This window comes from Pongo abelii, chromosome 2, assembly GCF_028885655.2.
Source record: "Pongo abelii isolate AG06213 chromosome 2, NHGRI_mPonAbe1-v2.0_pri, whole genome shotgun sequence".
In the NCBI taxonomy this organism is placed as follows: domain Eukaryota; kingdom Metazoa; phylum Chordata; class Mammalia; order Primates; family Hominidae; genus Pongo; species Pongo abelii.
Window position 1 is genome coordinate 114,069,193 of NC_085928.1, and position 72,089 is coordinate 114,141,281.

General features: G+C 40.9%; 1 protein-coding gene across 1 annotated transcript; it reads right to left on the minus strand.

Annotated features, from left to right (window-relative positions):
• Positions 1-10,852: 10,852 nt before the first annotated feature.
• Positions 10,853-51,408, minus strand: ENTPD3 (ectonucleoside triphosphate diphosphohydrolase 3). Its single transcript, XM_054552258.2, has 11 exons — positions 51,311-51,408; positions 50,472-50,523; positions 46,424-46,551; positions 37,598-37,715; positions 26,640-26,790; positions 23,777-23,936; positions 22,548-22,781; positions 16,023-16,295; positions 15,740-15,850; positions 15,178-15,315; positions 10,853-12,191 (listed from the first exon to the last, which is right to left on the minus strand). Exons 2-11 carry the CDS (start codon positions 50,509-50,511, stop codon positions 11,955-11,957), a joined length of 1,590 nt encoding a protein of 529 aa, XP_054408233.1. The 5' UTR covers positions 50,512-50,523; positions 51,311-51,408; the 3' UTR covers positions 10,853-11,954.
• Positions 51,409-72,089: the final 20,681 nt, after the last annotated feature.

Sequence of the window (72,089 nt, forward strand, 5' to 3'; positions counted from 1 at the left end):
TATATATTTTTTTGAGACAGGATTTTGATCTGTTACCCAGGCTGGAGCACAGTGGCAGGATCATAGCTTACTGCAGCCTTGACTTCCCAGGCTCAATCTATCCTCCCTCCCCAGCCTTCTGATTAAGCTGGGACTACAGGCACATGACCCACACCCAGCTAATTAATTTTTTTTTTTTTTTTTTTTTTTTTTTTTGTAGAGGTAGGGTTTCTTTATGTTGCCTAGGCTGGTCTCAAACTCCTGAGCTCAAGCAATTCTCCTGTCTTGGCCTTCCGAAGTACTGGTATTACAGGTGTGAGCTACCGTGCCCAGACTCATTATGGAATTTTCAATCATGTACAAAAGTAAAGAAAATGGTATAATAAACTCCCGCATACCCATTATTTAGTTTCAACAATAGCCATTTTTGGTCAAGTATCCAAAGATGTTCATGTTTAATGGGCAATCTTGTTTTATCTATAGTATATGGATTCTATACCAGTGCTGTCCAATAAAAATATAATGTAAACTACAAAGGAAAACCATGTTTGTAATTTAAAACCTAACTTAATGTAACCTATAATGTTCTAGTAGCTACATTTGAAAAATATTAAAGAAAGAAGTGAAATTTATTTATTTATTTATTTATTTATTTATTTATTTATTTAAGACAGGGTCTTACTCTATTGCCCAGGCTGGAGTGTAGTGGTGCAATCATAGTTTGTTGAAGCATCAAATTCCTGGATTCAACCGATCTTCCAGCCTCAGCCTCATGAGTAGCTAGGACTATAGGCATGTGCCAACAGGCCTGCTAATTTTTAAAGTTTTTGTACAGACAGAGTCTCCCTGTGTTGCCGAAGCTGGTCTGGAACTCCTGGGCTTCAGTGATGCTCCCATCTCACCTCAGCCTCCCAAAGTGCTGAGATTACAAGTGTGAGCCATTGTGCCTGTTCTGTGAAATTAATTTTAATAAAACATGTTATTTTACTCAATATATCCAAAATATTGTTTTAATATATAACCAGTTTCCAAGTTATTAATGACATATTTTAATTTTTTTGGTACTAAGTCTTCAAAATCTAGTGTGTACTTTACATTCATTGCATATCTCAACTGGACTAGCTCAATAGCCATATGTGCCTAGTGGCTCCCCTATGAGAAAATGTGAATATGCTCACCAAACAGGATTAATGTGAAGCAGATCCCAGACATTATATCAGTGTATCCATAAATATTTCAATATGTATCTGTAATGACAATGTCCATATTTTTTAAAAAGGTTTCCTTATAATTAATTTTTAGAAATACGGTTGTTGGGTTGAAGAATGTGCACTTTTAAAATCTTGCAGCATATTATAGCTACTTTTTCGGAACATTAGATTAATTTACACTCCTTTCCAGAGTGTGTGATGGAGCCCATGTCACCCTCATAGAGTGTTTTTGGATCCCTGACCATGGTTCTGAAATCTACAGAAAGGCAGTAAGACTTCCTCTCTGTTGTGAGAGGTCAATTTTTGTTTTGTTTTGTTTTAATGGCTTAAAACAACTTTTATTCTCTTACAGTTCTGAAGGTCAGAAGTCTGAATTCAGTTTTACTGGGCTAAAGTCAACGTTTTGGCTTTTAGAGGTTCCTTTTGGAGACTCTGAGGGGATAATTTGTTTCCTTATTTTCTCAGCTTCTCATGGCCACCTATGTTCCTTAACTTACCCCTTCTTCCATCTTTCAAGTGCATCATCCCAATCTTTACTTGTATTCATCACACTGCCTTTTCATCTGTGAGAAATCAAGTTCTAGTGATGATTCAGAGGTGACTTTTAAGCAGATAAGAGCAAAGGGACACAAGCAGGAACCTGCCAGTGGTGTGCACATGTAGTCCCAGCTACTTGGGAGGCTGAGAAGGAAGGATTGCATGAGCCCAGGGGTTCAAGTCCAGCCTCACCAACATAGACCCCCATCTCTAAAATAAATGAATAAATAAATAAAATAAAATAAAATAAAAACATGGGCTTCTTGGAACTCTACTTTTATTTAGAAGAAGAAAGCAGATGACAGAAGATAGAGGGAGGTAACAATAACAAGAGAGACAGACTTCTGGGTAAAAATGGCTGATAGAACACAAACATCTAAGTGCATATCTTCCTGAGGCCTGACTAGAACAACAGTGGGGGCTGTCCTTAAATACTTGCCTTGTTTTCTTTCTTTTCTTTTCTTTTCTTTCCTTTCTTTCTTTTTTTTTTTTGAGATGGAGTCACCCTCTGTTGCCCAGGCTCGAATGCAGTGGCACAATCTCGGCTCACTGCAACCTCCGCCTCCTGGATTCAAGCAATTCTCCTGCCTCAGCCTTCCGAGAAGCTGGGATTATAGGCATCTGCCATCATGCCCAGCTAATTATTGTATTTTTAGTAGAGATGGAATTTCACCATGTTGGTCAGGCTGGTCTCGAACTGCTGACCTCAGGTGATCTACCCGCCTTGGCCTCCCAAAGTGCTGGGATTACAGGCATGAGTGAGCCACCACTCCTGGCACCTCGTTTGTTTTCTATTTAAGGTGAGGGGATAAAAAGCTGATTGGAAGTTTTGAGTTATTGATTCAAGCTTCACTGTAGGATAATCTGACTAGCAAACTCCAAATGCCAGCACATTTGTGTCCTTTCTCCTGGACTGCTTGGATTCCTCATGAAAGAAGAATCTTCCAAAGTCCTGACTAGAGGGTAGAGTTAACCGAGAACCTGGGAGTTGATGGGGTTAGAGGCTTGGAGTCTAAACACTGAATATGCCTTGGTTTCCTTAATCTTGTTGTTTTGGTATGACACCTCCACCCGTAACTGTGCCTTGTGCCTTCCAGTTCCTATGCTTGAGTTGGGAAGAGGCAGTCACTCATCAGCAAAGAGTAGAAGGTATCTGGGAACCACTATTCTTTTTTTTTTTCTTTTCGAGAAGGAGTCTTGCTCTGTTGCCCAGGCTGGAGTGCAGTGGTGCAATCTCGGTTCACTGCAACCTCTGCCTCCTGGCTTCAAGCGATTCTCCTGCCTCAGCTGCCTCAGCCTCCTTAGTATCTGGGATAACAGGTGCTCCACCACACCTGGCTAATTTTTGTATTTTTAGTAGAGACAGGGTTTCACCATGTTGGCCAGGCTGGTCTTGAACTCCTGACCTCGTGATCCACCCGCCTCAGCCTCCCAAAGTGCTGGGATTACAGGCGTGAGCCACTGCATCCGGCCAGAATCACTATTCTTAAACAGCTTTAATTATCTTTATTTTGTGCTTGCTAACCCAGCTTGCAGCTGTACTTGATGCCACAGATTCCTGAGCTTTTTGAGAACACTACTATTTAAATTGGTTGATTTTTTATTTTCTCATTGTTTTAGGATTGTGCTTTCTTGGGTCTGCTAAGTCAGTTACCCCTGGTCCACCATGCCAAAATGTTTTTGTTGTTTTCTTCTTTTCTCTCCATGCTTATGGATATGTGCTGGTATAAACAATTTTTGTTTTTTTAAGAAAATAGTCTGGATCTTAACCTTCCTCTTACTAAACTCACTCTCCCTGCTGTGTTCACATGCCATTTAATAGCAACTCTATCCTGCCAGTCACTCAGGCAAAAATATTGGAATAACTTTTAACCCCTCTTTTTCTCTCTCACTCCACGTACATTCATCAGCAAACACTGTGGGCTCTACTTTCACATATATCCGGGGTCTGACCATTGCTCACAGCCTCTACTGCTACCACCCTGGTCCAAGCTATCAACATTTCTCATCTGGATTATTAAAATCACCCACCAACTGGTTTTCCTGTTTCTGCTCTTGTCTCCTTTGTTTTTTATCACTGTAACTAGAAACAGAAGCCAGATACCCCTCCTTTGTTCAGAACTCTAAATGGGGCCCCCTTGCACCATCTACTCCCTCTTAACTCCCTTACCCTATCTCCTCCATCTTCCATTCATTTATTCTGCTCCAATCACAATGGCCTTTGTATTTGTGGTCTCTTTTGCTTAGAATGCTCTTCCTCCAGATATTCAAATGGCCGACTCCTTCACATTCTCCAAGTGTTCGTTCAGACGTCACCTTATCTGAAAAGACTTTTCTGACCTAATGGTGTCCCCATCTCATGCTCCTGGCACTTTCCTTTCCCCTCACTCTTCTTTATATTTCTCCAGATCACTTATAATCCCCTGTACAGTGTGTATTTAGTTGGTTAGTGTCTGTCTCCCCCACTAGACTGTTGGCTCCCTGAAGGCAAGAACTTTGTCTACATTGTTAATTGGTGGAGTTACGCCACCTACACAGGATGTTACTCAGAGGATGAATTCAATCAATATTAGTTGAATGAACAAATGAACAAGCAGTTGAATTGAATGGCTGTATTAAAGGAAACAGGCATAGAAAACTTAAGATTTTTAGACAAAGATCACGCAACAATGAACAGCAGAACTAGGATGTGTGAACCAGGTTTTTGTGATGTGAAAGCCTGAGTTCTTAATCATTTTTTTTTATATTTGGGAATAATTTTTAATCAGATCTGAAAATGCTAATGGTATAATGCTGTGAACAAATGAAATATAAAATTGTAATTCCAGCATGATCTTAACTATGTACAAATATGTAGAGAAAAAGATTCAGAAAGAAAAATATCAAATATACAGCAGTTAGATTCTGAGTGTTTTTTTATATATATATATATATATATATATATTTTTTTTTTTTTTTTTTTTTTTTTTTTTTTGAGACAGTTTCATTCTTGTTGCCCAGGCTGGAGTGCAATGGCATGATCTCAGCTCACCGCAACCTCCACCTTCCGGGTTCAAGCAGTTCTCCTGCCTCAGCCTCCCAAGTAGCTGGGATTACAGGCATGCACCACGATGCCCAGCTAATTTTGTAATTTTAGTAGAGACAGGGTTTCTCCAGGTTGGTCAGGCTGGTCTCGAACTCCTGACCTCAGGTGATCTGCCCACCTCAGCCTCCCAAAGTGCTGGGATTATAGGCGTGAGCCTCCACGCCCGGCCTCAAAATATATATTTTAACTTTTATTTAGAAAATTGTAAACATACACAAAGCAGACAGAATACTGTAATAAACTTCTGTGTCTCATCACCCCAACCTCAAGGACCATCAAAGTATGGGCCAGTTCTACCCCTACATTCTCCCTCCCCTGTAATTTTGAATCAATTCACAGATGTGATGGTCAATTTTATGTGTCAACTTGGCTAGACTATGGCACCCAGTTATTTGTTAATCTAGGTGTAGCTGTGAAAGTATTTTGTGGATGTGATTACTGCCCATAATTAGTAGATTTTTAAGAGGACTTATCCTAGATAATCTGGGTGAGCCTGATTAAATCAGTTGAAAATCCATAAGAGCAGAACTGGGACTTCTCTGAGAAGGAAGAAATTCTATCTGTGGACTGTAGCTTTAGTTCATGCCTGAGGGTTCCAGCCTGCTCTTCCTGACGGCCTGCCCTATGGATTTAGGACTTGCCTAGCTAGCCCCATAGTCTCACAAGCCAATTCCTTGCAATAGATCTCTTCATACTGGCTCTATTTCTCTGGTTGAACTTTGACTGATACGCCAGACATATCATTTCATCTGGAAGCAGTTCAGCAAGTATCTAAACCAGGGGTCCCCAACCCTCAGCCAGGCAGTAGACCAGTACTGGTCCGTGGCCTGTTTAGGAACCGGGCCGCACAGCAGGTGTTGAGCAGCAGGCAAACCAGCATTACCACCTGAGCTCTGCCTCCTGTCAGATCAGCAACAACGCGAACCCTATTGTGAACTGTGTGTGTGAGGGATCTAGGTTTGCTCCTTATGAGAATCTAATGCCTGATGATCTGAGGTGGAATAGTTTCATCCTGAAACCATCTGTGCCTCCCCACCCAGCCCCCCACTGTCCGTGGAAACATTGTCTCCCATGAAACTGGTTTCTGGTGCCAAAAAGGTAGAGGACCATTGATCTAAACAGCAAGGGTTCTTGAAAAAAAAATCCAAGATACCATTATTTCATTAGTTATTTACTTATTTTGAGACAGAGTCTTGCTCTTCTGCTCAGGCTGGAGTGCAGTGGCATGATCTTGGCTCACTACAACTTCCACCACCCAGGTTCAAGTGGTTCTCTTGCCTCAGCCTCCCGAGCAGCTGGGATTACAGGTATGCACCACCACACCCGGCTAATTTTTGTATTTTTTGGTAGAGACGGGGTTTCACCAAGTTGGCCAGGCTGGTCTCGAACTCCTGGCCTCAGGTAATCCATCCACCTCAGCTTTTCAAAGCACTGGGATAACAGGCATGAGCCATGGCGCCAGGCCGGTTCCATTATTTTACCTAAACAAAAATTAACAGGAATTCCTTGATAATGTTCAATGTTCAGATTTCCAATTATCTCCTTATTTTATACTATTAAAAATATTTTTGAACGAATGATTTTTTTTTTCTAATACCTTTAGAGAGGTTTAAAAAAAGGGTGGGAGGCTCACCCTGGGAAGAATTTTTTCCATAGCTCCAACAGAGGGCATTCAAGTCTCATGTTTCGAGAGAAAAAACAGTTGTCTCATTTCTATTACACCCTTAGTCATTTAGCTCAGGGCTTGTCGCACAGTAGACTTTTGGTGAAAGTATGATGAGTGAATAAGTAAATGGGTGAAAGAGATATGTTTTAAAACTTGTATTTATTGGCTACATCCATGCCAGGCACTGGCTAAGTGCTGTATTTTCTCTTAACTATCCCATGAGGTAGGTATTATGCCTGTTTTATATATGGAGGAAGTTAAGACTCAAGGAGACTGAAAGACATGATGAAAACCATAGAGGTAATAAGGAGAAAATTCTTGAGTTAACCCAGATCTGTGACTTTATATTGTAGTATAGGACATACCGATGATGTATAAATGGTTGAAAAAGGGAACACCTGTAACCACTACCTAGTTGTAGAATAACACTGTCACCCCAGAAGCCCTGTTGTTATGAACTGAATATTTGTGATCCCCCAAATTTATATGTTGAAGCCCTAACCCCCAGTGTAGGATTTGGAGATGGAGCCTTTGGGAGGGGAGATAACTAGGGTTAGATAAGGTTATGAAGGAGTGGCCCTCATGGTGGGATTAATGCCCTTGTCAGAAAAGATCCCAGAGTGCTCTCTCTTTCTCTCTCGCTCTCTCTCCCTGAGAGCTCAGAGGAAAGGCCGTGTGGACACAGCATAAAGGCCACCATCTGCAAGCCAGGAATTGAGCTCTCACCAGGAATTAGTTAGCTGATGCCTTTATGTTGGAATTCCCAGGCTCCAAAACTGTGAGAAGATTAATTTCTGTTGTTTAAGCCACTCAATTTATAGTATTTTATTATGGCAGTTCAAGCAGCCTAAGACATCCATTTATCCTTTTGCAGATACAGCCTCCATCTCCTCCCAAATTTCAGAGTAATAATTTCCTTGCTTTTCTTTAGCGTTTAACCTTCTGTGTTTAGTTTTGCCTGTTTTTAAATTTTGTATTAGGCCAGACGCGATGGCTCACGCCTGTAATCCCAGCACTTTGGGAGGCCAAGGCGGAGGGATCACGAGGTCAGGAGTTCGAGACCAGCCTGGCCAACATGGTGAAACCCTGTCTCTACTAAAAATACAAAAATTAGCTGGACGTGGTGGCAGATGCCTGTAATCCCAGGAGGCTGAGGCAGGAGAATCGCTTGAACCCAGGAGGTGGAGGTTGCAGTGAGCCAAGATTGAGCCACTGCACTCCAGCCTGGGCGACAGAGCGAGACTCCATCTCAAAACAAAAACAAAACAAAACAAAAAAAACAAACAAAAAAACCTTTTTATTATGTAGTTCTTTTGTTTTCATTGATGTACAGTATTTTCTAGTATGGCTATATCGCTATTTATTTATTCCTTTATTCCGTAGGATAGGCATCTTGCTTGCTGCTTAAAACATTCTTAGGCATGTATCCTGGTATATCTAAGAGTATATATCGCTAAGGTATATACTTTGGACTGGAATTTCTTCAACTTTATTAGACAATACCTCCATTTTCCAGAGTGGTTGCATTAATTTACATTCCTACAGCGGTATAGGAGAGTTCCAGTTCCACATCCTCACTAATTTTGGTATTGTCAGACTTCTAAGTTTTGCCAAACGAATGAGCATATTGTACTATTTCTCTGTAGTTTTAATTTGCATTATCCCAATAATGAGATTGAGCATCTTTTCATATGTTTATTAGATACTTAGTTGTCTCCTTTTGAAAAGTGTCTTTTCAAGACTATTGCCTGTTTAGAAAAATTGAATCATCTTCCTTTTTCTTATTTATTTGTAAGTGTTCTTCATGTAATTTGGAAAGTAGTCCTTTATCAGTTATATATGTTGTAAATACCTTCTTCCACTCTGTGGCTTGTCTTTTCACTCTTTTAATGATGTTTTTTGAGAAACAGAAGTTTTACATTTTAATGTATTAAATACTTTCTTATGGTTAATGCTTTTTGTGTAGTGTTTAAGAAACCCTTCCCTTACCCAGTATCCTAAAAATGTTCTACATTTTCTTCTAAACCTTTATAGGTTTTTCACACTTAGGTCTTTAAGCTACCTGGAAACAATTCTTGCAAGTGGAGTGAGGAAAGGGTCAAATTCATTTTTTCTCCATTAAGATATCCAATTGTCCTGCATTTTCCCACTGCTCTGATGTGACACCTCTGTTATAAATCAGGTGTCTGTATGTGAATGGGTATGTTAGACTACGGAAATATAAAGCCAAATTCCTAACTACTATATGATGCTGCCTTTCTGGGTAAAAGGCAAAGTTATGCAATGGGTTTTGGACTCAACCAGGCCCAAAGCTCAAGCCCCGATCCCTATTCCCCAAATCACTCAGTGACTGAGTAATGCTGGCACGTACTTTTACCTCTGAACCCATGCTTTTTTTACATAGCTGTGATTAGGAATAGACACTATTTGTGCTACTCATCACTTTTATCTTCACATATTTCAGATCAAAAGACTTGCTTTGGTTGGAGCTTTGGGGTTTGGGGTTCCATAGTTGTATTAGTTTACTGTGACTGTGTAACAAATTGCCACAAATTTAGTGGCTTTAAACATCATCTTTTTGTTACTTTATAGTTTTGTAGGTCAGAAGTCAGAGTGGGCTCAACTGGGTTCTCCACTTAGGGTCTCAGTAGGGTGAAATCAAGATATGATCTGACCTGGACTCTTATCTGAAAGCTCTGGGGGAAAATATGCTTCCAAGTTCATTCAGGTTGTTGGCAGAATCCAGCTCCTTGCAGCTGTAGGGCTGAGGTTCCTGGTTTTTTGCTGATGCCAGCCAGGGACTGCTGTTAGTTTCTAGAGGCTGCACTTAGGGCCTTTGCACACGGCGCCCTCCGTTCTCAAGCCGGCAACTGCATGTGGAATTCTTCTCATGCTTTGAATCTCTGACTTCCTCTTCTGGAGAAAATGCTCTGCCTTTAAAGAGCTCATGTGGTGAGGTTAGGCCTACCTGGATAAGCTCTCCATTTGAAGGTCAACTGATTTGTAATTACATCTGCAAAGTCCTTTTGCCATGTGACAATGTAACCACATAATTGGAGTAACACCAGAGGGCGAAGGAGAATTCTGTTCACCACAGTAACAGTGCTAGATATGCCACTTGAACTGCAGATTTCACAATGGTCTATCTATAAAAATTCTTGTGTGTGTGTGTGAGAGAGAGAGAGAGAGAGAGAGAGAGAGAGTTTTGCTCTGTTACCCAGGCTGGAGTGCAGTGGCATGATCTCAGCTCACTGCAACCTCCACCTCCCAGGCTCAAGCAGTCCTCTTACCTCAACCTCCCAAGTAGCTGGGACTCCCAGTGTGCCCACAACTTCTGGCTAATTTTTGTATTTTTTGGAGAGAAGAGGTTTCACCACGTTTCCCAGGCTGCTCTCGAACTTCTGGACTCAAGCAATCCCGCCTGCCTCAGCTACTCCCAAAAGGCTGAGATTACAGGTGTGAGCTACTGCACCCAGTCAAAAATTCTTCGGTGTGTGTCAGAAAACCTGAAGTACCTCAGCTTATTCTAACTTCCCAAATGAGTTAGAAATGTTCACTAGGACTTGCCTTCATGGAGCTTTGGCTCTCTTTCTTGCACATACAGATTTTTTTTCTTGCAAGCTCTTGGTGATTTGTATGCTGTTTTTTTCCCTGCTATCTCTATAATTTATTGCCCATTTCTTAGTCATTCATGGAAACAACCTCAACCAACAAATATGAATAAATACTGTGTTCGTAGCATATGTCCAAATCCAAAATCACACCTAAAAGTTATCAGCCATAATAGGTGTTTTTAGATGTCTGTTGAATAAATGAGGAGTGATGTACAATAGGCTTTGCCCTCAAGTAGCCTACTCTGTCTTTTAGAAATAAGCTGTACACATATGCCAAGATAAATAACAATATGAGGACTTACATGGCTGGTTTTGAAAAAGTGGTCCAGGAGATAGAGCATAGTATGTGTGTGCAAGGAAAGCTTTGTGGAAGACTTATATGAAGGAACTGGACCTTGAGACACATACATGATTTGGATGGGTGGGAGGATGATCTACAATATAGTAGAGAGGATGGTGGGAGCAAAGGTACAGTTTGGGATAGGAGTAGCCGTTCTGGATGAGAACCAAGATTTGAGTGTCAGGTTGTGGCCTCACAGAGGCTTAGAATTTCAAATAAGGTACAGAAATGCTTGACTCAATAATCTCAAGCAGTCAAAGGTTTATCGAAGTAAAAGCACTTTGAACTCTCTGGAATAAAGGTGATATTAATGAATGGGTTTCTTAATTCGCTAGGGAAAAAAAATTTCTCTCATAAATATCACCTAGGGTCCTTAGGAGAAAGAGTACCATATGCAAGTTAACACACACCCATTGCAAGTCAAAATAAAATAACAGTTCTTTATTCCATATTCAGCTAAGAAACAGCAATATGAAATAATGCTGATTTTTAGTTTGTAGCCATTGGATTTGCTGGAGTTCTTTCGCATTCGACTTTGGAGATAAATATTCCTGCAGCTTCCTTTTCTTTCCCCAAAGTCAAGACCTATGACTACTATGCAGAGAGGTCTATGATCTAGGAAAGTAATTCGTTAATAAATCATAGAGTAGGATGTTCTATGACAACATCAAGTATACTTGTGGGAATGGTGACAAAAATATATACACCATGATAACAATGGAAAGTCAGCACTTTGCTAAGCAAAAGCCTAGCAAAGGCAGTAAAATCTGGAATGCAATAATCTTGCTAGGGATCAATGCGTTTTTATGGGAGGGCATAGCGATACAATGGTGAGATGAGGATGATGAGAAACACACAGGTTGCAATCTAGTGACCAGAGCCCTAAGTGGGAATTCCACTTGGAGAATGGTCTATAGTTTTCTGGGAGACCTTTTTTATGTCTCTGTGCTTCGGGATCCACCTGTATGACAGAAGCCTGGCTGTGGCCGCTGCCCTGAAGGAAGTAAGTCTTCTCCCCCAGATACTATATTCCACTGATCTGAGGGTGTTCACTGCCTAAGAGATTGCTACAAGAAAGTCTTAGTTAAAGACCGATGGGAAAAAACTATAAAATGAGATTCTGATTGGCAAAATGCTTAATGGGTATCTTGCCACGAAGAATACTGAGGGAGGGAAATGGAAACTGAGCCCTGAGGTCAGTTCTTCAACATTAAACTGATACCTTCTCAACTTACTCTTCCTCTGGGGGACTTAAGAGCCTGACCTTGGTGGCCTGTCTCTTCTCTGTTCCCCAGTAGATCAGCACGTGGGTAGTGAGGTCTCTGAAGAACAATATGCACAGAATAGCCAAGGGACGCCTCAAGAGGTGCTGTGGCAGAAATCAGTATTTGAGAGGCACATGACCTAGGTGTTTGATTTTAGTTAGTTGTATTTCCTGAAGGCAGCCACTTCACCTGCATTGCCTGGTGCCACCCAGGCTGACTCTAAGCAGCCATTGGACTCCAGGAGCTGCTTTGAAGGCTCAGTCAGAATCCACTGCATGGTCAAAGGCATGCTCGGAGTGCCTCTTTTTTCTGGATGCTGAACACAGGTATGCAAGAAATGCCAGACACAGCAAGGCTGCTGCTGTGAAGAAAGCGAGGGTGCCCACAAAGACAGGTGGTTCTATGGGCAGACGGATCAGAGGGCTTTCAGCTGGGATCTGGTTGGTCAGGCTGAGCATGTAGCCAAGAGACCAGGCTATGCTGCTATTCCCCACCTGTGGAGTAGAGGAGATGGCTCAGTTCTCGGGGCAAGGCTCAAGGCTGCAATTACATACCGGAGGCATACCGCTATCAACCTCACAAAGCTCCCATGGGAAATTGTGGCCCAAAGAGGTGAAAGGACTTGCCCAAGTTAAGACACCACACTGTAGCCACAAAGGCTTGGGGAATCTCACCTCCAGTGCTGCAGAAGAAATAGTCAAAAGAACAAATCCTCACAATCTTGTCACAGCCAAGAGTGAAGAAGGCACAGTTAATAACAGTGAAAGTGTTCCTGTTGTCCAGGAGCACAGGAGTGTTTGTGGCTAGAGAAAAAGGCTAATGAGTGGTTTACTGATCCCAGGACCAGTTTCTAAGAATAGAAAATCAGCCCAAATGGGAAGCCGACTGTCAATTTATTCTGGTAGTTGTATCTATTTCTGCTTTACATGTTTTTAGGGTGTTTTATTAGGTGTATAAATGTTTCACCTTTTGCAGTCTTCATAGTGAATTGAACATTTTGTCATTATGTTGTAACCCTCTCTGTCTAGAATGAGGCTCTTGGTCTTAAAGACGGCTTTGCCAGATACTAAATAGTTATACCAGCTTTCTTTTGGGTAGTGTTTGATAATTTAAAAAAATTATCTTTCAATCTTTCCATGTCTTTATGCTTGAACCATGTTTCCCTTATAAATGGCACCTGCTTGATTTCTAAAAATTCAATTTGACATCTCTTTTTTAACTGGTAGGTTTAGTCCATTTATAATTATTGTGATTATTAATATATTTACACTTCTTTCTAATATCTTTTAAATTTTCAATTAGTGCTATTTTTCTATGTAATTTTTTTCTTCTTTCCTGCCTTAAAAATGATATCTGTGGCCAGGCATGGTGGCTCACGCCTATAATCCCAGCACTTTGGGAGGCCGAGGCGGGATCACCTGAGGTCAGGAGTTCAAGACCAGCCTGGCCAACATGGTGAAACCCTGTCTACAAAAATACAAAAATTAGCCAGGCATGATGGTGGGTGCCTGTAATCCCAGCTACTCAGGAGGCTGAGGCAGGAGAATTGCTTGAGCCCAGGAGGCGGAGGCTGCAGTGAGCCAAGATCACACCATTGCACTCCAGCCTAGGCGACAGAGCGAGACTCTGTCTCAAAAAAAAAAAAAGAAAAAGAAAAAGATATCTCTGTGTTCCCTTTGACAAGAAGAGAATTTTAGGTTACTCTTATGTCCCTGTATCTTATAACTCCTTACCACACCCTTACCATGTGGATATTTTCTATACTTGAGTCATATGAATGGAGTTTTTTTTAAATACTTTTCTTTAGTGTTTGTTTTCTGATTTTTTAATATAATTTTTTTTTTTTTTTTTTTTTGTGACAGAGTCTTGCTCTTTCGCCCAGGCTAAAGTGAAATGGTGAGATCTCAGCTCACTGGAACCTCCACCTCCCAGTTTCAAGCAATTCTCCTGCCTCAGCCTCCTGAGTGGCTGGGAGTACAGGCGCATGCCACCACACCCAGCTAATTTTTTGTATTTTTAGTAGAGACATGGTTTTGCCATGTTGGCCAGGCTGGTCTCAAACTCCTGACCTCAAGTGATTCACCTGCCTCGGCCTCCCAAAGTGCTGGGATTACAGGCGTGAGCCACAGCATCCGGCCTTTTTAATGTAAATTTTAAGCCACAGCATCATTTATTCTTACTTCCAGTGTTTTTGTAACATCTCCTGGATTTATTTCTCTTCTTATTTTATTACTTCCACCAAAAATATTTTCATTGTAAGTCTTTGTGCAGCAAATCTTCTTAAGTCTTTTTACACCTTCACATTTTTATTTATTTATTTTTATTTTTATTTTTTGAGATGGAGTTTTGCTGTTGTTGCCCAGGCTGGAGTGCAATGGCGAGATCTCGGCTCACCACAACCTTCACCTCCCAGGTGCAAGTGATTCTCCTGCCTCAGCCTCTGAGTAGCTGGGATTACAGGCATGCACCAACATGCCCGGCTAATTTCATATTTTTAGTAGAGACAGGGTTTCTCCATGTTGGTCAGGCTGGTCTCAAACTCCTGACCTCAGGTGATCTGCCTGCCTCGGCCTCCCAAAGCGCTGGGATTACAGGTGTGAGCCACCATGCCCAGCCTACATCTTCACATTTAAATACTAATTTGGCTGGACACAAAATTCTTTATAATTAAAAAAAGGGAACTTTTAACTTAGAATATTATGTCAACTCAAACTGGCATTCAAATGGAAAGTCATTCTCCATTCTTATAATATACTTTACTGGTAATTAGATTTATTAGAAGCAAAGCTTAGAGAGTACATGCTACCAACAGTCCTTATGTCTCCAGACATCCTTATTTTTTTGTAGATGACTCAATTTTATTATGTAAAAGTAGTCAGAGGCCTAATGCAGGATAGTCAGAGGCCTAATTAATTGGTTCAATCTAATTATTGCTGAAGCTAGTATTGAACAGGCTGACTCCAGACATCCTTCAGGCTTCATATCAGCTATTCCTGAAATGAGAAAATTCTCTGGAACCTGGGAAACATAGTGCTGGCTGAACATATTCACAAGGCTTAGCCCTGCCTAAAAACAAGGTGTGGAGGTCCTTTCACCTGTCACCAGGTGACAGCTGTGATTCCAGCTTTGGACCATTCTGGTCACTTGACCATCATATATATATGTATGTATTTATAGATATCTATAAATATACATATTTTTAAATATATTAAACCCTGAGCTAAGAATATCTTCCCCATCCCCCAAATCTTTGTCAGTAATATAATGACTTCAGGTTCATTCAAAGAGAAAATATTTATTTAATGCTAATGCAAATCCGTCAGGCCCTAGGGCCTGTATCTTACTCTGACATCTGAATAAAATGGAGAAGAATTAGTTACTATCCTCTTACCCTTTTACCTTCTACATTTGTTCCACACACATACATACAAACCTCTCTGTTGGGAAGAAGAAGAGAAAATGATTTGTGCTTTGACTTACTTCTTTTTCAAAATGTATTTGGGGCCAAGTCTCCTCTGTGAATTTGTAACCGTTCACAAACAAGTGGTAGATATAGTTGGCTGAGAAGCAGTAAGAGCGGGCGTATACCTCATCAAATTTGGGGAGCAGCAATGGGAGCTGAAAGGTTTAAAACATCTGAGAGGCAGGGCAGGCAGGTATGTTTTAAAATGAACACCTTGGGTTAAAAGTCATGTTTTAAAGAATCTTATCACCCATAATTTCATAATAGAAAATACTTTATAATACAATCATATAATCATGCAATATAATTATGAAAATATCCCTATATAATATCACAATATACTAATCTTTAAACTCATTGAGTGCTTATTATATGCCAAATATTGTTCTAACCATTGTGCATGTAGTTATAACATTAATTCACACCACAGGTGTGGGAGTAGATTCCCTTATTCCTTTTATTTTACAGATGTGATGGAAATAGAAGAGCATAAAGGCTAAATTCAGAATACACAAACATAGAATAGATTCTACCATTTTTTTTTGTACTGACATTGATCCCTTCTCTTTAAATACTGACCTGACTCCAATTCTGTGAGCAGAAATTCCAGGTGCTGGAGTTGAAGGTGTCCAGGGAAAAGCTACCTGAAAGATTTAAAGCACTGGCTGTGTAGTAGAATCCTGCGAAAGCCTGGAAATAAGTAATACAGAAGGAAATTAGTTCTCAGAATGGGGTATAATAGAAAGGTTTATGGGTGAGGAATAAGAAGGTGGCTAACAAGTCAGCAGAGGAGAAACAGAAAAGTGAGAAATAAATATTTAATGGGGAAAGAAAGGAATCTTTCAGAAGGTTTTGCTCTTACCACAAATGGCCCTTTAATCTTTGGCTGATAAACCCCATCAAAAGAACAGGTTTCTTGATCATAGCAAGCTTTGAAGTCAAATATGGAAGCCACCTTCTCCTTACACAGAGATGGGTCCCCAGTTCCTTCAAAAGTGATGACGTCATTGGGGTTATAACTTTCTGGCCTCTGGTCCACAGTGCACAGGCTATCAAATACCTGGCCCATGGTGAAGCTGATGCTATAATCCCGAGGGTAACAGGGATTGGTGAGATGGTTTTTGGTAGGAGAATTCTGTAGGTATAAGAGTAAGGTGTTAGAAACCACTTTTTTTGTGGAGAGCCAAGTATTTCCCTTTTGCAAATTCTCTCTATCACTACCCTCCGATGCCAAGAGAGAAACAAAAAATACCAATCTGTGACAGCATGTCTTTGATCACAGGTTGTCTAGATAATTCAAGTAGGGGTGGCAAAAGCGTGTGTGTGTGTGTGTGTGTGTGTGTGACAATTACCTTGTACCAGGCATAGCGCTAGGCTCTCTCTCACATTATCTGATCCAACTCTTATGATAGCCCTATGAACCAGGTTTTATGAACTTCACTTGGTGAGAAAATGGATATATATAATGTATCATTTTAAGTAGAATATCACCTATCCACCTAGCAAAATAATCCAAAAGGTACAAATAAACATATGAAAGTGAAGTCTCCTTCTCATCCACTTGCAGCCATCAGGCCTCTCTCTGGAAACAATCACTATTGCCAGTTTTTGTGTATCCTTCCAAAGATCTGGCATGCACATGCAAATATATATTTTTCTCTCACGCTTTTCTTTTTTTAAAGCCATAAATGGTAGCACTTTATATACCCCATTCTACCCATTGCTTTTCCCACTTAAAAATATATATCTTTGAGATCTTTCCATTCATTGTACTTATACAGTGGCCTATTTTTTTTAGTAGCTGCATAGTATTCCACTGTACAAATAAACCATACTTTATTTAAGGAATATCATCTAGATGAACATTGAGGTGGTTCCCAATCATTTTGCCATTACAAACAAATATCCTTTTCACATATAAATCTTTTATCCATTGCAATTTATTTGATTTAAAGACTCAGATAGAGACTTGGCTTTACTTTTTCCATATCACTATTCAATCTTTAATCTACTGGTGCAAAATACTCTATTTTATGCTAAAGTCCTAAATGTTGTTGATTCAATTTATGAACTCTCTTTTCTAAGGAATTGGATTTGAACTATGTTCAACTTAAGCCACTAAGGCGTACTGCTTCCCTTACAGTAAAATCTTTTCTTTTGGCCGGGTGTGATGGCTCACATCGGTAATCCCAGCACTTTAGGAGGCTGAGGCAGGCAGATCATTTGAGGTCAGGAGTTTGAGACCAGCCTGGGCAACATGGTGAAACCCCGTCTTTCCTAAAAATACAAAAATTAGCCAGGCGTGGTGGCATGCACCTGTAGTCCCAGCTACTCGGGAGGCTGAGGCAGGAGAATCACTTGAACCCGGGAGGCGGAGGTTGCAGCAAACCGAGATTGCACCATTACACTCCAGCCTGGGTGACAGAGCAAGACTCCGTCTCAAAAAAAAAAAAAAAAAAAAATTTTAAATTAATTAATTTTTTTTTCTTTTTGTAGAGGTAGGGTCTCCCTGTGTTACCCAGGTTGGTCTCAAACTCCTGGGCACAAGAGATTCTCCTGCCTTAGCCTCCCAAAGTGCTAGGATTACAGGTGTGAGCCACTGTACCTGGCCACCCTACAGTAAAATCTTGACTCAGACATTTAGCCCAACCCTTTCATTTTACTGATGAGGAAACTGAGGTACATATTCAAGTAATGCAATTGTTTAACAAAGGTCAGTGACAAGATTCTGCAAAAATCTTATAAAAGCTTAACATTCATGAAATATAACCCAAATGAGTGTTTTCCAGAAAGATCTTCATATGACTGAGAAAGAGGCAAACAGGCCCCTTTCTGCCTCTATGGTATGAAAAAAATCTATGATTTTCAAAAATTGTTACATGTAATCTGTAGCATATCATACTTGGGTCACCCTATGGCTGAAATATTGGTTGAAAGAAAAAAATATGCCGGGTGTGGTGGCTCACACCTGTAATTCCAGCACTTTGGGAGGCCGAGGCGGGCGGATCACGAGGTCAGGAGATCGAGACCATCCTGGCTAACACAGTGAAACCCCATCTCTACTAAAAAAAATAGAAAAAATTAGCCAGGCGTGGTGGCGGGCGCCTGTAGTCCCAGCTACTCGGGAGGCTGAGGCAGGAGAATGGCGTGAACCTGGGAGGCAGAGCTTGCAGTGAGCCAAGATCGCACCACTGCACTCCAGCCTGGGCAACAGAGCAAGACTCCATCTCAAAAAAAAAAAAAGAAAAAAAGAAAAAAATATCAAACTAATCAATTGGCTATTTAGTATCTACTTACAAATCTGATTTGTACTTTTTTTCTTTTCTAGTATAGTCTGAAGGGAGATTTATACTTTTAAAATGATTAAAACTATAAATTATTTCTGGCTTGGCCCAGAGAAGAAACAAGATAACATAAATTATTTCTGACTTATTACATAGGAAAAGCTTAGTAAATATTAGTTCTTTTTTTGTGTGTTTGAATTTTTGTTATGGCATTCTTTAAGTATAATTTGCCAGTGTGCGAAGTTCAGGCATTCAACATTCAACAGTCTTCACCGAGCTTAGTGTTTGCAGGGCACTGTCATGAAAAAGTCAGTCAATGGGCTCGAGGGAGAAAAGTCCACTAGAAAACTACAGCATAATCTGATCTTAGAGTGGTTAAAACTGGAAAAAACAATGATAGAAACTATTCTTGATAGTGATAGAAAGCTTAAAAAATATACACAAAGAAAATACATTTAACAACAGAGGTACAGAACCAATGATGAAAACTATACATTTTACTGAAGGATACAAGCCAAGAATTAGATAAATGGAAATACATTGTATAATTCTGGATAGAAATTGTTGATGTCAGTAATAAGTGCATTTTAACCAAATTAATATATTAATCAATGTGATTGCAATCACAATCTCAACAAAAAACTTCCTTTTTTGTTACTGCTTCAAATGACTTTTAAGTTCAAAATAAACATCTGAGAGTAGAAAAATAGACTTGCAAGTAGAACAACATGATATTGGCCCCAAAATAGAAAAATGAACGTATAGAACAGAAAATCCAGAAACGGATCCTCATTATCTAAGTACTTATTATTAGAACGTTTTGGAATTCCTGAAGCTTATTTCAAAAAGTCATCACAACATGGGTGGTAATCTGAATGGTTTTAATTTTGTTGGAAGATTACCTATTTGTTCATTTAAATAAAAAAATACACCTGTCCTTTGAACCTGTCCTACAGAAATAAAATCACTAAGATTATATGAGTAAGAAGGCTTATTATATTATTGCTGTAGCAACAAAACAGGACATAGCCTGATGTCCATGAGGGAGGTATGATTGATAAATTATGGGATAGTAAATAGTAAAGAAAATAAGTTAATATACTGACCTGGAAAGTGTAGAACAACAACATACTAAGCTTTGACCAGTGATGGCATTCAGTAAATGGGATTGGAAGGAGGATCTTTCATTTTGACTTTAACACTCTTTCTATGGTTTTAAATTTTTACAATAAGAATGTACTTTCTTTCATAATCGAATGGTCAATTTTTTTTCTTTTTAAGTTATGGTACTTAGAATATGCTCTCATAAAAAAATCATATTTTAAAAGGACATTAACAACACAGGAAAATGATCATAATATATGGTTAGGTAAAATAAAAGGTAAATATAAAATTATATATACCATATGAAGCCAAGTTTTTACACATTCATACATTAAAAAATGGAAGAAAATGCAATAGTGTGTTAATAGTGGTTAATTCTGTTTTTAAAGAAATCCTTTATAGTTTTTGGTGTGCATCTTCTAAATGTTTTTCACTGAACATATATTACATTAAAAACAGAAGAAAAATTTCTTACTTAAAAAGGGAAAGAAAGAAAGTGAATGCACATTCCTAATATCTAACATGTTGTCAGAGTGAGACTTCAGCTCTAAGGTGACTGGAGATTTATTGATAAGAAAGTAACTTGCAAAGTACATATCCAGCTATCATTCTCACCACACTACAGAGTTCCTTATATTACAGATGAGGAAACAAGATCCAGACTGATGGAATTTACTCAGTCAGTGTTTACGATGCAATAATTTGTGTGAAGCTTCCAAGTCAGGGCTTGGCAATACATATTTGACCTATGAAACTGTTGGTCAGGCAGGTCTTGACATGAATTTGTCAGTAATCCTCATCTCATCTGGGTCTCTTCTCTTGCATGAGTCAGAAGCCTCTGAGGGCAGAGCCACCCTATCAGGCATCTAGAGGTTACCAGGCAAATTGAAGACATGTGTCCCTGTCCCTGTGAGCTGACTGTGAGAGGCTGGGTGCTCACTTCTCCACGGCCAGTGCTGGGCTCACATTTGGAGACTGGCATTCTCAAGCCTAAATCAGACCTCAGAAAGGGAAAGTATTTACTTCTTTTCTGTGGACTGCTGGATACATAGATAATCAATCATTCTTTAGTAAACATTGTATGAGTACAAAAACACACAGAGGCACGCAGACAGACAGAAACACACACATTCCACAGGGCCAGCCAAATTTAAAAGATTAGCCTCTCTGATCCTCACTCACCCTGGAAAAAGGAGGATTTCACCTGAGCCTCCACATTCTATGCCTGTTAGGGTCATAGCTGGAGCAAAGGACATTAAGCATTGCTAGAGGTAAAAGGAGCTGGAGAAAAGAGGATTTTCCAGAGCTTCTCTCCCAGAAAGAAAGAAGCATGTTGGTTGAACTACTTTGATGAGCAAGTGGGGATGAGTGGTGAGTATTGAGATCCCCTGATAGGGAGGGTTGATTTAGTTACCTGTAGGGTTTGGTTTGGCTGACTGGGCAGGGAGGTGGAAGTTGGGATGGGAGCCATGGAAGGTGACATGGTTTGGCTTTGTCTCATGTAAAATTGTAATCCCAGTGTTGGAGGAGGGGCCTGGTGGGAGGTGATTGGGGCATGGGGGTGGATTTCCCCCTTGTTGTTCTCATGATTGTGAGTGAGTTGTCAGGAGATCTGGTTGTTTAAAATTGTATGGCACCTTCCGCTTCACTCTCTTCCTCCTGTTCCCACATGTAAGAAGGGCTTGCTTCCGCTTCGCCTTCTACTATGATTGTAAGTTTCCTGAGGCCTCCCTAGAAGCAGAAACCTGTACAGCTCACAGAACCATGAACCAATTAAACAAACCTCTTTTCTTTATAAATTACCCAGTTTCAGGTATTTCTTTATAGTAGTGTGAGCATGGATTACTACAGAAGGGTAGTTGAGGGCTGTCTGCAGTGTTCTCACATCTATCCTTTCCAGGCAGTGCTCAGACTCTCCTGACAATAAATGTCCCATGCATGTGTCCTGGGGCCTCAGCCATTTCTGGGAGGATTGGGGAGATGTTTGGGGGAGGGGCCAGAACTGGAAGCTGAGTTCCCACAACCTACCCTGCATGAACACTGGGTAAATGCAGGGGTCTGAAGTTGTGAGTCCTGCTGAAGATGCACTTTTGTGATCCCCTCAACTCCTCTGCAGGATAGAGTCTGTTCCTGTCTTCAGTTATCAGAGTAGGTTGGAGGAATGTGGGTTAACCTACTGATGTTGTGTCCATTTTGTTCATAGGCTGATTCCCCTGCCTTTGAATCCCATAAGAAGCCAGGATCTGTGGCTTCTGATTTCCTCATACCCCTCTAGGCAGTCAAGGCCCATCCTCTCAGCCACCCAGCCATGGCTAAGATTGATGTCCCCTGAGCACTGGCGTTTGGGTCTGGGGTCTCACCTGTGGAGTTAGTGCCCTCATGAACACACACTGCATAATGTCGAGTTTAATATTAGCAACAGCTTTCTAGCTGATGCCTGAATTAGCCTTCTGGGCCCTGGAACACTTAACAAATGAATTACTGATCAACATGATGGAATGTGGTTGCTCTAAAGTTCCGCCGTATAAGGGTATCAACCCTGCCTAATATAGACCCATCTAAAAGGAGGCTGAGCCCGGGAAGGGCTCTGCCCTCTCCCCCTTCAGCACACATTTCTCTTGTGACCACTAATATTATTTTATCTACACCCAGGGGAGTCTCAAAATTCTCAGGCTTATTTAGTTCCTGGTTTAAAACAATTTGTGTCCATAAAGGGATTCCAGGTCTTGAGTCATTTACAAAACAACTGAAGCTCTGGAACTTCCCTAGACTTCTTACTCAAATTCACTGGAAGTGGGCAACATGAGAGGGAGAGGGAGGGGAAGAAAGAGAGAGAGAGGAAAGGGACTTGGACCCCCAGGAGTAAATTGGAAAATGCTGTTATTTCCATGTACCTTTCAATTGAAGTGGAGAGGACAGACCTCAGAAGGCAGGGCATTCTCCCCTCAGCTCAAACCCTCAAGAGAACACCTGCCACCCCCTACCCCCGACTCAAGTACCTGCAGGAGCATTGCCAGAAACTTCTTCTCAGCCTCATTCCGGCCATAGCACTGGAAGCTGTGTGTGTAGAGCGTGTACACGTAGCCATACAGGGACACCTGCATGATGTCGCTGGTGTTCAGATCCACCTTCTCTCCTGCCACGAAGGATATTTGGGTGGAGGCACCACCTAAGTCCAGGGCACCCGTGGTTTCCGCTCCATGCGGGTGTACCCACATATGCCACAGGTTCTTCTGCACAGTGGGAAAAGGAAGTGAGAAAGAAAGCCAAAGGCACCATCTCTGTTTGCCCAGAGTTCTCCACCCAAGCCTCGTCTCCTATTACTAAGAAGTAGGACAGAGGGAGCATGTGAGGCCAATTCTCTCCTTTTCTTTTAGAGGTGGTGAATTAAAATGCTTACAGGAGCTGGGCAGGTAACATAGGTAAGTAATAAATGAGTGAAGTAGATTAGGTAATAATAGGGAGTGGTGGGGTCTGTGGCAAACTGGAGAGTCCACGAGTTACACTCTGTTCCCGTTACCGTGTGGGAATGTGAGTCTACTGTGACCAGTTCCTCCGATTTTTGGGAGGAGTGAGGAGGTCAGAAGAAGCTAGAAGTATGGATTTTTATGTGAAATTTCCCAAATGTTAATTGTTGGTAATTATTTAAAAATTTAAAATACATTTGAAGGGGAACAAAATAGGTCTTGGGCTGGATATGCTCTGAGTAACTCCTGTTTTGTGCCACCTGTAACATGGCAGTTGTCTCTTGGAGTCAACTTTCCTCTGCACCAAGGGAGCAGGGAGTGCAGGGATTGGACTGTGAGGAGACCTGGGAACACAGAGTGAAGACCTCCTCCTGTCTCTGGGGACTTAGGGATACAGACTTCCTGAGGGCTTTGTAAATTTCATATGGTCATGGAGCCTCTCTGAAGGGTTATTCTTCAGCTGCCCTCCCAAAGACCCATAGGCTAGTGTTAAATTTAGATCCCACCCCCTTCAATTTCTTACAAGCTAGTAAAGTGACGAGATTCCCTCCCTCCCTAGCATTTAGTCCTGTTTATGACCATGTTTTCTCCCCAGCTATATATGTCTTTCTTAGCTATTGTCTCATAGGTATTTCCCTAATGCGTTACATGATAGGAGTGATACAGGGCAGATATCCCTGATGGCATGTACCTCTACTTAGGCTATCACAGGGGATAGGATAAACAGTAAGATTAAAAACCATGCATTTGTTTCCACACACCTTCAGGAAATTTCCCATTAAATAGTTGGCTGTAATCCATCCATATACCCCTTCCTCTTGCCCAGAAATGATTTGAGCACCCCTAAAGTCAAAGGGCTGGGACTTGAAGTAGCTTTGGATGCTTTCAAGGACTTCATTAGCTGCTGTTTCATTTTGCAACCTGTACAAGGCACAGAACAAACAAGTCTGAGTGCCCAGACAATAGTGTCTTAAAATACATAGTCTCACTCAGGTGAAAATGCAAACTTCACCATCTCCCTGCTGGTGGGGATGAATGATTTTCCAGATGTGTGCTTTACACCACAATCCCTTTTGCAAGTTGAAGCCTTCTGGGGCAACTGTGAAGGCAGGATGCACTTGTTACCTGTCAAACTGCCAAGCAGGAAAATTGCTTTCAGCATAAGTACAATTTGTTCTCCCCACCCATATCATCTGTTCATGTATCAAAAGAGCCTCCTATTTAACTGCCATTGCTCTGTCTTAGATCAGCAGAGGAAAGGGGATTGACGAAGGCATAAGAGTGGCATAAATAATCTCTTGGAGGCACCATATGAAGGAGCCCTCATCTGACCAGACGGAAAGGGAGCTTAGTAGAAAGGGGGAAAGGAAGAACATTGAGTTTTTAGCTGTTTCTGCTTCACTCTTTGGGAGGGCTTCAGCATGAAGGGATATGACAGTCATCATGGCTGTCACTGGATTGAAAAACCATTGGTGTGCTGACTCTTAGACGAGTGGCAACACAGCATTCTATCCCTGGTGACAGAATGTTGTGGCGTCCATTTGCTGCCATTTTACCCTATGAAAGAAAGCTCACTTGGGAGATTATTTCATCTTTCATCCATGAGTTAAGAAAGCCAGGGGTACTGGCTGACTCTTGGCTCAAGAAGAAGAAAGAGCAAGGCTATAAGCAGGATCCATTCCAATTCAGTGGCCAATTATCACTGCTTGGAAAATAATTCAGAGTTTTCCCAGTTTCATCAATTCTCATCCCAGGTAATTCTCATTAATTGTTTTCTTTTCTATTTTATTTGTCTAGTAATTAAAATATCAGCTAGTTTATCAGAAGAAATAGATCATCATTAGAAAATAGTTTTACAAGAAAGAGTTAGTACTTAATTTATTCAAAGGAGACATTCACTTTTTCCTAAGAGGTGAGCTTTCTGTTCCATGGTTTTTGTCATGAGCTGTAAAGTGCAGAGCCTTTTAATTATTTCTCACTGAAAGATTGGGGGAGGGAGGGGAAGCAACCAAGAAAAAGTCGTTTCTTAAGAGCTGTTTTGTTTGTTTTGTTTTTGTTTTTAGAGTAGTAGAAGTCTACTTAAGTCATAAATTCAGAGCTAGTTCAACCAAGAAGTTTACATATGTACAAACACTACTGGTAAAGCAAAGATATTTTAGAGTAACTTTTACAGATATTTGATGGAATTGGACCAGTATTTCTCCCTGATTGTAGTCACTTGTCACATTCATATTGTTGGTATTGCTCAGGTCCTGTTCTGAAACTTGTTACCTGAAGTCAAGTCCCAGGGAGAGTAAACAGCATCCTAATGTATTCTGAAATAGGAAATTCAGTCTGAAAATGGGAATTGAATAGAGTGAAAGCAGAAGGATTTCACAACTAAGCTCTAAGCATTCAGTCTCCAAATTGAAAACTTCATGAGCACATCCTGCAGCTGGCTTTTCTATAAGTAGCTCCACACATGTCATGTTAAGGAAGCATCCACTACAGCAGATGAGGATTTTAGGTCCATGGAATTAATAGCCTGTAAAGGGGCTGCCTTTCTGTGTTCTCTGAGATTACGTGGTTTGAGTTCCACCCTTTTTGGAAGAACTGTTTTTATAAGAAAGAAAAAGCAAAAGGAAGGAGTTTTTAGATCATTTCTATTACACGTAAATGAAATAATTTAGAAATACACTGCAGATTCCAAGAGTGAGCAGAGAAATCTGACTTCCTTCCACATTCAACGTGGTCAACCAGGAAATCAGATTAGAAACAAGAATTATGAGACTAAGGAAAAGGCCCAGTCTAATAGAGAGCACATCATGATTTCTTTTCATTATCATGTTAAAGGAGCTCTGTTTGTTCTTTTTTTATTAATGCTCAGACATAGATAATTTTGCGTGCTTGGAATCGTAGATAAAGTGCCTCTGAAGCAGAATGAGTGTTGTTTTCTTGTGATAAAACCTTATTCCAACACTTGGAGTAGCCTCTACTCTGAGTAGATTTAAGTTTGTGTTTCTTTTTGGAAATTTTTTTTGAAATTTCAAGGTCCAGGAAATGCTATAATGGAGAAAAAAGAGAAAAGACATTCAAAAACAATGCAACTGGGCTAAAAGCCATGACTACAAATTTAGAAGGAACTAATTGAGTAAGTGAAATGAGATGCTTGTTTCATAACAACTCCAAAAGCTTTGACTGATTTGAGGTGCAGACATGCCATTGTTTTAAAGCAGATTTCAGTGGTATTTTGTACACAAGTGGAAGCTACATAGCTATGGATTGTACTTACTACCAAACTTAGCTGGTTGTTCACAGGTGTCAAATACCAACTGTCAAAACAACTACTTTTCAAAGAACTAGAGTTATATCCCATGAGCAGATTTCATATGACCTCTCTCTTTTTCAAAGTTCTCAGTAAAATCACCAAGGGAGAGGGAAACAATTTTAGAACTGTTTCTTTCTGGGTATTAAAATAGAGACTAAAAGTTTCCCAACCTTTAAAGCCCAAATTTACGGCAGAATATGGGCTTCTTTTTGGAGGGTGAGGGTTGTTCCCAGAAATAGAATTACATTCTTGGCAAGATTCAACACATTCTTGGTTATTTTGGTCAAATGGGCTCCTTTGTGCCACTTAGCCTTTACCTCAGCAAGCGCATCCCAGCCGTGGCTCCCAGGTGAATGGGGGTGGATCCGTGGAGGTGGGATGGAACCTGCCCCTTGACTTTTTGCATACAATCCTCAAAGGCTTTGGGGACATCTTGGGGGTTATTTCCATAGCTGGAGATTCCAGAGCCTGAAAAGCAAGCAGTCAGCATCTGTCAGCATTTCCAGGAACCAATCGCAGTAATACAACTTTTAAATAAAAAAACAAATTGGCTTTGAAAATTATTGGGGTTTGGTAGGAGGTTGAAAACAGCCGGATGTGGTAAGTCCTGTATGGTCACACTGATCAGTCTACTTGCAACCTCTAAAGGAATGAATTACAATTGTGAAAAAAGTAAGCCAGGGCCTACTTTTAAAAAATGTTTTCATTATAAAAATTTCAAATATAAATAAAAGTAGAGAGAATAGTATATTGAAACTCATGCGTCTATCTCCCAGCTTCAACAATGATGGACTCTTATTTCATCCATACAATCTTCCACCTGCTTCCCATAAAGCAAAATGCAGATGTGTCATTTAATTCCCATATTTCAGTATATATCACAAAAAGTAAAAATTCTTTGAAAAAGCCCTAACTACAGTTGAATTATTATACCTGTACAATTAAAAATAATTTCTTTTTCTTTTCTTTTTCTTTTTTTCTTTTTTTTTCTGAGACAGAGTCTCGTTCTGTCGCCCAGCCTGGAGTACAGTGGCACGATCTTGGCTCACTACAACCTCCACCTCCCAGGTTCAAGTGATTCTCTTGCCTCAGTTTCCCGAGTAGCTGGAATTACAGGCGTGCACCACCACGCCTGGCTAATTTTTGTTTTTTTTTGTAGAGACACGGTTTCACCATGTTGCCCAGCCTGGTCTCGAACTCCTGACCTCAGGTGATCCACCTGCCTTGACCTCCTACAGTGGTGGGATTACAGGCATGAGCCACCATGCCTTGCCAAAAAAATAATTTCTTAATATCATTAACTGTCCAGTCATGGTTCAAATTGCCTCCATATTCCTTCTCATTCTCATCCTCTGTGTCTCTTTCTCTTCCTCCTCCTCTTCATCCCTCCTTCTTCCTTCATCCACTACCCTCTTCTCATTTGTATGAGTCAGGATCCCAATAAATTCCATACAGTGCAATCTTAAGTCTCTTTATATCTATTATTTCTGCCTTCCCTTTCTATTTTTCTCCTAATTATTAAAAATTTTACTTGCAATTTCTTTGTCCTGAAGAATTTCCACAGTCTAGAGTTTGTCGATTGTACCCTCATAGTTCAATTAACATCTTACTTGGTCCCTTCTATTTCTGTAAATGGTTAACTGAATGTAGAGGCTTGATCAGATCAGGTTTGAAATTAAAAAAATATATATATAGGGATTAGTGTGGACTTACAATAGGAGGCACAGTATCTGGTTGTTTCTCTTTCTGTGCTGTTAGCATCATCAATGATAATGGTTTAGATCCATTATTTCATTAGGGGTTGCAAATGGTGATATCTTTTTCTCTTTTTTTTTTTTTTTTTCTGAGATGGAGTCTTGCTGTGTCACCCAGGCTGCAGTGCAGTGGTGCGATCTCGGCTCACTACAACCTCTGTCTCCCAGATTCAAGCGATTCTTGTGCCTCAGCCTCCCAAGTAGCTGGGATTACAGGCACGTGCCACCGTACCTGGCTAATTTTTGTATTTTTTGTAGAGACAGAGTTTCACCATGTTGGCCAGGCTGGTCTCGAACTCCTGGCCTCAAGTGATCTACCCGCCTCAGCCTCCCAAAGTGCTGGGATTACAGGTGTGAGACACCGTGCCTGTCCTGTTGCATTTTACTTTTGAGTTTTAGGAATAACTTTTTAAAAAACGATTTTGTTTTATAGTTAACTAAAATAATTACATAGTTCTAAAATTAGATCTACAAAACTAGGTATATTCAGAGACATCTAGATTCTCTTCTTGTATCCTCTTCCTGTAAGTAGTTTCTTTTTTAAAAAAAGTTTAACCAATGTTTGTTTAAAATAAGCAAATATATATTTTTAATCACCCAACTTTTAGATAAGTGGTAATTTACTATATATACTTTTCTCCACTTTTTTTTTCTTTGCATTCAACAATACTTCCTAGTGGCCACTCCATAGCAGTATGTAAATATTCTTCATTTCTTTTTACAGTTGCATTGCATGCCATTGCATGAACGTAACTTAATTTGTTCTCCCAGTCCAGGCTCTGAGTTTAAATAAGTCTACTTTAAGGAAGACAAAGTATAGGACAGACAAGGAAGAGGGAGAGAATATGGTCCCTCTGGAAACTTCCTTCTTTGGAATTCATAGAGCCACTGCCTCCTTCAGCTGCCCTTTCTTAACCTTTCCCACCCATCTTCCAACTACCACAAACCAATAAAAAAACCCAAGCATTGTAATTACAGGTTTTGCTTGGATGTGTCCATTAAGATGCACAGACATGTGGATTTCATCGACAGTGGTAGAGAAGCAAGGACAGGCTTTCCCAACCTTGGCCAAGGACAGAGCCTCTAATGTAATCTTCCCTCCTGGGGCAGTGACCTCCTACAACAGACAAATGACAGCACCATAAGCCATGGGCTTGATGAACTCAGCGGCTTGATCTCAGGAGTTCAGAACTGAAGTAGCTGTAAGAAACACTAATAACAATAACAACAATTAAATAAATATATATGTTTATATACGTATGTATATATAATTTTTTTTTTTTTTTTAGATGGAGTTTTTTGCTCTTGTCACCCAGGCTGGAGTGCAATGGCATGATCTCGGCTCACTGCAACCTCCGCCTCCCAGGTTCAAGTGATTCTCCTGCCTCAGCCTCCCGAGTAGCTGCAACTACAGGTATGCACCAACAGACCCAGCTAATTTTGTATTTTTAGTAGAAATGGGGTTTCACCATGTTGGCCAGGCTGGTCTCAAAATCCTGACTTCAGTTGATCCACTTGGCCTCCCAAAGTGCTGGGATTACAGGAGCGAGCCATTGCACCTGGCCTGTATGAATAATTTTTAATATAAAAATATATTAATCCTAAAAAAAGAAAAATTTTCCCCTCTGGTGGGAAGGATTATGGATGATCTTACTTCCTTTTCTACTTTTAAATAAAGATGGGATCTTGCTATGTTGCCCAGGCTGGTCTCAAACTCCTAGGCTCAAGTGATCCTTCTGCCTTAGCCTCCTGAGTAGCTGGGAATATAGGTGCACACCATTGTGCCTGGTTCCATTTTATTTACCTGTGTTTTCTGATTTTCACACAATGAAAATATATTATTTTGTAATTGGAAAGTTATTTTTAAAAAGACACACAACTCTCTCAGTAAATAAAATGTGAGATTAAGCTCTCAGGCATATTCCTATGTGATAGGTTATTTAACAGGTTTTTCTTTCCAAAATGCCAATAAAGCCAACAAAAACAACAAAACTATGCTGAACATCACAGGTCAGTGCTCACGTTAGTCTTAATTCTTTTCTGTGAAACTAGTAAAATGAATCCCCATATATTGATCATTCAGCTTCAACAGTTAATCAATACACAGCCCATCTTATTTTCATCTATATGCTTTTTTTTTCCATCTCTAGGAATTATTGTAAAGAAAATCCCAGGCATTATGTTAATTCATCTACAAACACATTAGTATATGTTTTTAAGAGGGAAGAACTCTGAAAAATATAACCATGATACCTAAGAAAAAAATCACTCCTAAAAAAGTTCTTAATATTATTAAAGACCTGTCAGTGTTCAAATTTCCTAGAATAACTTTTTCTTTATAGTGTGATGCAGAAACCAAAGTCCATACCTTGTATGTGCATTTGGATGTTTTTTAAGATTCTTTATTCTGTAACAGTTTTCCTGCCCCCTTTTATCTTGCCATTTATTTATTAAAGAAATCATTTTAATGGAGTAGGTCTCTTATTTTGGATTTCGCTGATTGGATCCGTGAGGTGTCCTTGAACATGTTCCTTTATCTTCTGTGTTTTTTATAAACTGGGAGTTAATTTCTAGAAATGTGATCAGATTCAGATTTGATTTTTTGGCAAGAGCACTTCCTAGGTGTGCCAGGTTTTTCCTAGTGTACATCACCGCACTGGGGGCATATCATGTCTGTCTAACTTCTTAGATTATAAGCTCCCCATCACTTTTCACCTAATTGCACACTTCCTCTTTCTTCAACTACCTTGGATTTGGGTTCTGACCTTCTTCTCCCCTCACTGGCTGTCATTCCTTCTAAGTTCGTTTGCTGGATCCTCTTCCTCTCCCCAGCCTCTCAGTACTGGAGTGTGTAAGGCTAAGTCCTCAGATCTCTTTTCTTCAGTATCTATTCACTCCCTAGATGAGGTGGGGCTGGATATCGTCTGTATTCTGATGACCCTCAGCTTTATTTCTTCAACCTCCCCCTCCCCCGAACTCCCGACTTGCCTATCTGACAACCCCACATCACTATATAGATCAGGAATGAGCAAGCTATTTGACCCAATACCTGTTTTTGTATGGATTGCAAGTGAAGAATAATTTTTACATTTTCAAGTAGTTGGAAAAAAATAAAATGAAGAACAGCATTTCATGACATGTGAAAATTATAAGAAATTAAAATGTCAGTGTCCACAAGTAAAGTTTTTTTTTTTTTTTGAAATGCAAACATGCTAATTCATCTATCTGTTGTCTATAGCTGTTTTCATGCTAAAGGGGCAGAGTTGAGCAGTTATGACAGAGACCATATGACCCACAAGTCTAAAATATTTATCGTGTAGCTCTTTACAGAAAAAGTTTGCCTCTCCTGACTCAGATGATTTATAGCCATCTCCAACTTAACATGCCCAAAACCAAACTCTTTAAGCCTTGCCCTGCCCCCAATATGCTCCACTCCCAGTGTTCCCCAATCTCAGTAAATGGTGTTGTGATGCACACAGTTGCTCATATCCAAACTCTTGCTCATGCATTATCAACTCAGATGCCTCACATCAATTCCATCATAAAATCATGTTGGTCCTACCTTCAAAATACCTTGCAAATCTAAGCACTTCCCACCCCCTTCCCTAGAACCATTGTAAACCAAGGTTTCTTAACCTTGGTGCTACTGACATTTTGGGGTAGATAATTCTTTGTTGTGGAGGCTGTTCTGTGCATTATACAATGCTTAGAACATTGTAGAATGGCAAGAGAAAAGGCCAAGTGTGGAAGCTGCTCAGCATTTTCTAGGAAAAGCCAAGGGGCCAGTGTGGCTGGAAGAAAGATGAGAAATGTCTTATATGCACTAGATGCTAGCAGCACCACGGACCCAGTCATGACAATTGAAAAGATCTCCAGACATTGCAAAATATTTCCTGGGAGACAAATTCACCTTGTGTTGAGAAGCACTAGTCAAGGGCAAATTGACCATCACCTAATCTCTCACCCGTACTGATTTAACAGCACTTAACTGGTATCCTTGCTTCCAATCTTAGCCCCAGACTATGTGTTCTATATCAACTGAGTGATCCGTTAAAAACAGAAGTCATATCGTATTAGTTCCCTGGTTAGAATCTTCTAATGGCTTCCCAATATACTTTGAAGAAACTTCATTTGAGTCACAGTCAAACCCTTATGACACCTCAAGTCCCTCCAAGGAGCAGGCCTTGGCTATAGCTTCAGTCTCATTTCTCATCTTTCTTCCAGCCACACTGTCCCATTGGCTTTTCCTAGAAAATGCTGAGCAGCTTCCATGCTTGGCCTTTTCCCTTGCCATGCCTCTGCTCAGCATGTTCTTCCCCCAGACATTTACATGGCTCACTGTCTCATATCACTTTTGTCTCTGCTTAGCTGTCATATTCTTCATACTTCCCTGACAATCCTGTTCAAAACAGCATGATCACTCTCTATTTCCTACCCTGCCTGATTTCTCTTCACATCGTGTCTGCCTGACACTCGGTATACACCCATTTATTTTTTTGTCTATCTTCTTCATTGGAATGCAAGTCTCATAACACATAACCACAGATTTTGTATATATTGTTTATTTCTGAATTCCTGGTGCCAAGAACAGTTCGTATCAAACAGCAGGCACCTAATACATATTTATTAAATCAATCAATCAATGAGACTTTCAAACCACCATACATCTCTATAGTAAGGAGACTGGCTAGTCCAATCTGGGATAAACAAAATATAATCTGCAAGGAGCTGGTCTCTGGTTAGTGGCTGGTGAGAGGCAAGATAGAACGGTGAAACCTTGGGAGTATGTCACCAGACAGCCTGTTTGCATAAGGTCCATTAAGCCTCCTAGAGGGAAAAGGAGATAGGATTCACGGGCTCCTAGGCTGCTTGGACTTGGATACTTGGTCCCATGAGAGTAGCACTGAAATTGCTATTTCAATATGGGAAGAGAAGGTTAAACAGACAGCACAAAACTTACTTGAGGGGAAACAGAAGCCAAAGACACGCGCCTCAGCTTGAGCTCCGGCCGACTATTGGCAAATGATTTTTTTTTTTTTTTTTTTTTTTGAAATGAAGTCTCGCTCTGTCACCCAGGTTGGAGTGCAGTGGCATGATTTCCACTCACTGCAACTTCTGCCTTCTGGGTTCAAGCAATTCTCCTGCCTCAGCCTCCCGAGTAGCTGGGATTACAGGCGCCCACCACCACGCCTGGCTAATTTTTGTATTCTTAGTAGAGATGGAGTTTCATCATGTTGGCTAGGCTGGTCTCAAACTCTTTGCCTCAGGTGATCCACCCGCCTCAGCCTCCCAAAGTGCTGGGATTACAGGCATGAGCCACTGCGCCCAGAGGCAAAGGATGTTTTTTAATACTGTGGTGGCCTGGTTTCTGATGCAACTCTTTGAGGGATTTTAATGGAGGAGATAGTTAAGTTTAGGCTCTAGTGGAGCTTAAGTAATTTTTAGTCACTGGTTTAAAGGAAAGACATTGTGAATGTCCCTTGTGGGGAAAGGCAGCAGCAGGCATGAGTACTGCAGATGAGATGAGACGCATGCAGAGAACCCAGCACCTCCAGGGGGTGGCTTCACCACAAGCAGCCAGAGATACAGACACCAGCACAGAAACCGCCAGCAAAGGCAATGAACTCATGGAAAACAGTAGCAACTGGGGGTTGATACCAACCAGAAAGAAATTTCTGAGGGCCTAGGCATCTGGGAATCTCTGCTAGGTGAGCAAGCATTCATCACCCCCTTCTGTTTGGCCAAGACAGGAGAGTCCTGGGAAGTTTGCAACGGAGGAACCAGAAACCCAAATTATCCTTGGAGAAGCCACAAGTCTTTGAGGGGATGACACTTGCTGACCTTCAACTCTGTAATTTGAGCTTTAGTTTGTCGTCTTCTGTTCGTTCAGAGTATATATAGATCCCTGAGGCTACTATGATCAAAGAAGGGAAGATCCATTTATGGATATGCTGTGGCCTCCATGACTCTGTGCCTCCTCAAATCACATATGCCATCCAGGGTGGGCCAAGGAACCCTTCCCTTGAGGGACTGCCATAACACCTCCCCATGTAAGTCTTATTTTTCCCCACAGTCGTAAGGCCATCAGGACTAACTTGGTTGAATTGCCCTCCTAGTTCTAAAGACAGAGATCTTGTAACTGTGGGACAGAGTAACAAGTGGCAAGAGGATCCACCAGGAGCTCTGGATTGTGGTGCCCCATGAATAACAGTTAATGCTTATTGAGCACTTACTGTATGCCGGGCATTTCTTTTATAACAGTATGTCATTTAGTCTTCAAATCACTCCTATGGGGTAGGTTTAACTATTATTATGTTTTTTACATTAGAGATGAGGAAGTCAAGACTCAGAGAGGTTAGATAACTTTCCAAGGTTCACACAGTAGGGATGAGGTGAAGTCTCAATCTCGATCCTACACTATCTTCTCTTTCCTTGGAGCACATAGTCTCTGTCTTTGAAAGGAGCAGCCTGCTGCCCTATTTCATGGTTGAAGGTGAGGAAATGGCTCAGGCATTACCTGAGCAGATAGAGGATCGCTGATTGAGGTCAGAGCAAGGCTACAGCTGCCTGCATCTTGTGGATAACAGTGCAAGCAATACTCAGAAAATATCCGCTGGGTGCAGTGGCTCACACCTGTAATCTCAGCACTTTGGGAGGCTGAGGCAGGAGGATGGCTTGAGCCCAGAAGTTCAAGACCAGCCTAGGCAACATAGTGAGACCCCATCTCTACAAAAAATAAAATTAGCCAGATATGGTGGCACCGTCTGTAGTCCCAGCTACTCAGGAGGCTGAGATAGGAAGACTGTTTGAACCCAGGAAGTCTAGGCTGCAGCGAGCCATGATTGTGCCACTGCACTGCAGCCTGGGAGACAGAGTGAGACCCTATCTCAAAAAAAAAAAAAAAGGAAAATATCCAAGGCCCCTATGTGGTGAATCCAAAACCGTGCCGTGCAAATACCCCTTCAAATAGACTTATTGTCCCAGCTGTCAGCTTCTTCAGGGTCTGCCTGAGCTGCAGAGAGCTGCCTTGCTCAAGATCTTGCTCTTTCCAGGGTGGCAAACATCCAAGAGTGGCAGCAACAGGGGGTATTACAGCCAAGCCACTTTACACCATTTCAACCCAGTGCAGCATAACAGATCAGCTGAAGCTTCATTAGGCCTGAGCTGAAGTTTGACTTCTCTTTTTTTGTCCAGTCCTTCTCTCTGCCCACTTTCTGCTATAATAGTGCATCTCTAATAACCACCTTGCACTCCATAATCTGTCTCTACATCTGCTTCTGGAGAGCCTAACCTGGAACACCCCTGCATCAGGGTAGGCAAGCTCCTGGCTGCCCTCCTCGGAGGGCAGATGATCAGAATTCACCCTGATTAGCCAAAGAAGACTCTTGGTCTCCCAGTGAGAAAGACTAACTCTGCTTCCCAAGTTTTTCAATGCCATGATCCCCATGAACTTACAATGTTTTGGCAGCTCACGGAGGGAAACAAAGGAGGCTGCTTGGGCTGGGAGGACAGGTCTGGAGTCTCTAACCTGTTGTCCTGTGGGCTCAAGGATACACTGGGCACATTCAGAACACCCTGGTTGGGAGGCTACAGGCCAACTGAAGATCCTAATGCTCGAACGAGGAAGATAAGTGGCTTTGAAAAAGGCTTACACATATACACACTCCCTAACTAGGCTCGATTACTTGGACTAATTACTTAATTGTAAAAGGCAAAATTATAACACTTTTCATAGAAAAATGTCTGTATGACCTCAAGATAGAAAAGGATTTCTTAAATAAAACATACAAAAGAGCAAGCCGCAAAAAGGAATATTGATGGTTGTATTTACATAAGAATCAAGAACTTCTCTTCATCAAGACACATCGCAAAGAAACTAAAAAGACAAACTACAAACTGTGAGAAGATATTAGCAATAATATGATAATAATAATGGCAAATAATTCATATTTAGAATATTTATAAAGAATTTCAATGAATTAGTAAGAAAAATTGAACAATTCAATAGAAAAATGAACAAAAGACATGAACATGCATTTCACAGAAAACAGAAATGCCTATAAATATATGGAAAGATATTAAGTTTTATTAGTAACCAAGAAAATACAAATGCCCGTCAACAGGGAAAAATGAGGCCGGGCACAGTGGCTCACACCTGTAATCCCAGCACTGTGGGAGGCCAAGGCAGGTGGCTCACTTGAGGTCAGGAGTTCGAGGCCAGCCTGGCCAACATGGTGAAACCCCATCTATACTAAAAATACAAAAATTAGCCAGGCGTGGTGGCAGGCACCTGTAATCCCGGCTACTTGGGAGGCCGAGGCGGAGAATCGCTTGAACCCAGGAGGCAGAGATTGCAGTGAGCCAAGATTATGCCACTGCACTCCAGCCTGGGCAACAGAGTGAGACTCTGTCTCAAAAAAAAGAAAAGGAAATGAACAAGATAGTTACTCATATCAACACAGATGAATCTTAAAAACCCAATGTTGTTAGTGAACAAAGCAAATACAGCATAAAATATATTGATTCCATTTATATAAATATGTTTGATTTTGTTTTAAAAAACAGAAACACTACATACATAAGACAAAACTATAAAGAGCAAGGAAACAGTTAATATAAAACTCAGAATATGTTGTGGAAAAGACAGGGAGCTGCATGGCGGATCATTAATTATCATTGCTGATAATACTCCATTTCAGGGGTTGGTACCCCATGGGCCAAATCCAGTATACCACCTTTTTTTTGTACAGCCTGTGAGCTAAGAGAGTTTTTACATTTTTTAATGGTGGGAAAAAATTTACAAGAAGAATTACATTTCATGATGTGAGAATTATATGAAATTCAAAATTTCAGTGTCCATAAATAAAGCTTTACTGGAACAGAGCCATGTCCATTTGTTTATATATTGTCATTCTCTGTCTGCCTCGCCATCAATACACAGGACTACTCCTTATCACTGTTGGAAGACAGCTTTCCATGTGTCCTTTGTGTTTCCCTCCACAGCAAAAGGCAGGCATGCTCACTGCCCATTATAAATGCTTCCCTAAAATCCCAGATTTCCTTTCCTATGACAGAACCTATTGCATGAGTGCATACTATCTGTCCCTCTTTCCATCATCCTGGGCAAATTGGGAATCAGAACCAGTATAAGAAAATGCTGATACTCTGGGCTACTCCTGTGAGTAACAAATTGTCCTTTATTTCTGACCCAGGAATCTTGTGTCTTCCAGCACCCATGAAAATATGGCAGGGTAAAATCTCAGACCATTCACAGTTCTTGACGCCACCCCTTTCCATGTATACAGATGAAAAAACTGAGGCCCAGAGAAGGGAAGTGACTAGAGCAAGTTTATTCCACTGATGACTAGCAGCACTAGCACACGATCTCCTATTTCCTGACTCCCAGTCCAATGCTCATTCCCTGCCTCCAAATAACATCTCAGGACCTCTCCAGGCCTCCAAAACACTTAGAACTCTACCTTGCTTCCCATTGCGACTCCCAGACACGCTTCAGTCCTTACCTTTCACACTACATTTGAAGGTTTGACTGACCACTCCGGTATTATTCTCTTTTTCTGCTGGCCATTGATACACGTAGACTGTGGTTCTAGAAGACCCGGCATCCAGAACGATACCATACTGAATAAAAAGGGAAAGGAAGAGTCAGAAATGGGCGGGACTCCTCTGAGGACTGCTTTCTCAGTGGGCCACTGAGAACCCTGAGTACCTTAATCCACACTGCTTCGCTTAGGGAAGGGCTAATCAATAAGAAAAACTATTTTCTCCAAACCAATTTTGTCTCCTTGGATTGTGAGGGAAGGGGATGAACAAAGGTAGGGCAGGTTCTAGGAAATAATTATCACTTTGCAATGCATTAGAATCACCTGGAGAGCTTAAACAATTCCCCCAATGCCAAGTCTACACCCCATACCAATTAAATCAGAATCTCTGAGAGTGGACTCAGGCATCAACAGGTTTTAAAAGTCCCAGGTGAGTCCAACACTCAGCCAGTGTTGAGAATTGTACTTCATGGATCTTGCATACAATTGAGTTGCCTGATTCTTCCTCATTCAGACCTCTGGGGGGAGGTACAAAAGCCACCTTCGTCTCAGACGGAAAATGAATAGTCACCTGGATGCCCTCTATTTCCAAACTTCTAGGCTTATCAGTCTAAAAATAAACAACCAAAATAAAAGCATAGGAAGAAGCTATAAGAAGTTTTTCACAGGGTAGAGGCATTTCCTTTTTTCTTTTTTTTTTTTTTTTGAGATGGAGTTTCACTCTCATCGCCCAGGCTGGATTGCAGTGGCACGATCTCAGCTCACTGCAACCTCTGCCTCCCGGGTTCAAGTGATTCTCCTGCCTCAGCCTCCCAAGTAGCTGGGATTACAGGTGCCCACCACCATCCCCAGCTAATTTTTGTATTTTTAGTAGAGATGAGGTTTCACCATGTTGGGCAGGCTGGTCTCAAACTCCCAACCTCAAGTGATCCACCCGCCTCGGCCTCCCAAAGTGCTGGGATTACAGGCATGAGCCACCACGCCCGGCTGAGGCATGTTAATACCTGGATCAGTGCTCAGAATTAAAGTATTCATAATTAAGGAGAAAAAAAGCAAAATAAAAAATAATATTGACATATTGATCACACTTCGGCAATGTGTATGTCAACAAATGAACAGGCAGGTGTTGCTGGGCAGTGCTGGGGCTGGCTGTGTGCAGGAGAGTAGGCTGAGAGTCCTGGACCAATTTGTCCAACTGGAGCAGGCACTAGAAAGCTTCACCTGCAGTTTGGCCCAGCCCAGGCTCTGGACCAAACCTGACCAGGAAAGAGCATGTATTAGTAGCCTATAAAGTTTGGAATTAGCAATGCATACCTAAGCCCAGTATCTGTTTGTGCTCAGAGTCATCCCAGGGCATCCAGAGGCTTTCAGGGTGCCTGAAGTCTCCCACTGCACCACCTTTGGGTTAACCTAGCCTGTCCCACAGAAGATGATGAAGTTGGGTCTGGAGGCAGGTTGACTCAGATGGATTCTCGATTTTATGATGCTGGCCTGGGTAAGTTGCCTAACCTTTCTGGGTTCCCTCATCTTTAGAGGACTTACTTGCAGAAGTAAATAGAAGGCTATATGCCTGATGCTTAATGGCTACTCATAAATACAGGCTATTAGCATATATAGAAAAGTCTATTAAAAAGAAAAAAGAAAAGCCAGTCAAGCAAAATCAACAAATAAAATCACAAAACAAGAAAAACAGAAAAAAAAACAAAGCATCCCTCAAATCCAACTATTGCGTTAGCCCTTGTTGTATCTTTTCTAACGATATATGTATATATGTATCCGGATATATACATATATCATTGTATATACGCAGTGGTGCCACCAAGGACTCACTGCAGCCTCAACTTCTCAGGCTCAATCGATTCTCAGCCCCAGCTTCTGGAGTAGCTGGGATTACAGGTGTGCACCATCACACCTGGCCAATTTTTATATTTTTTGTAAAGACAGAGTTTCACCATGTTTCCCAGCCTGGTCTCGAACTCCTGGGCTCAAGTGATTCACCCACCTTGGCCTCCCAAAATGCTGCTGGTATTACAGGCGTGAGCTACCACATCTGGCCATGCAATGCTCTTTTCTTAAAAGTATATCATGAACATGTCTTCCTGACAGTAGAAACAGATTGATATCACCATTTTCATACATTCATTGTATTCACTTTTAGGTACAGAGTAATTTAACCAATTTCCTGATCCTATACATTTAGGAGGTTTCCAGCTTTTTATTATCTATATTACAAATGTTTGTTTTGTTTGAAATGGGACCATATTTTTAAAAAGTTGCTTCAGCTCCTGAATCATAGCCTCTCCATTATTTTGAAATAGAACATCTGTGTTCACTGGTATGTGAATTTGGACAGCCTCTTAATCTCAGCCCTTCAGTATGATGAATGTTGATTGGGATCTTGACCTGACATCCCTCATGGGGAACAAGGGTGGCATTGTTCATAATCTGTCACAGGCAGCGACTCACAGGGAGATTAAAGTACAGGTTGAAACTGAAGGCAAGAAGGAAACCAGGCACTAAACTAAAGAGGTCTGGGCCTCTGTATTCTTGGTCTGCTTTCTTTCCTCCCTCCTGCTGCTGACCTGATCACCACCACTCCAACCTGCCCTGCCATGCCTGGTGCTGACCCATAAAACAAGAGGAGAGAGAGAATAGGAGAAAAACTATCACCTTCCTTTCCTCAAATCTTTATTCCAACCCTTCAAAAAAGGGTGCATGTTTTTCCTGTGTATGCAGCTCAGGGCTGCTGGGCCAAGATCAGAGAGAAGGAAGAGTATCCATTCTCATTTGTAACTCCAACTGGGATCCAGCTTTCACCAGGGTCTGCAGTAGCCAGACTTTGCTCTGTGAGACTGAAGAAATGGCTGTCCCTCGGCACCTGCTGATATAGGCCCACCTCTACTGACTCACATGGATCTAGCCCTACCATCATTCACTGACATTTTCAAAAGTGGGAAAAATGGTCTTTAACCAGTTTTCAGAGCTCTTTTGCCTAAACAGTGAAACTCAGTGTGATTCTTTTGGGGGAGAGGGGATGGGAATGAATTTCAGTTCAGCTGGCGAGGTGATGTTCAGATAAAAATTAGTAAGTAATCCTCTGTCTAATGCAGTGTCAGAAAAAACCATGGCTCAAATGTGGATCTGAAGACACAGTGGATTAACTGAAAGGAAGCAGTCTTTCAGTTTAGAAATGTATAGAATCAGGAAACTTGGCTAAATTACTCTGTATCTAACAGTGAATGCAATTAATGTTAACTGAAAGGGCCAGTCTCCTTGGTCCAACACTTAAGGATTGTGTGATCTGTCTAAACCAATAGCGAAAGCAGAATCATAAGGTCAACTTTCTTAGATCTGTTTATTATTATTATCATTATTACTATGATAATAAATAGTAGTAGTAATAAACCTTGTCCTGCACTTATTCTAGGCACTGCAGAAAGTGCTTTGTGTTATTGCCTGTATAAGACATGTGTTATCATATCATATCATATATCATATCATATCATATCATACCATTCGACACATGGGCAAACCGAGGCTTACAGTAGTGAGTAAATGCCCAAGATCACAGACCTGGGATCAAGCCTGAGTCTAACAGACTCTAAAACCTGTACTCATAGCCATGATGTTTTCACTGAGCTCCAAGGAAACCAAGTGTAATGGCATGACTGTTCAGTAATCAGGTGCATTGCAGACTTTCTTATTTAAACAAAAAGTCCCTTGAAAGTAAAGTCTTAGTTAAGGGGTGTGCAGATCTGGCTGGAGGAGAAGAGGACCCATTTGTATAAGGAGCCCGAGGCTTTCTGAAAAAAAAAAAAAAAAAAGAAACTAATTATCCAACTCTTACTCTCCAAGAAGTAGACCAGGGTGGGCTACAAGGCATCAGAAATCCAGGCTGATGAACAAGGCTCAATGAGGGTTAAAAGGGAATGATTTCAACACAGACTGGGCCAGTGATTTTGCTTTGGAGAGTAATGGCTGAGCATGGGAGTGTAGACTAAAACAGCTTATGATCTTGGACCCAGTATGGGGAACTAATGTGGGCTGAGCAGGTCACAGTGGAAAAGGCCATCCTTAAAACCTTTAGACTGTGCAGAACCCATCTTCAACAGTGACATCACATGGCTGCAAGAAGCAGTACAATAGTATTGATCATTGGACTGAGAAGCTCTAAAGTTCTTGGATGGTTATAATTAGGGGTAGGGAGGGTGAAGCCTCAAGAGGAAGGTATTGGACTTCACGATGATAAAGCGGGGGAGTGGGGGCCGAGTGAAAATTATAAGTGATGGCATCATGTTTACTCTTCAAGCTTGTGGAGCAAGTCAGACCAGTAACACAAGAGACTTAGACATTTTCGCCCCTTGACTGCGTTTTAATAGTTCTGCCCATAACCTCACATAAGCCAGGGTTAGGCAAGCCAAGGTTAGATTTAATAGCCAGATATGACCTTGCATGAGAGTCCTCTGTAACATTTTAGAGCCCTCCAGACAGGCTGTTGTAGAGCTGGCCCTTTAGAACCGACTGTCAGCTGCACACAAAAGCAAAACAGGCTCGTGGTATAAAAAAATAAACATAACAAAGAATTTAAAATCCCTCATATTTGCTCAACTTCATCACCTGCAATCCTCTTCAAAACAAAAAAAGAGAGATCTCTCCATATCCTGAGAAAAACTGCATGTGGAACACTCTCTTCCAAAGCTGTCATTCTGTTTCTGGTTCAACTGGCCCAGAACATTTGTCTTTTCTCACATTTAATCCACCCAATTAAGCAGAATGGACCTTCCGAGCTCATCTTCCTGTGTTTTACAATTTCCTGTCCCTTGCAATGGTGGCTAGGGTCTGTTAGCAAGATTCAGAAGAGATTTAAAATCCCCTCTTTGAACTGCCTGCTGATTGGTGGAGGGTGTGTCTCCTGGTTCCTCCAAACCCTTGTTTAAGGCCACTGTTGTCTGTTCTCTTTTCTTTCCTTTACACCAGTTCTGCTATTTTCAATCTGTGTAACTATGGGAAGCTATTTGCCCTTTCTTTTCCTGTTTTCTCCTCTGCAATACAGGGATAATAACAATATTATTTACATGGAGTAGTCACTGGCAATTCTCTGCCCACATCCCCTCAGGCCTTACTACTTTGATGTACAACCATCCATCTTCCACCTGCCTGAAGGCTTAATTAGTGGCCCAAGTCTACCTGATCACAAAATATGCCAGAAGGACTAGAGAGTTAACATCCAGGGAGCAGCCTCTCAGCTAATGACTGATGGAAGCTGGTGAATAAATATGCCCTTGACTGGGATATCTGGGAGGCACATGCCTGTATGCCCCTTGATATGGGACAACTTTGAGTTCTCTGTGCCAGCTCACAGGGTTCCAAGCAGGACTGAGTCCCAGTTGCCTACAGTGCTGACCTGCTGCATAACAGGTCCTCTCTTGGCTGCCTGACCCATCTCAGTTCCTTAGTCCCTCACCAGTGTTTCCTGGGATCATCCCCAGATGATCTACTTGCACGTATGTCTTTGACTTGGAGAGCCCAACCTAAGACAGTAGCATTCAACATGTGTGGTTTTCTCCTTCAACAGTGCCCTCTAGACTGCCCAGGGATATATTTTTCTCTACTCATTTTACTAGTCTTCCATCTGATTCCTCCATGTCTCTCCAGTGTGAACAGAGGACTTGCCTGTTACTGTCCAGAACAAGCAGAAGCCATCAGCTGGCAACTGCCTTAACCAGCCCATTTCTAACATTTGTAGGATTAGAGACAAAATTTTATGAATAGAGGCTTCTGCCCTGTCCCTTTCCCAAACCTGTTCTCACAGAATAAAGAGCCCATGCACCTGTGTGTGGACAGTTCAGACCACACAGCTATGCTCTGTTTACACTCCCTGTAAGCAGCTGCCTCTTGGCCACCCCTCAGACCATTGGTGATGTCCACCTTCTGGAGGTCCACAAAGACCCTAGATTCTGAAGTCTTGGGCACCACAGTGTGTTCTAGAAGGGGAAGCATGGGCTCTGGATAAACACATTCGTTTGGGTCATAGAGAGAGATAAGCCTGAAGTGCAGCTAGAGCTGGTCTTTCTGAAATGTGGGGCCCAGGGCAGGCAGCCCAGCTATCAGGGTCTAAGGGTGGTACTAGGCTTAACTCCTCTCCCTCAATTCAACAAACCTTCCCACATCTGCATCCATCCTCCCTACCTTCTGTCCTGTGCAAAGCAGGAAGTGTTCTCCTATCTGAGGCCAGTCCCTTCCCTCCACTTGGGATCTCCATTCAGAACTCAGGGTCAGGGAGAAGTGGGAGGCAGTGAAGAGAGCCCTGGCCTTAGGAACAGAAGGGAGTAGGTTTCAGTTCTGGACCTGTCATTCACTGACCAAACCTGTATTTTCTCACTTTTAAAATGGTAGTCATGGTGCTCGCTTTGCCCACCTTCTATGGTTGGCATAAGAACTAAGTGATGTAATCAGGGAAAAGTGCTGACTTAACTGAATAGCACTATACAAAGTGTAAAGAGATATTACTCTTAGTTGTGGCTGGGCACGGTGGCTCATGCCTATAATCCCACCACTCTGGGAGGCTGAGGTGGGTGGATCACCTGAGGTCAGGAGTTCAAGACTAGCCTGGCCAACACGGTGAAATCCTGTCTGTACTAAAAATACAACAAAGAAAAACTAGCTGGGCATGGTGGTGGGCACCTGTGATCCTAGCTACTTGGGAGGCTGAGGCAGTAGAATCACTTGAACTGCGGAGGCAGAGGTTGTGGCAAGCCAAGATCACGCCACTGCACTCCAGCCTAGGTGACGGAACAAGACTCTGTCTCACAAAATAATAAAATAAAAAATAAAAAATATATTACTCTTAGTTGCAGTTCCAATTTTTTTTTTTTTTTTTTTTTTTTTGAGACAGAGTCTCGCTCTGTTGCCCAGGCTGGAATGCAGTAGCACTATCTCAGCTCACTGCAAGCTCCGCCTCCCGGGTTCACGCCATTCTCCTGCCTCAGCCTCCTGAGTATCTAGCTGGGACTACAGGCGCCCGCCACCACGCCCAGCTAATTTTTTGTATTTTTAGTAGAGACAGCGTTTCACCATTGTTAGCCAGGACGGTCTTAATCTCCTGACCTCGTGATCCGCCTGCCTTGGCCTCCCAAAGTCCCAATTTTATATACAGTAGTTTATAGAAGGCAGTTCCTGGAGCTTGGGAAAACAGCTTCTTTTAGGCCTCAGCTAATATCTTTGGACAACTGGGTAATTTGCTTTCTTCTCATTATTGGGTGATTGCAAAGGTTTTTTTTTTTTTAATTCACATTATTCATGAGGGCTGAGATTCTTAAATAAAATATCCTATCAAGGAACCAAATGCTATTATATTATCTAATGGAGATTTTACTCTAATCTTTTAGAAAAGCTGCCTTAGAATGTTAGCTCAAACCCATCCTAGAGTCCAAAACAATATTAGTTTCTTTTCTTTTAAAAATGTCTATGTATTTCAGATATTACCTTTGAATAGTCACTAACAGCAGGAAGATATGCAAAAGACTTGTGAGTCAAGTGTAAATGTTAAATGAGATTCAAAGAACATGGCTGAATTACCTGGTCCCTATGGCACAGCTAAGAAGGGTTTGTACATTCTTAATGAGTCAAAAAACAAAGAAGAGTTATAAAACAAGAGACTATAAATGGACCTCAAAGCCTAAAATATGTACTATTTGACCCTTTATGAGAAATGTTTGCTGACCCCTACCCAAAATGATTGAAGGACTCATCAACTCGCTTCATCTTTCCTTTGTCAGCCTCTCATGGAATGACCTCCCGTTTCCAAGGGCACCCTCAGAGCCAAGCCTGGGGATATATTATGATTCTGAGCCTAAAGATCATTTGGGGATGGACTTGTTGAGAGCTAAGAGGGGCCTCTGGGACTAAGCACAAGGTCCTGAGTAATTTTTTTTTTTTTTTTTTTTTGCGGGGAGATTGTTGAGGGAAGTGTTGGAAGGATCACAGCACATGTTCTAGACTCAAGAGTAGTAGCACAAATAGAGCTCAAGGAGACCTTCTCAAGTTCTTGATTTTTTGTTCACTCAGCCTAGGCTAGAAGAGGTGCCTGGGTCTCCTGGTCTTGACTTATTTTTTCCTTTTTTTGGAAAAATTTCTTTTTGGTAGAGATGGAGTCTCTCTATATTGCCCAGGTTGGTCTTGAACTCCTGGGCTCAAGCAATCCTTCTTCCTCGGCCTCTCAAAATGCTGGAATTACAGACATGAGCCACTGTGCCCAGCCTCAGTCTTTACTCATTATCGGGGTTGTGTGGTTGGGAGAACAGATAAACTGGTCAAAATGGAAACTGCACTAACTGGTAATTTTTTTTTTTTTTTTTTTGATAGAGACGGGTTTCACCATGTTGCCCAGGCTAGTCTCGAACTCCTGGACTCAGGCGATCCACCTGCCTCAGCCTCCCAAAGTGCCAGGATTACAGGCGTGAGCCACCGCACCTGGCTGAACTGGTAAATCTTTGATAGCCATCTGCAACTCTTGGTTACAAATTTTAGCTTTGAAGTCAGAAGTGAAAGCAAGACTACACAGTCCTTGGAGAAGGTGTCAGGCACTACCCTCAATTTGTAGCCTCAAATATCACAAACCCAGCATGTCCAGACCTTTTCCCTTGTGTCTTACACTACCTTCTCCTGGCTTCAGCCAGAGATGGGGGGAAAGGATTTTCTGCTCTTCTAACTCATGGTTTTGGAATAATTGATTTCTTCCCCTTTATACTCATTTCTTCCCTTTGTTGCCAGTCCCTTCACACTTACCTTCAGTCCTGGAGGGAGGACCTCTTGCTTGTGGATCTGGATGACAGTGATACTCACAAGCACCACAATACTCACAAGCAAGACCACCAAGGCAATGATGGTTGGAGTTCGGTAGAGGACCTTGAGGCCTAAAATGAGAAGACCCAGAAGACACTTGAGGGGGAGGTAAAAACCAGGCACTGGTATTCTTTGTAGAATTGATGGACTGGCCCCATAATCAGGTGCATAAACCACTTTCTCTGGTGTTAGCGAGACCCACACTTATAAGATGGAGTAGCAAACAAACTCCCCTTCTCCCCAGTTTTGGGAAAGCACAAACAATACCTATTTGCCCTTCCTCACAAATTGTGTACTAAAACAGTGTTGCAGGGAGGGTGTGCAAGGTCTAGTTTTCTGATATTTTGGTTATCCCTGAGATGAATTACAATAACATTTGTTTTACCTTTTTCTTTTTCTTTTCTTTTATTTTTTGAGATAGAGTCTCACTCTTATCGCCCAGGTTAGAGTGCTGTGCTGTGATCTTGGCTCACTGCAGCTTCCACCTAGCAGGTTCAAGCGATTCTCCTGCCTCTTTCTCCTGAATAGCTGAGATTATAGGTGCCTGCTACCACGCCAGCCAATTTTTGTATTTTTAGTAGAGACGGGGTTTCACCATGTTGGCCAGGCTGGTCTCGAACTCCTGGGCTCAAGTGATCTGCCTGCCTCAGTCTCCCAAAGTGCTGGGATTACAGGTGTGAGCCACCACGCCCAGCTAACATTAGTTTTAATGGAGATTCAAAAAATCTATTTTTAAAAAATTAAACCAGGTGATAGAATATTTCACTTAAAAATAATCTCATAGAATATTTCATTTAAAAATAATCTCAGTTAAAGAAAAGAAATTAGGCTGGGCAGATGGCTCACCCCTGTAATCCCAGCACTTTGGAAGGCCGAAGTGGGTGGATCACTTGAGGTCAGGAGTTCAAGACCAGCCTGGCCAATATGGTGAAACCCTGTCTCTACCAAGAAATACAAAAATTAGCCAGGTGTGGTCGTATGCGCCTGTAGTCCCAGCTACTCGGGAGACTGAGGTGGGAGAATTGTTTGAAGCCAGGAGGTGGAGGTTGCAATGAGTTGAGATCAAACTACTACACACCAGCCTGGGTGACAGAATAAGACCTTGTCTCAAAAAAATAAAATAAAATAAAAATAAAAAAATTAGTACTATACTGAAATGATTTCATTTATTTGAAGTTCTAAAGTAGGCAGGTAACAGGAATCAGAATAGTGATTGCCAGGGGGCAGAAATTGGGGCAGGGATTCACTGGGAAGGAATATGTGGGCACTTTCTTGGGGTAATGGCAATGCGCTATACATTATAGGAGTGTGGAGTATATGGATGTGTGCATTTGTCAAAACTCATCAAACCTTTCAAAGTCCTTTGGAGAAAACTTGAAAATGAAAGCAAATCAGTGTCTTAGGTATAATTTCCCTTTAAAAAAACATTCTTATAAATTGCCCTTACTATTCTAAAAACATACTTTTAGAAGGCAAGAACACCCAACTTAGGGGCACAACTTAAGATCTATCCATTTCGCTGAATAGAAGTTACACCTAATTTTTTAAAAAGATAAAAAGACATTCAATGAAAATACTGACTAAATAATAATCTTGGGCTGGGTATAGTGGCTTATGCCTGTAATCCCAGCTTTGGGAGGCTGAGATGGGAAGATGCTTGAGGCCAGGCTTTAGACACCAGCCTGAGCCACATATTGAGACCCCATCTCTACAAAAAATGAAAAAATATCAACTGCGCATGTGGTGCACACCTGTAGCCCAAGCTACTCAGGAGGTTGAGGTTGGAGGATCCTTTGATCCCAGGAGCTCAAGGCTGCAGTGAGCTGTGCCACTATACTCCAGCCTGGCAACAGAGTGAGACCTTGTCTCTAAAAAAATAATAATAATAGTCTTGGTAAAACTATTGGGACATCAACATAAATGACAACCAAATGGTTGAAATATGATGAAAACTAATAGAAAGATCACTAGGTTCATCGAATTCCAATATATATCTAATCAATTGGCTATCTAAATGTAAATTAATTAAAATTAAAAAAATGCAGTCTCTCAATCTTACTAGCCACATTTCCAGTGTTCAATAACCACATGTGGGCTAGTGGCTACTATATTGGACAGTGCAGCCATATAACATTTTCATCATTATAGGAAGATCAATTGAACAGCAATTCGATAAATCCTGTCTTATTCCAGAACATTATTCCTAGATCATCATAACCTATGCTTTACCCCTTCATTATTTCTGTAAGACATTTTCCCAGAAGAAGAACAGGGCATGTCTATGCACCCACGATATAATTAGATTCAGCCCCCAAATTCAGTCACATCACAACATTTGCTACAGGAGGGCAGTCACGCAGTAGGTCTTCATGGCTCAGAACAGCTAACTCTTTCCATCTCAACTGATTCCCCTGAAGTGTAGCTGCAGTCACAGACACTTCTTGGTGTCAAAGTTGGTCACTTAACACCTTAATCCTCCTACCTTGTCATCGAAAGTGTAAACTGGTAGGTACAGCATCAATGGAGGGCAATTTGTCAATATTTATGAAAACTGCAAATAAGCATGCCATCTGACTCACAATCACACTTTTGGGAAGTTATCCCACAGAACTAGCTCCACATGTGTAAAATGACTTAGACACAAGGTTACTCATTACAGAATTGTGGGTAATAGCAATGGAAAGGAGAGCCAACTGCCATGGAGTTGACCTGCAGAGCATATAAAGAGGTCCTATATCACTTTTCTGTGATTCCAAATAAAAGTACAGGAACCAGTTAATCCACAGAGGCAAACTTTTGCATTAGCTTTCAAAGAATGCATTTGTCAGTGTTAGTTATAGAAGTTTAAGGGATTTTTTCCCTCTAACAAAATGTGGTAGAAATTTAATCTGCCAAGTTAAACTTGTCCTTTGGAAGGAATGTAACAGGTTAGTCTATATGAGTGATGTTACAATCTCTGTGTTAACATTTCAAAGTGTTTTGGGGGAAAACCTAAAAATCAAAGGAAAACAGCTCCTCAAGTGCAATGTCCCTTTACAAAAATAAAAGTTCATATAGATTGCCCTTACTATCCTAAAATCATATCCTTTTGGAAGACAAGAATACCCAATTTAGGGGCATGAGTAAAGAATGTCTATCCATGGGGGAGGAGTGTGTGATATGTATGCAGTTTCCTGACCACAGCTACGTGGCTGGCCTCCTAAGTCTTCTGTGTTTCAGCAGTTTTCAAGTAAAAAGCTATGATTACCTTAAGCAAACTCTTGTCCCAGCAGAAAAGCTTATTACAAAGCAAAATGGACGAGACCAGGTCTTACTCATTTAGGAAATGCAGCCTAGAGCTGTGCTGTCATTAGGGCTGGACAAACATGGTAATTGCAAGGTACCTACCTGAGCGTGGAGAAGCCAGAGCCTTCTGGGCTTCCACATGAGCAACTCCAAAAAGTGCTCTAGAGGCAGGCGGGGCAAGCTTAGAAGTGTGTGTGTGTGTGTGCACGTGCATGCACACACATGCTCGTGCCTTCCAGTGTGAGAAAATCCTGCACTTGTGCCTGCAGTATCAACCATAACGACACTGACCCACAGTGAGGGGTGGGGGTGTTGTAGGCACTGTGCCAGCAACATTTGGATGGGAATACAGGAAAGATCCAAGTACTTTACAGTTGATCACAAAATCAACAATACAGTATTCTAAAGCAAACCTTACACACAGCTAACTAAGGGAAACCACAAGGGCCAAATTAATGGATTATACAAACCGGAAAAACCATTTAAGTGAAACATGCATGTTAGTCCTTGTTTTGTGTGGCTTTGATGAAAAGCATTACTTTTATTTGAGGAATGCCGGTGTTGAAACCCAGCTGAGTACTGAGTCTCAAACCAATAAAGTTAAACAATTATTTGCAGGGGATATGGATGAAAAACTGTAGGCCGAAGCTGGGATTCTCTTGCGATTTGGCAAAACCACGCTTGCTACCTGCTGAGAAATACTAACCTGCTTGCTCACATGGTTGGCGGGTCAGCACAGCGAACATCTTTTCTCCTAGCTGCAGGTGAGAGAATACAGGATGTCAGTAAGTCCATGGCCCCCGGCCTCAGAAGTTTAAAGAACGAGCGCAGGTTAAGACAAAACCCATTTTACTTCCTCCAAATCAAAACCTCATCCCGGGAAAGGTCAGCCCAACCCCAGAACTTCAGAGACAGCCCCAAAGCTGGAGCTTAAATTCCATGTCATCTCCCCAAATGCAAGGAAATGAAAAATGGATTTGCTGAAACTTCAAACTGAAAAGGTTTTCCGAAAAAAGGTCTTTTTCTGCAGATTGTTCCACCTGTACACACACCCAAGAGAGAACAAATCTTCCCTCTATTATTAACATTCACAGAGCTGAGGCGGGGCTTTTCTTCAGAACATCAGCAAGGAAGGTTTTTGTGTGTTCGTGGATCGCGAGCCTGGAGCCTCTCTTTAAAGCCCGGGGAGGGGAGTCTTTAGCTGCTGGCTGGAAATTGCAAAGGGATGTCGGGGCCCTGGGATCCAGCCCCCACCAGGATCTGGGGTCACCTCTCTGGACTGCGTCTCTGCATAGCCGCAGGCATCTAAGCGCCCAGCACATCTGCGGATCCGTGCAGGCAGTCGGTAAAGACGCTCCCACCCGTCGTGGGCATGACAGGGACCACCTCCCCGCCGCCCAAGGATTTGGGGCTCCCGTGTTTCTGTCTCTTCCTCTGGCCCTCTGAGGAAATCCGATTTTGTTTCTTTGCCTCCCAACTCTCAGTCTCACGCAGCACCCCCGACTCCTTCCTCGGCAGCTTAGGCGCCGGGTCCCCTGACCTTACCTGTGCGGAGCCGATTCGGAGAAGGCGACTAGCGCTGCCGCAGAGGCGGCCCGCGGCGAGCGCTAAGGAGGTGTCAGCCCAGACGCCGGGAGGCGGCGCCGGGTGGGGCGGGGGCGGGGCGGCCTCGGCCTGGGACCGCCCCCCGCGTCCGTGTCAAGGCCAAGTGCCTCTTCACCTTTTCTGGTTGCTCTCACCTTCACACCCAGCCCTCGATGGAAGGGGAAGGGAGAGAGAGCGCGCCTCTTGCTAAAAGACCGACCCTGCCTGCCCAGAGAGCCTTCTGTCCCCCTCCAGGTCCAAGCCAAACAGCACTTCACCTTTCCTCTTTCAGTTCCCTCCACACTCACCTCTACCTGAAGTCGGAGAGGAGGGAGCCAGGCCTTGCCCTGAGAACCCACCGGAGCCTATGTGGGCGAGGGGGAAGGGAGGTGTCTATTATCTGCCTCCTTCTTGGATCTGTGTCAAGACCAAGAACCTTTTGATCTGTCTTCTAGTTACCTCCATTGTCACCCCAACCCTAGGTGGAGGGAAAATGGGGACAAGGCCAGGCAGGGACTGGGCACTCTGTGGGTGGGCATGACCTCATGTGGTCCCCCGGTGGGTGGCTCCTGTGCTCCGTCTCTCCACGGGGTGGAGTGGAGTCAAACACCTGTAATGTTGGGAGTGAGGCCAGTAGGCAGGCTGGCCCCTAGGTCGCTTGGGCCTAAAGCACAAAGTATGGCAGGCACATTCCCTTTCATACTTAGCAGAACTGCCTTGGCCATGCCCAGGGACATTCTTGCTGTTTACTGAGCAATGCTCTGCCCTACCCCATTTAATACGGGTGTCATAAGGCCAAAACTCAAGACAAGTACAGCCTAGAAGAGGCAAAACAGAAAAGATAACAAAAAGGCAGCATGTGGGCTGCAGTGATCCAAACACCCCAGGAGTCTGTCTCAGTGTACAGCAGCAGGCAGCCTCCCAGCTCCTCTGAGTGACCCCAGAGACCCTTGGAGTGATCCCAGCAAGAGGCCTAAGCAGGCCCTGTTTGACCATCCCTCCTTGTGGTTCCTGCATGTCTGGAAGGAAGAGTTGAGTCTCTGGCTATACCCTGCCATAGCCTGCTTTCTCCTAGAAATCCACTAATTTTCTGTCCTGTGCAGGTGGGCCAAAGCCCCTAAGACAAGAAGTCCTTAAGATAGGAATGCCCCTGCTTTGATACCTCTGAGCCCAGAGAGGTGGGCCCCAAGCCTGAGCTATGTGTGTGTGCTTGTGTGTGTGTGTGTGTGCGTGCAAGAGCACCATGGTCACTCACCGAGTTGGATACAGGTGGACCCCATTGGGGGATTGGGACAGGGTCTGCACTGGGGGTGTCAGACATTCAGTGAATACTTGCTGAATTAAAAGACTTGTTTCTTTGAAAGCTGTGGGCCAATGAAACATAAGGCATATGGCTGGCAGCCAGGGGTCCGTCTGCACCCAGGGGGCTGTAAGTACACAAACAGCTGCTGGCAGTGCACCTGGACCCAAGCTCAGTTAGATAGCCCCAGTGGGTGAATGACTAACCTTAGCATCCCCAGTGACTTCCCAGGGGCTGGGAAAAGGTTTCCAGGCCTAATGGGCCTTGAAAGGCAGTTAGTGCTAGTGTATAAAAATAACAGAGATCAGTCCATGCCAGCTTTCCTCTCTGCTTGCATCAACCTACAGACCTTGTAAGTGTGAGCATCAGCCTCCTTTGAGAGACCTGTAGTCTCCAATTCTCCTTTTATTTTTCCAAGCTTTTCTGGAAACTCTTTGCTCCAGGCACTGTGTCAAACTCCTTTGCAGCTTCCAAAGTAGACCTAGTCATTTAAAGGCATTTCCTCATCAACCTTCCACATGCAAGAACACACACACACAGACACACACACACACACACCTTTGTGAGTTTTCCTGATTATAAAATAATACAGATTTGCCCACCAGCTATCAAAACATATTGTAAAGCTACAGTAATAAAAACAGCCTGGCTTGGGCACAGGAATATACTGAGAGATCTAAAGAACAAAAAAGATAGGCCACAACAGACTATTGGATATAGGATTATAAGATAAAGAACAGGTTGAAATAACATATTATTCAATAACTGGTATTGAAACTACTGGCTCATTTGGAAAAGGATTCTAATTACTCATCACCCACAAAAATAGATTTTAGGTGGTTTAAAAATTTAAATGTATAAAATAATTTGACATCCTAAAAAATGTAGAAGAACATTTTTATCATCCTTGGGAAAGAACAGTCTCTTCTGCTATGCAGTCAAAGCAAGAAGAGAAATAAAGTCAACAAATTTGAATCCATGAAAATGAAAAACGACTGAATAGAAAGACACCACCCACCGCAAACCTCCCCCACAAAAAAAAGATAAATTCTCAGGAAATACCTAAGAATGTGACAGTAAAGAGTTTAAAACCATAAGATATACTAAAGCCTATAGAAAAATATGAATATCTGAAATAGAAAATGGGCAAGTCACATGCACTGGCCAATTTACAAAAGAAATATGAATGGCTGACTAACATGGCAAAGATGCTTAATCTCATTATTTACCAAAAACTGTCAACTAAAACTTTGGTATATTTAAACGAGATTAAAAAAAAAACTGATTAGCCTTGATTAGCAAGCAAAGTTTAAAAAGATCTAGGCCAGGCACAGGGGCTCACTCATGTAATCCTAGCACTATGGGAGGCCAAGGTCGGCAGATCACCTGAGGTCATGAGTTCAAGGCCAGCCTGGCCAAAATGGTGAAACCCCATCTCTACCAAAAAATACAAAAATTAGCCAGGTGTAGTGGTGCATGCCTGTACCAGCTACTCGGGAGGCTGAGGCACGAGAATTGCTTGAATCTGGGAGGTGAAGGCTGCAGTGATCCGAGATGCTGAGATCATGCCACTGCACTCTAGCCTGGACTACAGAGCAAGACCCTGTCTCAAAAAAAAATAGCAACAATAATCAGTGGTGCTTGTGTTGGAGAAGGTGCCAGGAAACAGGCCCTCTTGAAGCATCTGATGTGTGCCATGTCCTCCCACTTCTCTAGACAATTTTGCTGGTTCATGCTCCTTTCCTGAGAGTTTCTCAAGACTCAGTCTCCAGGATTATCTTCTTCTCATTCTGTATTCTCTTCCTAGGTAATCTCATCCATGCCTACGTCTTCTGTTTTATTCACAGAAGTTCTCAAATACAGGGCTCAGGCTTCCCCTCTTGATCTGTAGACCTAGAGAATTCTGTTTTTCATCTTTCAAGTGTCATATAGGCACCTCACATTTACAGGGTTTCAAGCAGACCTCCTTATCTTCCCCTACCAAACCATCAACTCTTCAAGCATTTCTCATCTTGGCACTCCCCACTTATCCAGGTGAGCAAGCCAGAAACCTGAGGGTTGCCTTTCATAGTCTCTCCCCCATTATACATGATCAATCAGTCACTAATTACTGCTGATTTTAACCTCTTAATTGTCTCTCCAATATGTACTTCCTTCTCTCTCAGCCACCATCATGGTCTGAGCCAGGATTTCTCAGTTGGAGCACTACTGATATTTCAGGTCAGATGATTGTTGAGGGAGCTGCCCTGTGTATTGTAGGATGTTTAGTAGCATCCTTGACCTTTCTCTACTAGTTGCCAGTAACATCCTCCCACACACGGTGTGACAACCAAGAATGTCTCAAGACATTGCCAAGTGTCCTCAGAGGAGTAAAATTTCCCTGGTGAGAACCACTGGTCTAAGCTACCATGCACTCTTTTCTGGATCTTGGCAACAGTCTCATAAATCTCTGTGTCCATTTTCTTCCTTTCTGATCCATTTTCCCAAGCCAACAGGGCCCATCTCTTCAAAACCCAGATCTCTCTGTGTCAAAACTCTCTGTAAAACACTCTTCTGTGCTGTCCATTTCTTAGTGGATTCACAATCAGATTCTCAGTGTGACCTAGAAGGCCCTGCAAGGTATATTTTCTATCTCTCTTTCCAGTCTCTATCAACCCATACTACTTCTTACTTCATGCTCTGAAGACAAACCAGCCTTCTTTCAGTTTTTCAAATATATCATGTTTACTCCTGCCATAGGACCTTTGTACATTATTTTACTAATTAGCACTTGTTTACACTTTTTTTCTCACCTCAGTCATTTCACTGATACTTCCCCGGCATCCTCTAATCTGGATCATACATCCAAACTGGGCCAAGTCCCTTAATTATGTGCTTTTAAAGCAGGCATTCCTTTCTTTCAGCTAGAGTTTCATTACGTCATTGTTGAGCAAATGACCCCTGTTGCCTATCACCAAAGCAGCAGTCCCAGGATGTTAACTTACTGTATGGTTTGCAGATGTTCATACAGTAAGATGTATGTTTGCAGATGTCACCAAGAAAGATGATTCACACAGGCACTGGATGGAAAACACTTTACTCATATAGAGAAGAGATGGAACAGGATTAGCTTCAGTGATGACTGTGTGTCCCCATGGCAGTGGGTCTTACCCTCCAGCTGATGCAGGGAGATGGAATGCATACACTGCTCTGTTGCTGCAGGTGAAGATCCTCAACCCATCCACCCTGGGGCCAGAACTATAGAAAGCTGGAGGTGCACTTGATGGCCATTGACCCATGCGCTTAAGAACAAAGAAGTACACATGAAACCCGGAACAGGGAAAGTTATTACAAAGCAGAGATGTGCCTAGCATAGGCAATGATGACTCTTTATCTCTGTGCAAGAAAATGTTCCAGGCCCAAGGCTACTCTTATGTAACTATGCAGGGGGTGAGAAGCTGTGCACAACTGCTTTTCATAACAGGAATTTTCTCGTTAGTCTTTCTCTGTCCACTAGACAGTAAACCACATGCAAGCAGAAATCATGCTTTTCTTACATCACTTTTTGCATTCTCAGTGCCTAGCACTGTTAACTGTCTAGTGAGCACTCAGTAAATATGTGTTGAATGAATAGGATGCTCTTTTATAGATTAAGAATATTAACCATTTTACTACCTTATATGATAAATACTTTTCTGCAGTTTTCTATTTAAGACTCAACATTTTACAAGTGATTGCTATCTCTCTGATTGTATGTTGAGGCTTGTAGTATTGGAGATAATTCATAGCTAACGATAGACCAGAGGGACAACCACGTTATCAGAGAATGTTATACTGATTAGGAAACCTGGCTTGAGTCTCAACTCTGCTAATTACCAGCAGATGTGCGATCTTAGACATATCTGTAGACCTCTAGGATCCTCAGTTTTTTTGTCTGTGAAATGAAGGCATTAGATGAATCAGACAGGTTGTGATCCCATTATTTTTGAAAGCACATGGCTAGAGATATATATCATTAACACAAAGGGAATAGTTGGAGTTTGGGGAGAAAGTAGAGATGAACAGGAGTAAAGGGCTAAGAGTGGAGCCTTGGGATGGGAGTTAGACTGCCAGAAGTCATGAGGAGTAGATGAGGAGGAAATGGAGCAGGTATGTGTGTGTGTGTGTGTGTGTGTGTGCATGTTTGTGTGCCCATGTGTGCATGTGTCCCACACAACCCTCTTTTATGCCCCCTTCAAAGCAGACCTCACCCGCCCCATTTTAGCCAAACTTAAGTTCTTCTGAAATTTATTACTTTCTTCATTTTTCTTGATGCACCTTGTTGGTCCAGCAAATTTAACAAGCACAATGAAAAAATGATTTTGCTCTAAATTTATGGTCTTGTAATGTTTTTGTGGATGGAGAGTTGTAGACAAAGAAGATTGTGTCCAACTAAAATTTCCAAAAAAATTGTATAAGTCTGAGTTCTCCAGAGAAAGTGAACCATATATCTGTATATATGTAAATAGATTTATTATAAGAAATTGGCTTATGTGGTTACAGAGACCGAAAAGCCCCAGGTTTCTGCAGTAAGCAGAAACTGGAAACCCAGGAGAGCCCAGGATATAGTTGTAATTTGTGGTTGAAGGCCTGAAAACCAGGAGAGCTGATGGCGTAAGTTTCAGTCTTAGCCCAAGCCAAAAGGCAGGAGATGACCAGCGTCTCAGCTAGAAGACAGCAGGCAGACAGTGAATTCTCCCTTATTCCACCTTTTAAAAAGTATTTATTTATTTTTTAGAGACAGGATCTCACTCTCTTGCCCAGACTGGAGTGCAGTGGCACAACCATAGCTCACTGCAACCTTGAACTCCTGAGCTCAAACTCCTGGCCTACTCCCTCAGCCTCCTGAGTAGCTGGGACCACAAGTGTGTACCACCATGCCCAGTTAATTAAAAAAAAATTTTTTTGGTAGGGATGCTGTCTTGCTATGTTGCCCAGGCTGGCCTTGAACCCCTGGCCTCAAGCAACCCTCCTGTCTCAGCCTCCCAAAGCACTGGGATTACAGACATGAGCCACTGTACCTGGCTTATTCTGCCTTTTTGTTCTATTCAAACCGTCATAGGATTGGATGATGTGTACCCACATTGGGGAGGGCAAACTGCCTTATTCAAGCTACTGATGCAAATGTTAATCTTACAGAAACAACATCACAGACACACTCAGAATAATGTTTAACCAAATATCTTATCCCCTGCCTCAGTCTAGTCAACTTGATACATAAAATTAACCATCATAAAATCCAATTGCTTTTGAAAAAAATTTGTGATTCTGGCCCTAGATTCAGGTCTTGTCTGGGTGGTATTATATAGGGCAAACTCTTCCTTGCAATAGAAGTTCTGGGCTAAGAAAAGCCTCATCCAAACTTGACTTTGTGGACAACATCCAGGAGGACTGACAAATATGCTCAAGAGTCCCGTGTATAAAGGAGAAAAAGCAAATCTGGAACAAGATCCAGTGAAATTAAAAACTAAGAGCAATGTGTGATTATGGGCTATCCAAATGCTCAGAAGACAAATGAGCCCTTTACTTTTGGTAGGCACGTTGCAAATCTCCCATCCACTTGCACCTGCTCTAGCTTCAGACTTCACTGGAACGTGTCTAAGTTTGATGCAACAGCCTCTATGCCTTTGGTCCGTCCTTCTTCCTAGCCTCATAAGGCCACTGGCTGGACTAACCCAGTATATTCCACTTCACACTTGCTTCTCATGCCAGTTCCATTTTCTATTCATTTAACAGATTTGACTTGGTGGCCTCTATGTGCCAGTCACTGTGCTAGATACTGGGCCTGGGCAGGAAATGAGTCAGACACTCGTGTATCAGAACTTCAGTCCTTTCCTCTTACTATACCCTTATCTGGGCCCTCTTATCACAGAATCAGACTGCAGACTCCTACAACAGCCTTCCAGGAATCTGCCCCAACCTTCTCCCCCATTCTGTTTTCCTGTTTGTTTTTAATTAACACATAATAATTGTACATAGTTATGGGATACAGTGTGATGTTTTGATCCATGTATACATTGTGTAATAATTAAATCAGCATATTTAGCAAACCCATCACCTCAAACATTTATCATTTACTTATAGTAAGAACACTAAAAGTCCTCTTTTCTAGCTATTTTGAAATATACCATAATAATATTGTTAACCATAGTCACCCTACTGTGCAATAGAACATCATAACTTATTCCTTCTATCTAACTGTAACTTTGTACCCGTTGACCAAACTTTTCCTATGCCCTACTCCTCCCTATTTTCACCAGCCTCTGGTAACCACTATTCTACCTACTTCTATGAGATCAATTTTTTTATTTTGCACATATGAGTGAGATTATGCAGTATTTGTCTTTCTGTGCCTGGCTTATTTCATTTTACAAAATAGTCTCCAGGTTGAACCATGTTGTCACAAATGATGGGATTTAATTTCTTTTTAAGGCTAAGTAGTATTCTCTAGTGTATATGTACCACATTTTCTTTATCCACTCATCCATTGATAGTGATAGACACTTAGGTTGATTCCATATCTTGGCTATTGTGAATAGTGCTACAATAAACATGAGAGTGTGGATATTTTTTGACATATTGATTTCATTTCCTTTGGATATATATCTAGCAGTGGAATGCTGAATCATATACTAGTTTCATTTTTAACTTTTTTGGGAGTCTCCAAACTGCTTTCCATAATGGCTGTACTAATTTATGTTCTCATCAACAGTATATAAAGAGTTCCTCTTTCTTTACATGCATGCCAGCTTTTGTTATTTTTTTGTCTTTTTTATAATAGCAATTCTAATTCGGGTGAAGTGATATCTCATTGTCGTTTTGATTTGCACTTCCCTGATGATTAATGATGTTGAGCATTTCTTCATATATGTGTTGGCTATTTGTATGTCTTCTTTGGAGAAATACCTACTCAGGTTTTTTGCCCACTTAAAAATTGTATTGGCCGGGCATGGTGGCTCATGCCTGTAATCCCAGCACTTTGGGAGGCCGAGGAGGGCGGATCACAAGGTCAGGAGATCGAGACCAACCTGGCTAACACGGTGAAACCCCACCTCCACTAAAAATACAAAAATCAGCTGGGCGTGGTGGCGGGTGCCTGTAGTCCCAGCTACTCGGGCAGCTGAGGCAGGAGAATGGTGTGAACCCGGGAGGCGGAGCTTGCAGAGAGCATAGATTGCGCCACTGCACTCCAGCCTGGGAGACAGAGTGAGATTCCATCTCAAAAATAAAAATAAATAAATAAATAAATAAATAAATTGTATTATTTGTGCTTTTTTTCTGAGTCGTTTGAGTTTCTTGCATATTCTAAATAGTATCTCCTTGTCAAATGAATAGTTTGCAAATATTTTCTCCCATTCTGTGGATTATTCTTTCACTTTGTTGACTATTTCCTTTGCTGTGCAGAAGTCTTTTAATTTGATATGATCCCATTTGTCTATTTTTGCTTTTGTTGCCTGTGCTTTTGAGGCCTGATCCAAAAAAATTCTTGTTCAGACTGATGTCATGAAACATTTCCCCTATGTTTTCTTTAGTAGTTTTATTGTTTTAGATCTTACATTTAAGTCTTTAATCCACTTCATTTGATATTTGTATGTGGTGAGAGAAAGGGTTTAGCTTCATTCTTCTGCATGTGGATATCCAGTTTCCCAGGACCATTTATTTAAAAAGGCTGTTTTTTTTCTTCCTCTGATATCTCTGTGTGTCTTCTTGGTATCTTTGTCAAAAATCAGTCGGCTATAAATGTGTAAGTGTGTGAATTTATTTCTGTGTTCTCTATTTTGTTTCATTGGCCTATGTGTCTATTTTTAATGCCAGTACCAGGCTGTTTTGATTATTATAGCTTTGCAGTATATTTTGAAATCAGGTAGTGTGATGCCACCAGCTTTGTTCTTTTTGCTTAAAATTGCTTTGGGTGTTCAAAGTCTTTTGTGGTGCCATATGAATATTTTTATTATTGTTTTTTTCTATTTCTGTGAGTAGTATCATTGATATTTTGATAGGGATTGCATTGAATCTGTAGATTGCTTTGTATAGTATGGACATTTTAACAATGTTAGGTTTTCAAATCCATGAACATGTGATATCTTTCCATTTATTTGTGTCTTCTTCAATTTCTTTTACTAATGTTTTTCAGTTTTCATTGTATGAAACTTTCACTTCCTTAATTAAGATTATTCCTAGGCTTGCTTTCCCTCTCTCTCTTCCTTTCTTTCTTTCTTTCTTTCTTTCCTTCCTTCCTTCCTTCCTCCGTCCCTCCCTCTCTCTCCCTTTCTTTTCTTTCTTTCTTTCTTTCTTTTTCTTTCTTTCTTTCTTTCTTTCTTTCTTTCTTTCTTTCTTTCTTTCTTTCTTTCTTTCTTTCTTTCTTTCTTTTCTTTCTCTCTCCCTCTGTCTCCCTCTCTCTCTCTCTCTGCCTCCCTCCCTTCCTTCCTTCTCTTGCTTTCCTCTCTGACAGAGTCTTACTCTGTCACCCAGGCTGGAGTACAGTGGCACAATCTCAGGTCACTGCAACCTACACCTTTCGGTTTCAAGTGATTCTCCTTCTCAGCCTCCCAATTAATTTTTTTCTGCCTTAATTAATTTCTACCAATTAATTTTTTTCTGCCTTAAAAAATTTACATACATGATATTGTATATTCCACTTTTTTGGCCATGTGTCTTTTTCACTCAATGGTTTTTCCTGAGATTTATTCATGATGATATTTATAGATTTAGTTTAAAATAGGCTGTATAGTATTCTATTATATAAATAAACTACAGTTCACTAATGGTTTTCCCTGTTTGTGGATATTTTGATTGTTCTCATTTTTGCGTTGTTTGCAAATGATGTTGTATTCGTTTTATTATTTTTATTGTTAAATGAATAAAGTTTTTAACTCTAATGCATTAAATACTGAGAACTAAACTTCATGGAAATAAATGCTTTTGGAGTTCCTGAGAACTTCTGTATTAAGTCAATTTCTACCAAGCAGGCATGGGCAGGTCCAGCCAAAGCCCTTCAGTGGGAATGAGTTTATAAACAAGTGCCTCACATGTTCCCTGGGCACCAATATTAATAGTAATCGCTTTCCAGTTTTTATCACCTGATTTGGGGAAATGAAATTCTATACTCCTAGCTGGAATACACCTAATTTCCTTCTCCACTTGACTGGCTTCAATTTGTCTCTTTTCCACCTGATTGGATTCTGTATTATTTTCATAGTTTTTTTGTCTGGCTCTCAGCCACAATTCTACTGTCATTTTATTAACAGTCCTCTCTATGTTGTGCCTTCGTTTGCAATTATGGCTAATGTTATTCTTATTTGTATTATTTTCTTCTTTCTATTTTAAAAAATATTTTTGTTGTCCTTTTTCTAGCTTCTTGAGCAAAACACTTGGCTTATTATTTTTTAAATTTCTGTATTTCATATACACATCTAAGACTATACTGTTTACTCCAAGTGCTGCTTTAGCTATGCTTAACAAATTTTTATATTTAATACTTTTGTTATTATTCGGTTCTAAATATTTGATGATTTCTATTGTGATTTCTTCTTGAATTATTTTTTTATTTTTAATTTTTTTTTAGACAGAGTTTCGCTCTGTTGCCCAGGCTGGAGTGCAATGCTGCAATCTCTGCTCACTGCAACCTCTGCCTCCCAGGTTCAAGCGATTCTGCTGCCTCAGCCTGTTGAGTAGCTGGGATTATAGGCGCCCACCACCACACCCAGCTAGTTTTTTGTATTTTTAGTAGAGATGGGATTTCACCATGTTGGCCAGGCTGATCTCAAGCTCCTGACCTCAGGTAATCTGCCCACCTTGGCCTCTCAAAGTGCTGAGATTACAGGCGTGAGCCACAGTGCCTGGCCTTCTTGAATTATTTCAAAGTATTTTTTTGGTTTCCAAAAGTATAAGATTCAGGAACTAAATTTTTATAACTGATTGGGAGTTTTATTGTGCCATAGTTAGAAAATTTGGGGTTTGAGGTGTTGACATTTGATAGTTCTTAAGACATTCTTTGTGGTCATGTTCTCGGTCAATTTTGTAGTTATTTTATTGAACTTGAAAAGACTTTTTAACATTTAATTTAAAAATGCATTTGTATGCAGAAAAATTCCCTGTTTTTTGGTGTACAGTCCTGTGAGTTTTTGCAGATGCAGAGAGTCATGTAACCACCACCCCACCACCACAATCAAGATACAGAACCTTTTCTTTCTTTCTCTTCCCCTTCCCTTCCTTTCTTTCTTGGGGTCTCACACCTGTGACCCAGGTTGGAGTGCAGTGGCACAATCTTGGCTCACTGCAGCTTGACTTCCGGGACTCAGGTGATTCTCCCACCTCAGCCTCCAGACTACAGGTGCATGCTACCACATCTGGCTAATTTTTTGTTTTGTTTTATATTTTTAGTAGAAACAGGTTTTTGCCATGTTGCCCGGGCTGGCAGAACATTTTCAATGCCTCCCCACAACAGATTCCCTTGGACTGCTCTTTTGTAGTCAGCCCCTTCCCTACTTTCCTGGAAACCAATGATCTGTTTTCTGTTCCTTTAATTTTTGCCTCCTTCAGATATTATATAAATGGAATCGTATAATATGTGACCCTTTGAGTCTGGCTTCTTTCACTCAGCATAATGCATTTGAGATTCATTCATGTGGTTGCATGTATCAACAATTCATTTACTTTTTATTGCTGAATGTACTCAGTTTGTTTATCCATTCACCAGCTGAAGGACATTTAGATGGTTTTCAGTTACACTGTATGTTCTTAATTATTGGGAGTAGAATTCTAAATATGTTCACTAATATGAAACTTACTGGGTTGTTTGTATTTTCTATAGACAGAAAATTCTTGTCATTTGAATCCATCACTTTCTGGGAGATTTTTGTTATAACCTTCTACTATGATAGTATATTTGTGGGTGTTTCCTTATAACTCCTGTGATGTTTCCTTTAAATATCAAAGCTTATTTTGTTAGATTTGTATAGGTCCAGTATTGTTATATCTTCTTGGTGAACTACTCCTTTTATCATTAGCAATGCTCCTTTTCACTCCTAATAATGCTTTGATCTTAAAGTCCTTTCTGTCAGACATAAATACTGCTATGTCCTTTGTGTCCTTTGTGCAGATTCTCCACCCTTCTCTCCCTGCTCTGGCCCACAAGCTGCATCACCTAAGCTCTCTTGCCAGCTGCCTTGTGGTTGAATTGCCAATGGGAGGCAACTTGGCTAGACTGAACTACAATCCCCAGAATCACCTTTACAGAACGTTTCCAGTTATGGTGGGCTACAAGGAATATTCTCCTCCAAGAGCTGGAGGATGGAAGAGAGATACTAGCCATTTTCTAGTATATACACTTCTCAGCTATTCAAGTAAACTAATTTAGGTACTGCTGTGAAGACATCATTTGGAAGGCCTAGCCATTCCCTGTGTGGGAGACTCCGAACAGTTATGAGTCTGCAATGGCTCTCCTTTCTCCCTGAATCTTGATTTCCTGATTGCCATCTGTGGACAATAAGCTTCAGCACCTGTCCATGAAGTTCCAGCCTGTTTGTGACCTTCCCAGCCCTCACAGTTGTGTAAACCAATTATTTCTGACAAATTTCTCTCTCTCTCTCTCTCTCTCTCACACACATCTCCTACTGATTCTCCTTATCTGGTTCAACCCCAACTGGTACATTTTATTTTATTCTCACTCTTGACTAAGAATCTAGTTGGTATAGGATTCAACACTCGCAGTTATTTGCCTTCAGCACTTTGAAGATATTAAATTGTCTTTTGGCATTTATTTGTTGCTGATAATAAGTGCTGTCAGCCGAATTGCAGTTCCATTTGAGATAATCTGTTTTCTTTTTGGATGTCTTTAAGGTTTTCTCATTGTTTTTGATCTCTCATTTCACTATAATGAATTAATAATTTGTTTTATTCCCACTTTGGATGCTGCATGATCCTTTTATCTGAAAATTTATACCTTAATTTTGAAAACTTCTCAGATTTTATCTCCAAAAATATTGCCTCTGTCACATAGGTGTGTCTTTTTGGTAAAATGATTTTTTGTTTTTGGATATATCCCCAGTAATGGGATTGCTGGGTCAAGTGGTAGTTCTATTTTTAGTTCTTCAAGAAGTCTGCAAACAACTTTCCACCAACAGTGTAAATGCATTCCTTTTTCTCCACAGTCTTTCCAGCATCTGTTGTTACTTGACTTTTGAATAATAGCTATCCTGACTGGTGTGAGATGGCATCTTGTTGTAGTTTAGATTTGCACTTATCTAATGATTGGTGATGATCAGCATTTTCTCATATGTTTGTTGGCCATTTGTGTGTCTTTTGTTGAGAAGTATCTGCTCATGTCTTTTGTCCAGTTTAAGATGGGGTTACTTGCTTTCTGCTTGTTCAATTGTTTAAGTTCCTTACAGATTCTGGATATTAGACCTTTGTTTGATGCATAGTTTGTGAATATTTTCTCCCATTCTATAAGTTGTCTGTTTACTCTGTTGATATTTTCTTTTGCTGTGCAGAAGCTCTTTAGTTAATTAGATCCCACTAGTCAATTTTTGTTTTTGTTGCAATTGCTTTTGAGGACTTAGTCATAAATTATTTCCCAAGGCCCATTTCCAGAATGGTGTTTCCTAGGTTTTCTTTTAGGATTCTTGCAGTTTGAGGTCTTACATTTAAATCTTTAATCTATTTTGAGTTAATTTTTTATATAGTGAAAGATAGGGGTCCAGTTTATTCTTTTGCATATGGCTAGAGAGCTATCCTAGCACCATTTGTTGAATAGGGAGCCCTTTCTCCATTGCTTATTTTTGTCAACTTTGTCAAAGATCAGATGGCTGTAGGTGTGTGGCTTTATTTCTGAATTATCTATTCTGTTCCATTGGTCTATGTGTCTGTTTTTGTACCAGTGCCATGCTGTTTTGGTTACTGTAGTTTTATAGTATAGCTTGAAATAGGGTAATGTGATGCCCCCAGCTTTGTTCTTTTTGCTTGGAATTGCTTTGGCTGTTTGAGCTCTTTTTTGGTTCCATATGAATTTTAGCACAGTTTTTTTTTTTCCAATTCTCCAAAATTCTCTTTGGTGAAAATTTTTGTTTTTACCAAAAATGATGTTGGTAGCTTGATAGGAATAGCATTAGATTTGTAGATTGCTTTGAGCAGTATGGCCATTTTAATGATATTGATTCTTCCAATCCATAAGCATGGAATGTTTTTCCGTTTGTTGGTGTCATCCATGATTTCTTTCAGCAGTGTTTTGTAGTTCTCCTTGTAGAGATCTTTCACCTCCTTGGTTAGGTGTATTCCTAGGTATTTTATGTTTTTCAGGCTATTGTAAATGGGATTGCATTCTTGATCTGGCTCTCAGCTTGAATATTATTGGTGTATAGAAATGCTACTGATTTTTGTACATTGGCTTTGTAGCCTGGAAGTTTGCTAAAATTATCAGTTCTAATAGCTTTCTGGTGGAGTAGTTAGAGTTTCTTAAGTATGGAATCATGTCATCAGTGAAGAGAAATAATTTGACTTCCTCTTTTCCTATTTGGATGCCTTTTATTTCTTTCTCTTGCCTGATTGCCTGGGCTAGACTTCCAGAATTATGTTGAATAGGAGTAGTGAATGTGGGCATCCTTGTCTTGCTCCAGTTCTCAAGAGGAATGCTTCCAGTTTTTGCCTGTTCAGTATGATGTTGGCTGTGTGTTTGCCGTAGATGGCTCTTATTATTTTGAGGTATGTTCGTTCAATGCCTAGTTTTTATCATGAAGGGATACTTCATTTTATCAAAAGCTTTTTCCGTGTCTATTGAGATGATCATATGGTGATATGGTTTGGCACTGTGTCCCCACTCAAATCATCTTGAATTGTAATCCCCACATGCATGAGGAGGGGCCTGGTGGGAGGTGATTGGATTATGGAGGCCGGTTTCCCTTATGCTGTTCTCATGATAGTGAGTGAGTTCTCACAAGGTATGATGGTGTTAAAGTGTGGCACTTCTTCTCTTGCTCACTCTCTGTCTGCTGCTTCACCTTGGAAAGATGTGCCTTGCTTCCCCTTAGCCTTCTGCCATGATTGTAAGTTTCCTGAGATCTCCCTAGCCATGCAGAACTGAGTCAATTAAACCTTTTTTCTTTATAAATTACCCAGTCTCCGGTAGTTCTGTACAGCCGTATGAAAAGGAACTAACACATATGCCTTTTGTTTTTAATTCTGTTTATGTCACATCTATTGATTTGTATGTGTTGAGCCAAACTTGTATCCTAGGAGTGAAGCTTACTTGTTCATAGTGAATTAACTAACTTTTTGATATGCTGTTGAATTTGGTTTGCTAGTGTTTTGTTGTGGATTTTTGTGTCTATGTTCATCAGGGATATTGATCTGTAGTTTTTTTGTTTTTTGTTTTTGTGTCTTTGCCCTGTTTTGATGTCAGGATGATGCTGGCTTCATAGAATGAGTTAGGGAGGAGTTCCTCCTTCTCCATTTTTTGAAACAATTTCAGTTGTATTGGTACCAGCTCTTCTTTGTATGTCTGGTAGAATTTGGCTGTGAATCCATTCGGTCTGGGGGTATTTTGTTTGATAGGTTTTTTTTAAATTACTGATTCGGTTTCAGAACTCAATATTGGTCTTTTCAGTGTTTCGGTTTCTTCCTGATTCAATCTTGGGAGACTGTATTTTTCCAGGAATTCATCCATGTCCTCTAGACTTCTAGTTTCTTTGTGTAGAGATGTTCATAATAGTTTGTGAGGATTTTTTATGTTTCTGGGGAATCAATTGTAATGTTACCTTTGCTGTTTCTGATTGTGCTTATTTGAGCCATTCCTTTTTTATGTAGCTAGTGTCTATCAATCTTGTTTATCCTTACAAAAAAACAACTCCTGGTTTTGTTGATTCTTAGTATAATTTCTTGGGTCTCAACTTTGTTCAGTTCAGCTTCAATTTTTGTTATTTCTTTTCTTCTCCTAGCTTTCAGATTAATTTGTTCTTGTTTTTCTATTTCCTCTGGGTGTGATATTAGATTGTTAATTTGGGATCTTTCTAACTTTTTGAGGTAGGCATTTAGTGCTACAAGCTTTCCTCTTAACACTGCTTTTCCTGCATCCCAGAGATTTTGGTATGTTGTGTCTCTGTTTTCAATTATTTCAAAGATTTTAAAAAATTTCTGCCATGATTTTGTTTACCCAAAAGTCATTTGGGAGCAGGTTGTTTAATTTCCATGTAATTATGTGGTTTTGAGAAATCTTCTTGGTATTGATTTCTGTTTTTATTTCACTGTGGTCCAGTATGGTTGGTTTGATTTTGATTTTTTTGAATTTATTAAAACTTGCTTTATGTCCAAGCATGTGGTCAACCTTAGGGTATGCTCCATGTGCAGATGAAAAGAATGTATATTCTGTGGTTGATGGGTGGAGTATTCTGTAGATATCCATTAGGTCCAATAAGTCAAGTGTTGAATTTAAGTCCAGAATTTCTTTATTAGTTTTCTCCCTTGATGATCTGTCTAATGCTGTCAGTGAAGTGCTGAAGTCACTATTATTATGAAGTCACTATTGTTATGTGGCTGTCTAAGTCTTTTCATAGATCTAGAAACACTTGTTTCATGAATCTGGCTACTCTAATGTGGGTGCATGTATATTTAGTTAAGTCTTCTTGTTGAATTGAACCTTTTACCATTATGTAATGCCCTTTTGTCCTTTTTTTTTTTTTTTTTTTTTTTTTTTTTACTGTTATTGGTTTAAAGTCTGCTTTATCTGATATAAGAATAGCAACCCCCACTCTTTTTTGTTTTCTGTTTACATGGTAGATTTTTCTCCAACATTTTACTTTGAGCCTATGGGTGTCATTATGTGTGAGATGAGTCCCTTGAAGATAGCAGATGGATAGGTCTTGTTTGTTTTTATCCAACTTGCCATTCTGTGCCTTTCAAGTAGGAGCAATTATGCCATTTACATATTTCAAGGTTAATATCAATATATGAGTTTGATCCTATTGAAGTTGTTAGCTGGTTACTTTGTAGTTTTTATTGTGTGGTTGCTTTCTAGAGTCTGCAGGCTATATACTTATGTGTGTTTTCATGGTAGCAGATGTTATTCTTATGTTTCCGTGTTTAGAACTCCCTTAAAGATCTCTTGGACTGGTATAGTGGTAACAATCACTTGCCTTACCTTACCTTAGCATTTATTTGTCTGGAAAATTTTTTATTTCTCATCCGCTTATAAAGTTCAGTTTGGCAGGATATGAAATTCTTGGTTGGTGCCCGTTATTGAACTCTGTATGAATGGGATTGCACAGTATGTGCTCTTGGTCTAGTGTAGATTCTTAGTCTAAGTTTACTGAGCATGTGCGTGTTAGTGCAGGCTTGCATGCTGCTGAGTCTTGCTTGCACTTTTTGGTGACACATTGAATACAAAACCAGAAATAAACAGCATGCACTCTGAATAGATGTGCTGAGTCATGAATGTTCTACAATCTCTAATTGCAAGGTTTTGGGTAAGGCAACATCTTGAGCCAGTTGGCTACATTTACATTTGTTTCACACACAAAAGTTGGAAAGAAATGCCTTGGTAAACCTTGTTTGTTGAATAACTTCCGTTCTTTAATCACATTAGATGCTCATTTGAAGGCAAAATAAATTCCATTAGGACAGCACTGGTTAGGTAGCTGCTTTATCCCATTTTTTCCAGCATGCAGGTTGTAGTGGGTATTGTAATCTCAAGCTTTTCAAAGAAGAAGGTTATCTCCTATTTCTCCTGTCTCTTTATATGCTCTTCTGCCTAGAAACACACCCAAAGGAAAATGAGAACTGCTCACTACTGGTCTCAAACTGGACAGAAGTTTTGCTTTTCCTCTTTCTTTTCTTTCCTCTTTCATTATTGTGACCATAAGTGTTGGTACAGGCAGAAAAGATAAATGCTGCATGTTCCACAGGCTGTTTATCCTTCACATCTGAAAGGCAGTGTGATGAGGTGGCACAAGTTCAGGCATAGTCATTCACTAGTTGTGTGACTTGGGCAGGTGACTTACCCTTTCTGTGCCTCTATTTCCTCAGCTGTGGAATGAGGGTAGGAACAGTACCTACGTCATAGCATTGTTGTGAAGAGTAAATGAGCAACACATTTACATACTCATATAAAGCACCTAAAACAATGCCTGCATGTAATAACCTTTCAGTAAATATAATGCAAACTATTATAATTGTAGGAACAATGCTTAGGGCCTATGAGTTCTTCCTGCAAATATTTGAGACTTGAAAACATTTATTGACTTTAAAATGTCAAAGGAAAACTTCAGAATGAAATAAATAAGTATTAAAATAAGCTTTATTGTGGAGATATTTACTACCTATGAATATTCCTGGGCTTTCCCACATTTTCCCATCTCTTTGCCGTTAGGCAGTGCCTGTGGCTGGTTCTGGCCATTGGGCGTGACTGGAAGTGGCCTTTGTCACTTCTAGCATGAAACATTTAAAAGTCAATGCACGACTCTCCATCTTACTCCTTCCCAGTTGTGGAGACTGAAGAGGTCGTATGTACTCATTGGTGCAGCTACAAGACAGTGATGTCTTCTGAAGTCTGGGTTCAGTGACTACGTCTATGGAGCAGAGCCCCTCTCAACAATAATGAACATGTCGTGAGCCAGAAATAAACTTGTGTTATGTTAAGCTACTGGGATTTGGGGGACTGTTTGTCCCCTCAGTACAGTCTAGACTAACCTGACATGTTAACATAAGTGTCTACCTAACATAACATGCCAACCATTTAATTATACTCAACTCAATTCAACCTGACTCTTCCTTAGTTGGATATCAATTACATAGAATAAAGGCTTTACAAGGGTAAGGGTCTTAGTATTGTTCACTAATGTATGCCAAGTTCTTAGAACAGTGCCTGGGACAATATTATTTGTGATATGAGTGCATTTTAAAAAGTTTTAATAATCCCAGCACTTTGGGAGGCCGAGGCAGGTGGATCACAAGGTCAGGAGATCGAGACCATCCTGGCTAACACAGTGAAACCCTGTCTCTACTAAAAATACAAAAAAATTAGCCGGGCTTGGTGGCGGGCACCCATAGTCCCAGCTACTGGGGAGGCTGAGGCAGGAGAATGGCGTGAACCCGGGAGGCAGAGCTTGCAGTGAGCTGAGATTGTGTGACTGCACTCCAGCCTGGGTGACAGAGCGAGACTCCGTCTCAAAAAAAAAAAAAAAAAGTTTTAATAAGACTCTGAGTGGGGCTTTCAAAAACAAGAATGTTGAAGATCTACAAAGGTCTTAAAATAGCTCAGATGGGTTTAGATACAGTCAGGACTGCTAGCTATGTTACATGTTGATAAGAGAGAACTCCAATTTTTTAGGTCCATCCTATAGCCCAGCTGATGAAAAGAAGATAAAATTCAGAGATGGATGAAACACATTTCATCCTCAAGGCCTTTCTTGTGTTCTTTCATTTTTAAATTCCTCTGCTATTACTCTTTACGGAGAAGAGAACAGAGCAAAATGTATTCCTTTGAATAGTGTAATTTAAAAATTACTCCAGAGCAAAGTCAAAAGATGTGATATGTAGGCCGCTAGCCTACACTTCTAACTTAAGTTTTTAGTTTTAATTGTGAAGTATAATGTTGTTTTTAGATATAGAAATTTCAAGCTCTAGAACCATCACACTAAGATGACAATGGTAATTAACACTGACAGCTGCAGATATTAGCATGAACTCAATACCAAAAATAAATCAGACCATGAATAATGGAAATAAAAGAAAATTGGCAGTTTTAAGAAATTCCAGAAATAGAGCAGAGAAAATGGAGGGAAGAAATTATCAAAGAAGTAGAACGAAAATTTCCAGAAGTGGAGAAAAGAAATGTCCAGATTAAAAGTGCTAAATAAAAACATGCCATTGTGAATTTTTAAAACATTGGTGATGGAGAGAAGAGAGACAGAGAGAAAATTAGAGACAGGGAGAGGGCAGTGAGGAAGAGAAAGAGAAAAGGTAACTTACAAGTAATGGAAATGAAATTAGCATCAGACTTCTTAATAATAACACTGACTATTAGAAGACAGTGAAATGTTGCTTTAAGATTCCCTCCTATGTCCAAGTAAAATGATGATGATAACAAATAATTCCAATATGCAAACAATAGTTACTATCTATTGACTGTTTTATCAAGTGTCAGGAACTGGGCTAAATTCATCACATTGATCTTATTTAATGCTCAAAACAAATTTAAAAGGTAACATTATTATCCCCATTTTACATATGAAGAAATGAGATGCAAAAAGATTAGGTAACTTGTGAAAGGTCAGCTTTGGAGGCAAAATGTGACAGTTTCCAAAAATTATAAAAATACAATGATTAGGCAGTGAGACATTAGTGTCATAGCTAGCATACAGGATAAGAGACTAAAAAGACAGAAGAAAAGAACAAAAAAGAGAGAATTTTACAAAGATTAATACATTTAAG

Excerpts from the sequence above, each read along its gene's own strand:
- ENTPD3 (XM_054552258.2), bottom strand. The coding sequence starts at position 50,511 with ATGTTCGCTGTGCTGACCCGCCAACCATGTGAGCAAGCAG. Across the intron at positions 16,296-22,547 it reads TTCTGGCAATGCTCCTGCAG|AATTCTCCTACCAAAAACCA; the intron begins GTACTTGAGTCG and ends TTATACCTACAG. Across the intron at positions 12,192-15,177 it reads AAATACATTTTGAAAAAGAA|GTGGGGAATAGCAGCATAGC; the intron begins GTAAGTCAAAGC and ends TCTACTCCACAG.